Source organism: Brassica napus, chromosome C3 (assembly GCF_020379485.1).
Source record: "Brassica napus cultivar Da-Ae chromosome C3, Da-Ae, whole genome shotgun sequence".
Lineage (NCBI taxonomy): Eukaryota > Viridiplantae > Streptophyta > Magnoliopsida > Brassicales > Brassicaceae > Brassica > Brassica napus.
Genome location: NC_063446.1, coordinates 46928046 through 47000134, shown reverse-complemented (window position 1 = coordinate 47000134; position 72089 = coordinate 46928046). Strand labels below are relative to the sequence as shown.

General features: G+C 41.7%; 2 protein-coding genes, 1 long non-coding RNA gene and 1 pseudogene across 3 annotated transcripts; 1 reads left to right on the top strand and 3 right to left on the bottom strand.

Moving 5' to 3' along the window:
• Window positions 1-36229: 36229 nt before the first annotated feature.
• Window positions 36230-40952, bottom strand: LOC106355750 (annotated as a pseudogene).
• Window positions 40953-41268: 316 nt separating this feature from the next.
• LOC106366356 lies at window positions 41269-47523 on the bottom strand. Its single transcript, XM_013805953.3, has 14 exons — window positions 47080-47523; window positions 46050-46700; window positions 45579-45776; window positions 45181-45492; window positions 44738-44862; window positions 43551-44660; window positions 43262-43403; window positions 43015-43171; window positions 42771-42934; window positions 42598-42680; window positions 42218-42317; window positions 41897-41958; window positions 41649-41799; window positions 41269-41556 (listed from the first exon to the last, which is right to left on the bottom strand). Exons 1-14 carry the CDS (start codon window positions 47230-47232, stop codon window positions 41383-41385), a joined length of 3582 nt encoding a protein of 1193 aa, XP_013661407.2. The 5' UTR covers window positions 47233-47523; the 3' UTR covers window positions 41269-41382.
• Window positions 47524-57425: 9902 nt separating this feature from the next.
• LOC106353569 lies at window positions 57426-58273 on the bottom strand. The gene is made up of 3 exons (XR_001271831.2): window positions 58111-58273; window positions 57764-57867; window positions 57426-57664 (listed from the first exon to the last, which is right to left on the bottom strand). It is a non-coding gene; the product is annotated as an uncharacterized LOC106353569 (long non-coding RNA).
• A 2025-nt stretch (window positions 58274-60298) lies between these two features.
• On the top strand, window positions 60299-71189 carry LOC125583120. The gene is made up of 3 exons (XM_048749690.1): window positions 60299-60884; window positions 68720-69351; window positions 69441-71189. Exons 1-3 carry the CDS (start codon window positions 60299-60301, stop codon window positions 71187-71189), a joined length of 2967 nt encoding a protein of 988 aa, XP_048605647.1.
• Window positions 71190-72089: the final 900 nt, after the last annotated feature.

The window sequence follows — 72089 nt, the reverse complement described above, 5'->3', positions numbered from 1 at the left end:
GAAACATCTTCAAGCCCGCAAACATTTCAACCACGAAACGCGGCATGCAAAAGAAAAATCAATCTTCAGCATCACGAGACGTCGCAGACGCTTGAAGAATAAGTTTTTTCGATAAAAATACCTTCCTCGATAGAAACACCTTCTTGGAAGATCAAACAATCATACGCACTAACATCTTCTCAAATACATATTCTTCACGAAGACTCAAAAAAGGTAATATCTACCGATAAGTTTGTTGCTGATCACAACAAACTCTTAATGTCCTAAACAGACTAAGCCATCTCGTATAGATAGCTCTCGTACACCCGACACAAGGGTAATAGCGTTATATAAAAAATCTGAAATTTTGGTCAGCACTTTCGGGAGACTTAAAAATTGTCCTCGAAGAGATGCTCGATTCCAACCATACAATTCACGTAAGCCAAGAACATATTACAGACTTTAAAGCGGGACGGAATCAGGTCGAAAACGATACGGGAAACGTAAGTCGAAGTAATCATCGCACCTCCTAAAGCTGTGATTAGACCTAGGTCTTGCCCTAAATCCAGCACACTAATCTCTAACATCCCCAAGCATAGTATCAAACATCCTAGGGATTGGATGCCTATACTTTACTGTAATGTTGTTGATGGCACGATAGTCCACACACATGCGCCAAGATTCATCCTTTTTGGGCACAAGGAGAACGGGAACGGCGCAAGGACTAAGACTCTCCCTGATGTAGCATTTCTCAAGAAGCTCTCCAATCTGTCTTTGAAGTTCCTTTGTTTCCACCGGGTTGGTTCGGTAAGCTGGATGGTTCGGAAGAGACGCACCCGGGACGAAGTCAATCTGGTGCTTAGTGCCTCTTACTGGTGGCAATCCCTTGGGATTCTCATTTAGGAAAACATCTGAAAACTTCTGAAAAACATCTATCAACTCACTCGGAAGCTCCGGTGCAAGGTCAGAAGAAGCCATTAGTGTTTCTTTATAAACAAGTAAAAGAAATGGCTGTTGAGAAGACAAGGATTTTCTGACCTGACATTCCTTGATAAAGAAGTTGGAATTTCAATGAGATGTTTCTGGTTCGTCCGGCTTTGGCTTTTTGTTACGACTCTTCTTTAACTGGACCTAGCCTTGGTGAACCTCCAACGGAGTCAAAGGTACCAGCGTGATCTTCTTTCCTTTATGATCAAAGGAATGTCGGTGTGTGTATCCATCATGCACGGCTCTCTTATCAAACTGCCATGGTCGTCCCAAAAGGATGTGGCATGCGTCCATGGGAAGGACATTGCAAAGGACCTCATCCTCATAACAGCCAATGGTAAGAGGGACCGTGACTTTCTCCTTTACGTACTGCTATCTAGCTTCATTCAACCATTCCAACCTGAAAGGTCGAGAGAGTGGTCGGGTCTCAAGTCCATGATTCCTAACAAGTGTGTCAATAGCAACGTTAGTACAGCTCCCACTGTTGGGGTCAAAATCGTCACGACGGAATCAATATCGGAAAGTTCCCAGAAAATGTCCTCTTTGACAAAGAGAAATTAAATTCAAAAGAAAAGAGAAGTGCAAGAACCTAAATCGAAGTTCGCAACAATTCGGAAAAGGATTCAAACGATAAGTCTTCAAGAAAGGTTACTCAAGGCCTCAGACAACGGATCCCGAACAGCGAAACACTCATCGTCCAGCTCGCCGAAGGGGCAAGTTGGACTGGATGCACCGACCAACTCACCCGTTCGGCGAGTTGGATCAATCAGCCTGCCTTCGTCCCGTCCTTGTTGTTCCCTCCTTCGGGATTAGATCGAACCTGCTCTTGTTTCGTCTCGATCGGAGTCACTGTTGGAACTTTACGATTTAAAAACCGCAAGCACTCGTTCTCTCGAATATCATTCGGAATGATCGTATAAAACGGCAGCGGTTAGCTGATCACCTTGAATTACGTACGCTATACGAGGAATTTGAATGTTCATCAGAATCGACGTCGTTTCGAAAGCGCTCTTCCTATAAAATCGTAAAACGCCTAAGTCGGAAAACGGCCCGAAAGGGCCCAGAACGCGGCTAAGAGCCCACTTACGATTTTTATACGAAATCAAGCCCAATCGCTATGATGGTTTATCTTTTGTTATACAGGAAATCAAGCCCAATCGCTATGACGAGCTCGCGATTTCTCTCTCTAAACATAAAGATAAGCAATATATTTTATCAAACCCCGTAAGATTTGGCTCATTACCGAGCTAAAAAAGTCTCAACGCGTAAGTGTTTTACCGAAAAGCGTTTTCCGAAAACTTTTTGGGAAAATAAAACTTGCTCTCCCCAAAACCGCAGAAAAACCCTAGGTTAATCGCGGAAAAAAGGAGCATAGCAAATCGGGTACATAACTCGCCGATGTACTTCTTCCGAATATCTTTCCGAAAAAACCCTAGGTTAATCGAGGAAAAAGGGAGCACAACAAATCGGGTACATAACTCACCGATGAACTTCTTCCGAATATCTTTTCGAAAAACCCTAGATTAATCGCGAAAAAAGGAAGCACAGTAAATCGGGTACATAACTCACTGTTGTACTCCTTCCGAATATCTTTCGGGAAAACCCTAGATTACTCGCGGAAAAAGGAAGCGCAACAAATCGGTTACACAATCCCCCCACAGTTGTACTTCTAATTTTCGTAAAATTAAGCTTAACAACATTTTATGAAACAACTTTCGTAAAACTAAACTCATGACGTTTTGCAGAAGAACTTTCATAAAATTAAAGCTCGACAACATTTTCCGAAACAGCTTTCGTAAAATTAAACTCGAAAAAGTTTTATGGAACATCGTTCGCAAAGTGAAGCAAGTTAATATGTTACGATACGACTTTTGTAGAGTAAAATTGACAGCATTTACGAAACGACCGCATCAACGAACCATCAAAACTCAAGTTGGACCGAATGCACCGTCCAACTCGCCCGTTCGGCGAGTTGGATCCGTCCAGCGCGCCGAAAGGGCGAGTTGGACCGAATGAGTCGTCTAACTCGCCCGTTTGGCGAGTTGGACAGGTGGACAAGCCCCCAAGGGCTCCTTGTTTGCGTTCTCTTTTGAATTCCGATTGAAACGCTTTTCGTTTCATCTCAATCGGAGTTTCCATTGAGATTTTGCGACGAAAACAAGTAAGACTCGCCTAAACTCCTTGGCTTGCTCCTACTCGCCCTCTTGGGCATCCCACTCACTCTTACCTCCATCTTTGCGTTCTCCTTCGAAACTCGATCAAAACTTCTTTTGTTTTGTCTCGATTGGAGTTACCATTGGAACTTTACGACAAAAACCGCAAAGACTTGTTTTCTTGTATGAATTCAAATTGATCGTATAAAACAGCAACGGTTAACTTAACACCTTAGCCGCCTCAACTATACGAGTATTTTGAACCTTTTTATAAAAAATTCGAAAGATAATTTTCAAGTTTCAAAGGATAAACACCAATATCGAAAAGGGCGTACAGACACGAGAAGAGGAACGGGAAAAGAGCAAGCAAAACGGAGAAGAGGTAAACCCAAATCTTCGAGAGAACTAAGGTATGTCTGACTTGAAATCTTTTGAAATCAGACTTGGAATTTTCGTAGGAAAGTACTAAGAAATAGAAACGCTTTTGGGACTCCCATAGAATTTTAGGGAACTTAAAACCTAGGTGGATAGTCTAGCGAACTAAGTCTTAGGCGTTTTTTTCTGTCTCGGTATATTGTTCCATGACTGTTCAGGCAGATCTTGCAAACCAATGTAAACTCTCTGAAAATCGAGAAACGATCGCCACGCATATTCAGATCACTTCCTAAAGAAAGAAAGAACTAGAGACACGAAAGTCGTCTTAAAACCGAATCGTTTCTAGCAATTTTCTTAAAACCGACATATTCCAAGTCACAGTCCCAGGGTCGTCTTTAAGATCGACCCGGATTGTCGTTCATTCCAATCCTCGGAAGAAGAAACGTATACTATACTCGTATACTCCCAAACTTCAAAAACTTTTGATTCGTCATCAAGAAAACGCTGTCGTCAAAGCAAACTCTCGCAGCAATAGGCAGAAAAATATTTAGGCAATACGATGCCTCCATAAAATCGTCCCAAAAAAGCAAACGACAATCTAAAATTCGTCTAAACGCTAGCAACATATCCAGACGATCATGAACATAATCTCAAAGACTATACAGCATTTCTCATCCCTATCATGCATATAGAAAAACTTGTACCAATGTCAAGCTAAAACTCGACGATTAGCCAAAGTCTTGAAGCCCTTTCCGGCTTTATAAAGCTAGTTTTGTATAAAAAAAATTACGAGAAATCTTCAAGCATCAATTCATTTCTTTCGGTTTCTGTTGAACCAAGTGAGTCACAGAAAAGCATCAAAAACATTTACGACGAACAAAACTCGAGAATAAAAATAGCAGCGAGGACATTAAAGGGAACACTTTCTTCCCAATCATTGGGTAGATCTACTGCTGGTTGACCAATTCGTTCCAGAAACAAATATGTCATGAGAATTCTCTTAAAAGACTATGAAAAACGTTCTGCGACTAGATCGTGGCGAAATAAACTTCGGTAACACTTCATGAGTAACCCCAAGCACCTTCACCAAAGATCGAAATCAAAGCAGAAACGTTTCTTGTAAAACCCGCAGAAACAACGCTACTTTGACATATGTATACATATAACCGATTTACGACCTTCGTAAAAATGGTCCCCCACTACTTACGCAAAAAATCCTTCGTACAATCAGATCAAGTCATACGAATAAACTTTCAAAAGTAAACATAACAGGTTTTACGAAGTAGTATTTTTCGTATAGCAAATACAAAGCTGTAAGATCTGACTTTGGATGATCAATCTAAAGAGAGATCTCTTCGCATTACGATCTAATAGATCTCATTTTTTAGCCCGGCTGCTCGCTGGCTGCTGCCTTTCGTTTCCCTCAGTCACATCCGAGTAGGCAATCATCCCGCAACCGACTCTGCACTGGTAATGTATCAAACCTCTTAGGCTTCGTCTTCCTCAGACAAAAACGAATCAATTTTCATAAGAATATTGGTAACATTATACGAAACATTTATCGTATAACTGAAACCTAAAAGCGGAGAATTGTTTTCTATGACTATCGGCCATCTTAACACGGATAATCCCGGCAAACTTGGCCTATCAATCACGACAAGCGCTCTTTTTCCCTCGGTCAATTACGCCCTCCAGTAAAAGTCCAAACCAGAATTCGGCATTCCCTTTAAGGACAATCGTAAACTAACATGACCTTCCCGTTAACACGAAAGTACCATGTTCTAATCCTTAACCTACAACGTCCTTGGCTATCTGAGTGAACACATTCTTCACGCCAAGCCGAAGTATTTGAGCAACCATTGCTCCATCACTTTAACGGCTAAACAATAATCTGCAATTTGTCTAAAAACGTCATGTGACTATTAAGGAAACAATTATCGTATAAGCCATAGTCGGAAATCATATGATAAAACTCTTCGTAATAAAACTCAGTCCTAACAACCAAATGGTTAGCGGAAAACCTAAACTTGTCGACAATCGACCAAGTTTTATACATTCCACAATTCACTTTAAGCACTCTATGTTTTACTCATAACACGCAGCATGTAAGGAAAAATTCGTAACAAATCTCCTAGAGCTTTACAAAACATCCTAAAAAATGCACGAAATAGATCTCGGAAGGCCAGCACTTCACAAAGCACTATGAAGGAAAACGCTCCTTCCCAAGAACAAATTTACGCGACCCCTCGGTCCTAATTCCTCGATCGCAAATCAAACTATTAGCATCCAAACAGCAACAACAGTTTTGGCTACGAACATCCACAGACAAACCAAAAATGTTTCTTCGACGTAGAGTTAAGACTAAACTCTTGCAACACCGCGAAACATCTTCAAGCCCGCAAACATTTCAACCACGAAACGCGGCATGCAAAAGAAAAATCAATCTTCAGCATCACGAGACGTCGCAGACGCTTGAAGAATAAGTTTTTTCGATAAAAATACCTTCCTCGATAGAAACACCTTCTTGGAAGATCAAACAGTCATACGCACTAACATCTTCTCAAATACATATTCTTCACGAAGACTCAAAAACGGTAATATCTACCGATAAGTTTATTGTTGATCACAACAAACTCATAATGTCCTAAACAGACTAAGCCATCTCGTATAGATAGCTCTCGTACACCCGACACAAGGGTAATAGCGTTATATAAAAAATCTGAAATTTTGGTCAGCACTTTCGGGAGACTTAAAAATTGTCCTCGAAGAGATGCTCGATTCCTACCATACAATTCAGGTAAGCCAAGAACATATTACAGACTTTAAAGCGGGACGGAATCAGGTCGAAAACGATACGGGAAACGTAAGTCGAAGTAATCATCGCACCTCCTAAAGCTGTGATTAGACCTAGGTCTTGCCCTAAATCCAGCACACTAATCTCTAACATCTCCAAGCATAGTATCAAACATCCTGCTAAGAGATCCCAAAATTTGTCTCTTGGCTAATATTCAAGCGTCTTCAGAAATCCCGCAAGTTTAGGCACTGCGGAAAACTCTCGAAACAGATCACGAATATAGCAGTTCACCCAGAGTTAGATTACGAGATGACAACTTGTAGTCTTCCCTCTACACCAATATAAAATGTCATTGGCAGCAACATGCATGATAACCACTACACGACACAAAACTAGACCGTAAAGGTCTGACGGGAAAACAGGTTCTAAGAATCTCAACTCCTGGATGAACTACGAAATGCTTGATCCCTTCGACAAGGGTACGTAGGCAGCCTTCACAAGGTGCAACCCTAATCTTATCGCACTCCACTTTTAGTAGAGTGAACAGACAACTTCCAACCATTAATTCCGCCGAACTTACCTGACTTGCGGAACAGCTCGCAAGGACATCGCAAAAATTCTAGCGAGTTGGGAGGCTAACTGTTGGGGTCAAAATCTGTCATGACGGAATCGATGTCGGAAAGTTCCCGGAAAATGTCCTTTTTGACAAAGACAAAAAAAATTCAAAAGAAAAAAGAAGTGGAAGAACCTAAATCAAAGTTCGTAACAATTCCGAAAAGGATTCACACGATAAGTCTTCAAGAAAGGTTACTCAAGGCCTCAGACAACAGATCCCGAACAGAAAAACACTCATCGTCCAGCTCACCGAAGGGGCGAGTTGGACCGGATGCACCGACCAACTCGCCCGTTCGGCGAGTTGGACCGAGCACGCCGCGAGTTGGACCGAGCACGCCGTCCAACTCGCCGAAAGGGCGAGTTGGACCGAATAAGCAGTCCAACTCACCCGTTCGGCGAGTTGGATCAATCAGCCTGTCTTCGTCTCATCCTCGTAGCTCCCCCCCCCCCTTCGTGATTATATCGAACCTGCTCTTGTTTCATCTTGATCGGAGACACCGTTTGAAATTTACGATTTGGAAATTTACGATTTAAAAACTGCAAGCACTCGTTCTCTTGAATAACATTCAGAGTGATCGTATAAAATGGCAACGGTTAGCTGAACACCTTGACTTACCTACGCTATACGAGGAATTTGAATGTTCTTCGGAATCGACATCGTTTCGTAAGCGCTCTTCTTATAAAATCGTAAAATGCCTAAGTCAGAAAACGGCCCGAAAGGGCCCAGAACGCGGCTAAGATCCCACTTACGATTTTATACGAAATCAAGCACAATCGCTATGACGGTTTATCTTTTGTTATACAGGAGAAGATAAATGTCAAGTTCGGAGGATAAAGGTGAAGTTTCCGAAGATAAATAGAAAGATCGAAGAAAAATAGAATATTTCCGCGAAGCGATAAACTCGATCTAGGGTAGAAAGGGAAAGAGCAAACTGCCTCTAGAGGAGTATATAAGGACGTCGGAGTTGAAGATGCTAAGGACAGAATTTCTTTTTACTCCTAGAACTCTCAGCACTTAGAAACTTTAGGCATTATTCTCGACATGTTATGTTTCTATGACTGGCACTCGATTACCAGATGAACGCGCACAGGCAGTTCGATCTCTTTGTTCACTCTTGAACTACGTTCGGCTTGATCCTCGAAAGGGGTACGTAGGCAGCTTTTCATATGGTTCAGTCCGAAATCAATCAAAACCTTTTTCGAATCTTTTTGATCTTCTGTTATCGAGCTGCGACTCAACTAGGTTGAAGGTTTTAGGTTGCTAGAACTAGGTAATTCGCTGAAAGATCTTGCAGCTGAAGCTTTTATTATCTCTTGTAATGATCGCAACGCTCTAACGCGGATTCGAGAAAAGATCTACCTTTTTTATAAATTCGTTTTGTTATCTTTTCATATTTTCCGCATTTATTTGGTCACTTGTCGTTGGCTCTCACAGAGAATCCGGGACATCAGGGAAAGTTAGAGTTTCTTGACTTTCCTCCGATTACGGAAATCGACGGTGAAAATTTCGGTTCCCACACCCACCGTCAATGATAACAGAACAAACTTTATCTGAAATCAAACATCTAGAGTGAAAAAGATTTTCCCTTTATTCTCGTTCATTGGTTTTGATCTCCTAGTGACAAGTAGCGAACCATGAACTGGGTAGTCGAAGTGGTCGTCCTCTTCATCAAAGATCGGACCAGAATCTTCATCAAAGGTCAGACCTTGATCATCGTTGAAGCGATCATCCTCCTCATCGAAGATCGGACCGGGTGTATCGTCCAAAGGTCTCCTAGCAACAAGAAGCGGCCCAGGATGTGGGTAATCGAATGACTCTTCCTCATCATCATAGATTGGACCAAGCTCTTCCTTGTCTTCCTTCTCGTCCTCGGACTCAAACTCACCATTCTCCAAAAGAATCATAATTTTCTGGTTTGGGCACTTGTTGGCGTAGTGTCCAAGTCCATGGAATTTGAAGCACCTAACGTCTCTTGCTCGGCTGGGAGTCTCAACTGCTTTTCCTCTGTCAACACGAGCATAAACATCATTCTTAAAAGACTTTTGGATGATCTCTCCTTGTTCCGGTTCGAGGACGCGTGTCACACCCGTATCTCGCTTAACCGAGACGACATGAATTCACATTGCCTTCACCAATAAAAACACTTAAAAAGGCCAATGAAAATCTCATTCCCAAGGATCGAATCCAAAAGTCTTACAATAATCTTACTAAAACGAATAAGAAACGCTTAAAACAAAATCACCAAGTCTTAAAATAAATAACTTAAAGAAAACCAAACACCCGAAGAGCCAACACCACACTAAAACAACTACTCCTGCACTTCCTCGAACTCACCTGGAAAGAAAGGAGGGCTGAGTATTTCGACAAATACTCAGTGAGGAAAGCTCTAAGAGACCCAAAATCAATCACCAACAATCATCACACAACATAGCATAAGTATCTAACTTAAACATCCAGTAAGGCAAAAGCAAACATCAAGAAACGAGGATAAACCCTGGCGGTGCCAACATGAGACTAACGCCACATCACGCTGTCTCCACGCCTCTCATGTTGTCGCGTGAGAACTCACCACATCACGCTATCCCCGTGAGTTCCACACCTTCACGCGATCACACCACATCACGCTGTCTCCACGTGATCCGCCACCATGTTCATACGTTTCATGTTGTCTCCGTGACATCACGCTACTACGTTCATACTTCATACACAAGTACACCGCATGCCCGCTCCAGCGATGAATTATAATCGAGGAAGAAACGAAAGTCTTATCACAGAAATATAAGTCGGCAAGACCATCCTCGAAAGATGTAGATCCAAAAACGAAGAAGAATAACTCTCGTAACGACAAGTATGTCCATCACGAGGGGGAAGATCTCCAAGGAGCGCACAATTACGCGATCAGTTCGGACCAGGGCCGAACCACGGGTAATACATGGACTCGCAATCAAGGATATGGCGAAAACACCTTCTGCGAGTTCCACTAGTCCCAAGGACACTCCACGACTAACTGAAAAGTCTTGGGAGCAAGGCTGGCCGCGAAGCTACTAGCTGGAGAGCTCTCGGAAGTGACCAGCGTGAAAGATCTCATCCTCGAGACCGATCGCCCCTCGAAGACGGACAGAAATCCGTCTGCGGAGAAATCTCCTCAAAGAAACCAATCCGGGGATAAACGCGGCAGAAGGCCGGACGACAAGGGGAACGATAACAATCGTCGCAGAGTCAACATGATCATTGGAGGATCGCAATTCTGCTACGATACGGTTTCGGCCATCAAGGCTTACCAGCGGAAGGCGGAGTCGAGCAAAAACTGGCCTACATGGTCTCTTACCCGAGATGGTCAAAATTGCTCAATCACCTTCACGAAGGAGGAAGCTGGCGGGATCGACCAACCTCACTGCGATCCACTCGTCATAGATCTTGTCATACGAGATCTGGAAGTCGAAAGAGTACTCATTGACACGGGAAGCACGGTCAATGTAGTCTTCCGCGACACTCTCAATCAGATGAGCATCAAACTCGGAGAAGTAACTCCAACGCCGAAACCGCTCACAGGTTTTTCAGGAGAAGTATCGATGACCCTCGGGTCAATCCAGCTGCCAGTCAGGGCAAAGGAGATCACGAAAATCGTCGAATTTGCGGTGGTCGATCATCCTGCCATCAACAACGTGATCATGGGAACCCCATGGATCAACGCCATGCAAGCTGTTCCATCGACATACCACCTAGGTGTCAAATTCCCGACCCCAAACGGAGTCGCAGCTATCTGGGGATGTCAGAAACAGTCGCGACGACTATGCTTCCTCGCGGAGCACAAGTTAAGGCAAATGACGACTTCTGCAACGGCAAATCGTAAGCGCACGAAGATAGATCAATCTTCGGCCAAAAACGCTTCAAGGAAAGACGATTTAACATTGTCTGCTGACGCAAACGCTTCGGACGTCGAAACTCAACACGAGTCCAAAGTCGACGCTACAACTCAACTGGAACATCCGGAAGAGAACGTTGACCTGGCCACGGTCATCACGATCAGGGCGGTTAGCACGGCAACAACCGCCGAGTAAAAATGCTCGCGGCATAAAACAGAACTACGAGATGGCTTGATCCTCGAAAGAGGTACGTAGGCAGCTCGTCGAAAGACGAGTTCAGCTATCCCCCTCTCTAAAAACGGGGGGGGGGGGGGGGGGGGAGTGGGTGCTTATACTCGTATACTCCCACATAGGAAAAGACGCGTTATTGTAATCGAGTTTTTAGGGATAAAAAAAATCTCTCTTTACAATATGCATTGCTCCTTTTTAATTAAAACGCTTACGCTTCAGTTAAACGCAAAAGTCTCAGGACACGCCTAGAAAATCTACGAACGTTAAGATTCTTGTCAGCAGCCTCACCCTGCCCAAAATCGGAAAATAATCTTTCTTCAGCACCGAAAATATTTCGTATAGTCTTCGAAACAACCGCGAGACGTCACCAAGTTAAAATTCGAGACGATGCGAACAAATTGTCCGACCACGACCACAAAAACCTTACACGAACGCGTCAGCCATCTTAAACAAACGCAGCTTTATCACTCTTTTGATCTTCGAACGTCCAACACAAAGATGAAAGCGCGCTACAAAAAAAATCCGAAATTTTGGTCTAGCACTTCCAGTTGGCTTAAAAATTATCTCTGGAAAGATGCTCGCTTCATACCATATAAGTCATATAAGCCGAGAACCTATCGCGGACTTTAAATCGGTACGAATCAGGTAGAAATCGCAACAGGAAAATCGATAGCCGGCTAGTCACCGCACAAACCTTAAAACCGAGGGTAAACCTAGGTCTTGCCCTAAACCCTTCGCATTGGTCTCAGACATCTCAAGACATGATATCTAAACGATACGAGATCCTAAACCATGTCTCTCCGTTCACATCTCAACGTTCCCGAAAGTTGTAAGAATAAGAAATTTTTACGAAAAGTCACGAACGAACCGACAGATTGAACGTCCCAACGAAATTAAATATGAGACGACAACTCAAATTTACTTCAAATTTACTCGAAACTATTCGAAATAAAACGCCCATCATATATAAAGACCGCATAAAGCGGTGGGAAATCAAAGCCACACTCGGCAGAAAAAGACAAATAAAAGCCATACTCGGCAACAAACGCAGGATAAATAAACAACCTCCTCCCTCCAGATTTTCACTCCACCTCTCAAGGTTGAAAGTAAAAGTTCCCGGACAACGAAGCTCCAAACGCATCCACGGGACGATCCACCTCCTCGTAATCACCGGAAAACTCGGTCGTGGTCTCTACTGTATCAGGAGAAACCGGGATGGGATCCCAAAATCCCTGAATCCTCCCGTCGATCGGAGGAATGAGCGCCTCAGCGCGAGCATGATCCTTCATGCCACCCTTTATTAACTCCATCTCCTTCTCGAAAACGTAATCGTCCGCCCGCGTCTTCCAAAGGCTCCCGACTGAACCGCGACACTCACGGAAATCGCCTAGCGAGGTGAAAGCATCCTTGAGGTTCATGTACTCGACCTAGAAATGAGAGGCGCGAGTCTTCATCACCTCGACAATCTCCCTCTTGCCCTTCCGTTCCGCCTTACGAACAGCCCTCGCATGATCACGAGCGAGTTGCGCATCTCGCGCCAACATCTCATCTCGCATGCGAACAAGATCCTTTTCCGCTTTCTCCGCTTTAAAGCGATATATCATGGCTTCTCTATGGCTCGCCTCAATGGCCGATCCAAGCAAGTTCAAGCCCTGCAAAACCGATTAACACGTTATAAGCAAAAAAAATATATATATATATACTTGAAACGATCGTCAAAATCCTTAAAGCCTATACCCCGTTGATGATACGAGATCCTTCCGCGATGACTTTCGGCCTCCCCGACTCGTTCGTAGCCGGAGGAGCATCGAAGCCCGAGGGAAGACCAGCAAAGAAATCATCAAATCCGGAATAGGGACCTCGCTCGTACCGCTTCCATCGCCAAAAGCAAGGTCTGAATCCCATCCTGGAAGCATGGAATCGTCCACCGAAAACTCTATGTCACCAAGGTCAATATCTTTTCCCTTCGAAGAATTCAGCCCCGTCGCAACCGTGGGAGCAGCATCGGGACCTTGGTCATCGGGCTCGGAGTCACTCCATGTTTCCCCGCCCAAAGCAGGACTAAGATGCACAAACCTCAACGCCTTTCGAACTCTCTTCGGCGTAAAGGAGGTCCAGAAAAAAAGGACCGTTCCTGAGAAGATCCCTCACCGCGATAATATCCTCAGGGAACGGAGAAAGAGGATTGATGAAGGGACGATCGTTCGGCAACCTCCGGAACAATGGGATACAATTCTTTTCAACAGACGCATCGTCTATACGAACGAAGAAGAAAAATTTCTTCCACGAGTTGAAGTTGGAAGTAAACCCTTTAACCACTGACATGAAGTTCCGAGGGACCAGCCTGTACTTGTCCGTATCCTTGATGATCTGTAACCTAAGAAGCGCTTCAAAGTGATTTACGGTAAGGGAGAGACCATGCTCATAGCTCAGGATCAGGACTCCATTGAGGTGCTGAATGCCAAGGGGATTCAGTTGGCTTATCGCCACCTCGAAACGATCCAACACATGGACGATAATTTCGGGAATCGGGAACCACAAGCGACAGTGCACTACGAATGCTTCGTAACAAGTAAAGTAACCCTCCGGGGGACTGCTAGCGTGCTCTCCTTGACAAGGAACCTGGAACTCCACCGCATCCGAAATCAGATAGAACGACCGCATGATCTCGAGGAATTCACTAGTACTCCTACTTGGTGCACCTTCCTCGACCGGGCGACGGTTCATGACCGGGAACGACTTCTCTTTTGGAGGTGTGATCGAACCATAACACGCGACCCACCATGCCTCGTTCTCAGCCGGGTCTACCGAATGAGGAACGAATTCTATCTTTGGCACAAGGAGCTCTTCAGGAACGTTCGCGGGCAAGGATCCTTTCTTCAAACTCCTTTTCTTACTCGACATTTCGTATTTTCCTTTTAAGAATCAAGAAGAAAAGGGTAGAGAGAAAAAAAAAGAAGAAATTTTTCAAGAGACCTCTCTATGAGAATGAGTAAGTGTAAAGGTTGTGAAGAAGTTACCTCCCTTCTTATAGGCATAAGAAATTACTATTTACTTGCGGATTTTCGGACACGAACTTCGCCCAAATACACCAATCTCGTCCGATACCGCCATACCGCGCGTTAGAATCTCACTTGAAATCCACGATTCTAACGAGCTGGGGGGCTAACTGTTGGGGTCGAAAACGGTTACGACAAAATTAACGTCCATATCCCCGCAGAATACAAGTATGTCTTTCCGCAACAAATCATGCTCGGTCAAGAAAACCTCGCAACGTATGTTCTCGAGATAAAGCTTCGTTCGAATTCTATTTAGATCAAACATAAGCCATCGGAAACATACCCAGGCCAGCTATGGATAGGTCTGAGTATGACGATCAGAACACGGATGAACCAAGCTCGGTCATTACGCAACTACCGCACATGCACGCTGTTTGGTCTCTACGTAGCGACCGAGCTCGAGCCAAGCTAGGTCGCTACATAGCGACCGAGCGTCCGTCCCGCTCGGTCGCTATGTAGCAACACAGCTCTTCCGAAACGTCGATACGACATTAGTCCATGCATTCTCGTCTACCCTTTGATGCTATCTCCCGAAGACCGTAGCGAACCCATTTCATGTTTTCCGCCATTCTAAGTCATCAATCAAACTTTACGGTAAAAACCGCGAAAAGTTTGTTCTTTATCGAAAGAAGCCGTAATAAGCGCTTCGAGTCAGAAGACGGCCCAAAGGGACCTAAGACATGACTCGAGGCCTAACTTACGATTTCTTAACCAACAGCCCGTAACCCGGATGACGGTTTATGCTTGGTTCGCAAGGAAAGATAAATGTCAAGTTTCCGCGGATAAATACGAAATTTTGAAGATAATTACGAAGGTCGGAAAAAATGGAATATCTCCATTTTTATTCTATGACGGCTTAAGGGCAGAAGAGGAAAAGTGTAAACCGACCTAGGAGCCAGTATATAAGGAGTCCTAGGCGAGAGGCACGAGGAGGGACTTTTTCGGAGAAAACTTAGCACTTAGAGCGATTTAGGCATATTTCCGTTTTTGTTATTTCGAGCTGTGACTCAATTTGGTTTAGCCGTCTTAGGGTTGCTAGAACTAGGAATCTCGCCGACAGCTCTCGAGCCCAGGCTTATACCTTGTTGTAACGCTCAAACACAGATTCGGAATAAGATATATATTGCTCTCTTTTTACGATTTTTGTACTTTGTCGTTGATATCTCGTGTTCTGATTGCTTAGCGTGTGGTATTAACAGATCTCCGGGACCTCTGGGAAATTAGGGTTTTCCTAGTTTCCTAATTTAAACGGAAATCGACAGTGCAAATTTTGGTTCCCACAATAATCGTACTTAAATGAATAGGAAACGCTTAAAACCAAATCACCAAGTTTTAAAATGAAATAACTTAAAGAAAACCAAACACCCGAAGAGCCAGCACCACATCGAGACGACTACTCCTGCACTTCCTCGAACTCACCTGAAAAGAAAGGAGGGCTGAGTATTTCGACAAATACTCAGTGAGGGAAGCTCTGGGAGCCCTGAAATCAATCACCAACAATCATCACACAACATAGCATAAGTATCTAACTTAAACATCCAGTAAGGCAAAAGCAAACATCAAGAAACGAGGATAAACCCCGGCGGTGCCAACATGAGACTAACGCCACATCACACTGCTCCACGCCTCTCATGTTGTCGTGTGAGAACTCACCACATACCGATGTCTCTGTGAGTTCCGCACCTTCACGCGATCACGCCACATCACGCTGTCTCCACGTAATCCACCACCATGTTCATACGTTTCACGTTGTCTCTGCGACATCACGCTACTACATTCATACTTCATACAGATGCACGCCGCATGCCCGCTCCGGCGATGAATCATGCAAGATGAGATAAGAAACAATGTAGATCTGAGTTCTACGGATCCTCACGAACCAGATCTACAAGAACAAGGGTTGGTTTCCACCCAAACCCTAGATTAGAGATCTAGAAGAAGAAAGAGATAGGAGAGATCTAAAAGAGAGTGTTTAGGGTTTCCTTACCCTGACGCTGTCTCCACTAGTTGCTGGATCTAGAAGAAAAAGAGTAGAAGACTCAAGGAAACGACGAGAAGGGATCGAAACACGACAAGATCTCCTCTCCGGTGAGGCTACGCGGTGGTCGGTGGAAGTTTGGTGGCCGTCGGCTGCTCTCTCTCCAACTGGGCAGGGCTTCGCTGCGTTTTGTCTCTGTAGAGAAATACCTAAGGGCTGCCTCCTTTTTATAGAAGAGGAAGGGGAAAACCTTAGGGTTTTCTCTACATGGGCCAAATCATCACGGGCCTTGTCATTAAATATTGGGTTCGGGCCCGGGATGTTACAACGCATATTTTGGCTTCCCTGGATCTCGTCAAGCATCTAATGGATATGTTCTAAACCTCCATTCATAAGGTTAGTCATAGAATCATTCAAAGCTCTCATTTGCAAGTTAGACAAACCAGCAACAAAATTTTCGGGTCGGTTTCTTTTTTCTTCACTACTCATGGTTTCCTAAAAATGCTAAACACAAAAAATTAGTAGACAAAAGAAATTCTCACTCTCTCAAGTGTTTAATCTTGTTCACTAAGTGTTTTTCTCGGATTTTACTAGTCACTCAAGAGTCTCTTCTCAAGGTTCTAAGAGAGCAAATCAAATAACCCAATGGAAATCTCCAAGTAAACAAGGGAGGAACACAAGATAGAAAGATAAGAGAATTGGTTTTGAAACCCGTATAAACCACTCTAAGGCTGGATTTCTCTTCAGCCAGCAGAATTTCTCTTCCACCACCAAGCCAAATAAATCAAACTTTTGATTCTTTTTTTTTATAGATCTTTTTTTAAATACTATGGCAAAGGTAAAGAGATGGCCCAGATTTGAGATAGAAAGAAGAAGAAGAAGAAGAAGTGTTTTAGAAAATGGAAGATGAGAAGATGAAAAGGTACTACTGGTTGAGTGGCTCTGATACCACTTTGATATGTCCTAGATTCGGATAGGATCACTCAATCGGACTAAGGGTGATATGAACTGGTCAAAAGGGAGAACTGATAGATCGAAGGGTCGCACAACAGGTGCGGAAGGCTGCTGATGTTCCCGAACTCTATTCGTTGCTGGATATGACGTACCAGTCCAACGGATTAGAGGCTGTTTACTTGGATATGACTCACCAAGAAACAATGAAGTGTTTTAAACGAAGAGCAGTGAGAATGAACTCAAAAATAAGAAGAAAATCGATTGATTTGATAATGAGAAGTGTTTACATATTTATAGTGGATGTGGTCAAAGAAAGACATAAAGAAATTGTTGAAAAACACATCTAGAAAAAGACAACATTGACTAGAAAATAATAAAGAGAGTCAAAGTTGGCGAAATTGAGGAAGACTGGTAAAAAAACACTTCGCCTACTATCCATGTTCATCCGGGTTGATCTGGTCCATGACGGTAAGGTAGAAGAACGCACACGGGACGATCCGTATAGTCCATCGGGTGTTCTTCACGAACGAGTCTCGTCCTTGCGTGGGTCAAGTCTTCAGAAAGTTGGAGAATCCTTGCCTTAGAGAAATATGGGTAAGAGAAATCTATCATATGGTCAACAGAGGCAAGGTCGATGGTACGTTCGTCGGGATAAACCAAACAGGCCAAAAGGGAGAACGCACGGTCGTCTTCGGATTCTTCACGACCCAAGTCAAGTCTGGCTCGACTATCAGTCTTAGCTTGTCGAGAAGGTCAGGAAAGGACGCCTGTGGGTCGGTCAGTTCCATCGTCAGACTCCGTTACGGACATGCGCAGGTCGATGCGGTACACTGCAAGGTTGGTGTGGTTGGTACGGTCTGAAGGGTTTGGACTGCCTGAACTCCATCCTGGTCCGGTTCCATGTACTGAAGCGCATCAAGAAATATTAAGGAAAGAGAATCATTTTAAACTTATTTCGAAAGAAACAAGGCAAACTAAAAAGGATGCAAGTCATCATGCACATTTAAGCGAACTCGGCACCCGATATAGATCGAATTATCGAAGAAATTCAACGTACACCCTTCACTAACCGAATAGTGAACACGCTACTACGAGACATAGGAAAAATCCGTTTCCTCTAATATTTCAGAAACACTGTCCCAAAATCTCATATCAGAGCCTTTGGCCTAGCCGTCTCCCAAGCCCACTTAACTAACAAAGAAAAAGAAGTTGGCTATAGTGTTTCTTCGCCGAAAATCTAACCGGTCCAGCACGTGAATGGTTCACCGGGATTAAAGGAAACTTGAAAGAAAACTTTACACAAAGTGTCTCTACTTTATTGAAACAATACTTTGTATTCATTAGAAACACAAGCCTCATATGTCAATTTGTGGAATGTAAGACAAGCACCGTTTGAACCTCTAAGATCTTTTATTACCAGATTCAGAGAAGTCAAATCCCAAATTTGTGACCTCCACGAATGGGTAGCCATCACCACTCTTAAAATTAAGTATGGTTCTCCTCTCAATTATGAGAAGAATTTTCAGTCAGAGCACTCACCGCCTTGGATAATGCTCTTTATTTAGCCTCATACTTTGCTGCTTAGAGGAAGAAGTCGCACATACTCAAAGAGCAATACAATGCGAGAAGCAATAATCCTAATCCAAATAAGAAATGACAAAACCAATCAATCAAGAAATAGCCTCCCACTAACAGACAACACTCTTACGCAATTAACGGTCTGGCTAAACGACAAAATTCTGCACCTTCTACCTGCGAAAAGGCCATTCCACGGAAGAACGTCAAGCTGTCCAAAAAAAATTGAAGTAGAACTAGCTGCGTCCGACAAAAAAGAGGTTACACTAACACCAAAGACAAAAAGTAACTCCAATAAAAGAAACCGCAAAAGGAGCAAGAATAGTCGATCTTGCCTCCACCGGCCACTAAAAATAGTTGACATGATCCTCTAGTTAGATATGTCAAAACATGCACAACTCAAAAAGACGACAAGGCCGACCTTGAAGTCACTTCAAATCACGCCAAAGATGAAGTAGTTGACCATCCGCAAAAGCCGCAAAATGGAATCAAAATCACTGTCACTATCGAGTTCAAGATCTATTGACGCTGAATGCCTCACAAAGTGATTGCCATTTCGAATAGCATTGACATTGTTGTATATCTCCTGTAAACCTTCTGTAGCCATTAAATTAAGTGAGTAGCGTACAGTGGCGAATCTACAGGGATGTGGAAGGGACAGCTATAAATTTGGTATGCCCCTGTTAAAAATTCAGAGTTATAAAGATATAAACAATGTATTATAGTTGTTGGGAACAGCCACGAATTAAGCAAGAAGACAGTAAAGAACAAAACGTATTGAGGAAAATACCCGTTTAGGGTTTCTTATTATTGTGTGAATGAATAATCTTACAAACCCTTAGACCCATATTTATAGCAGCCTCAAAAACCCGATTTCCTTTTTCCTTTAGGAAAACATTCTTATCTAGAAAAAGTAAATTTCCTAAACCTAGAAAAAGCATACCATACTGTGGCGGCCTACAGCCCCCGCACCCCCCAGATGTCAACTTGATAGCGAGTTTATCTTCCTTGCACCTACGACGCCCGCAGATGCAACAAAAACCACCTTAACGAAACACGAGTGCTGGATTTTTACTGGAGCACAGAGATTTAAGACACACAGATGCAACAAACACCACCTTGACGAAAAATCTCTACAAAACTCTTTATCCAGTCTATCTTCTGAGGGGAACCGCCTTTGCTTCTCAGCATTGGCAAACACGGAGCAGATCCAAGCAATGCTTGAACTTCTCCGTTGTAACAGGCTTGGTCAACATTTCAGCAGGATTTTCTGACGTATGCACCTTTTCCAACAAGACTTTTCCAGAAGCTGCCAACTCCCTTATCTTGTGAAACCTTATACGAATATGCTTCGTCCTCCCATGATACACTTGATTTTTAGCCAAACATAATGTACTTTGACTATCACAGTGTAGCTGAACACCTTCTTGATCAACACCCAATTCGGATACAAGACCTTGTACTCATACTGCTTCCTTAGCTGCTTCCCCAAGTGCCATGTATTCAGCTTTAGTGGTCAACATCGCTACAATAGGTTGTTGTACCAACCTCCATCATATAGGTGCGCCTGCAAGAGTAAATACATACCCTGTAGTCGACCTGCTATTATCAAGGTCTCCACCATAATCTGAATCCACGAACCCAATAACTGAATCCTGCACTTCTCCTCCAAACATAAGCCCAAAGTCACTTGTCCCTCGCAAGTACCTTAGGATCCACTTCACAGAATCCCAATGTCTTCTTCCAGGATTCGACATGTACTTACTGACTTGACTAACTGCTTGTGCTAGATCCGGCCTTGTACACACCATTGCATACATCAAACAGCCAACTGCGCTAGCATAAGGAACCTCTGCCATATCCTTGAGCTCTTCAGCAGACTTTGGACTTTGCTCTGCTGAAAGTATGAAGTGCTTCGCCAATGGTGTAGAGACTGATTTTGACTTCGACATGTCAAAACGTTCTAACACCTTCTTGATGTAACTCTTCTGAGAAAGCCATAATCTCTTAGAGCTTATATCCCTGCGAATCTCCATTCCAAGAATCTTCTTTGCAGCACCAAAATCCTTCATCTCAAACTCTTCTCCCAGTAACCCCTTCAAACGATTTATGTCCTCCATATCGTTTGGAGCAATGAGCATATCATCGACATATAATAGCAGGAAGATGGGAGAATGGTCGTCATGGGACTTAGACATAAACACAGCAATCATACTCGCACCTTTGATAGCCAATCTTCAACATATATGAATCAAACCGTTTGTACTACTGCCTTGGGACCTGCTTCAAACCGTAGAGAGACTTCTTCAATCTACACACCAGATACTCTTCTCCAAGCTTAACTAAACCTTTAGGTTCTCTATATATATTTATTCCTCCAACTCTCCATGAAGGAAGGCCGTTTTCACATCCATCTGCTGAAGTTGCAAATCCCAAACAGCTACCAAACCCAACACAGCTCGTATGGAAGTGTGTCGTACTACAGGCGAGAATATCTCGTCGTAGTCTCTACCTTTCTTTTGCGAGTATCCTTTTGCCATCACTCTAGACTTGAACTTCGTAGGTTCTTTCACAGACATCCCTTCCTTCTTCTTATAGATCCACTTGTGACCAATTGCTCTCTTCCCTTCAGGTAACTCCACAAGATCCCAAGTCTTGTTTTAATCTAGATTTTCCGCCTCTTCCGTCATAGATCCAATCCATTCCTCCCTCTCATTGCTATTAATAGCTTCTCGATAGATGGTAGGATCATCCATCTCGACCATAAGAGAATAATTGACCATATCTTCAAACCCGAATCTCACTGGAGCCTTTGTTGCACGTTTAGGTCTCCTAGAAGCCAAACTCTCCTCTGTTCCACTCTGAGCCTCTTTCTGCACTACTTCCATAGGCCGCTCATCACTAACTTAATATGGTTTATCCCCACCAGACTCCTCCTGAGTAGCTTCAGAATCCGTGATAGTCTCAATGGTCACAGGCACTCGGTCTGATATCGCCTGCTGCACCATATACTGCTCCTCAAAGACCACATCTCGACTAAACATCCTCTTCCTCGCCTCAGGATCCCATAACTTGAACCCTTTAACACCTTTCTTAAAGCCTAGAAAGATGCACTTCTTGGATTCCGAATCCAGCTTTGATCTTTCGTCTCCCAAAACTTGCATGTAAGCTGGACATCCAAATATCCTCAAGTTTGATAAATAAATATCTACCCCAGTCCATACCTCTTCTGCGACCTTCCCTCCTAAGGAACTTCTTGGCGATCTATTGATGAGATAGACTGCCATGTTTACTACTTCCACCTAGAACTGTTTTGATAACCCTGCATTCAACCTCAAACACCTTGCTTTCTCTGCAATCGAACGGTTCATTCATTCACTGGCACCGTTTTGCTGAGGTGTTTTACGCACTGTAAAGTGCCTTTGAATACCATGCTCCTCAAAGAACTTCTGGAACTTCCCATCAGTATACTTTGTGCCATAATCCGATCTCAAGTACTTCACCTTTCTCTCCGTTTGATTTTCACCTTCAGCTTTCCAAATCTTCAGGTTTTCGAACACCTCAGATTTTTGCTTCATGAAGTACACTCAGACCTTCTTAGAGAAGTCATCGATGAATAAAACGAAGTATTTTGATCCTCCCAATGACTGCACCCGAGTTGGCCCCCACACATCAGAATAGACATAGTCAATAAGACCTTTTGTCGTGTGTTGACCCATCTTAAAAGATACCTTGGACTGTTTTCCCATCACACAGAACTTGCAAAACTCCATCTTGCAGTCCTTTAACCCGTCCAGAAGACCCCCTCTCAGGAGTTCTTTCAAACCGTGTTCCCCAATGTGACCCATACGCATATGCCACAAAGTTGTACACTGACTCAGAAACTGCAGCTGTGGCACCACGTTCAAACCACTCCTTGTTAGGAGGCATGTGGAATGAAACGCATGTATCCAATATAGTCGTTTTGTCGACTGTTAGAGCTGTCAGCAACGTCTCATATTGAGGAGGCAGAGAACACAACAAGATAATGGCTTGATCTTCGTCCTCAATCTTCACATCCACACGCACCAGATCCCCGATGATTTGATTGAAGTTGTTGACGTGTGCGACCAGATCTCCGTTCTCAGACATCTTCAAACCAAACAACCTCTGCTTGAGGTATAGTTTGCTAGATAACGATTTCGACATATACATGTTTTCCAACTTATCCCACATCTCCTTACAAGTTTTGAGGTCCATCACCTGATGTGTTATGTCATCCGACAAGCAAAGTCAAATCGTTGAGGCGGCCTTATCCTGCATCTCTTCCCAATCATCCTGATACAACGCTTCCGGTTTCGATTCCAACAAAGCCTTCTTCATCCCTTGCTGCGTAAGCAAATCCTTAACTCTCCGTTGCCATAGACCGAAGTTCCCCTTCCCATCGAATCTCGGAACATCGAACTTCAGAGAACTTCCTCTGGTCATTCTTTAGGGTTTTCGAAACCTGGCTCTGATACCTATTGTTGTGAACAACCACGAATTAAGCAAGAATGTTGGGGTCAAAATTGGTCACGACGGAATCGATGTCCGAAAGTCCGCAGAAAAACCGAATCTCGGTCAAAACTTCAAAAGCCCAGAAAATTAATAGCCGAAACGGATCCCCCGGCGAGCTCGACCATGACACGAGCCAGCTCGCCCGGCGAGCACGAACGTGTTGCCGGTCGATTCACCGGCGAGCTCGGCTGCGACACAAGCCAGCCAGCCCGGCTAGCACGACCGTGTTGCCGGTCGACTCGCCGGCGAGCTCGGCCGCGACACGAGCCAGCTCGCCCGGCGAGCACAACCGTGTCGCTGGTCGACTCGCCGGCAAGCTCGGCCGTGACACAAGCCAGCTTGCCCGGCGAGCACGACCATGTTGCCGGTCGGCTCGCCGGCGAGCTCGACCGTGGCACGGATCACCACGCCCGGCGAGCGCGGCCAATTCTCCGTGGACCATTCCGAACCCGGTCCCATCCCATAACCATGCATCTTCGACCGAAGTTTCCATAACTCAGTCTTCGGGTCCGTGGATACGACACCAATGTTCCGTCTAAAAAACATCGTCAAAAGTATTCGGGAAGTTGGGAAGGTTATGTCTCTCGAACGGTTTCCTATTCTTCGTAGTAGAGCAGGTTACGGTTAACTTAACACCAACTGTCTCGGCTATGCGAAGAAACAAGGTTCCATTGGAAGAACCATGCCTATACCAATGGCTACTTTGCGAGTAAAATCGTAAAAATGCTCAAGTCTCGATACGGCCCAAAGAGGGTCCGAATTGCGGACAACGGCCCATCTATGGTCCCAAAAGACTTGAGCCCAAAGACTGGTATGACGGTTTATCTCATCCGCGGGAAGAGATAAATGTCAAATTTCCAAAGATAATCACAAAGAAGAAGGAAATATGGAAAAGCCCGCTTCGCGACAAATCCGGCCCAAGAAGAGGTAAACCTACCTAAGGAGGAGTATATAAGGAGGACCTAGGACGAAGAGGAAGGGGAGATCAGAGCACATCAGAGCAACTTAGCACTTAGAGCAATTTAGGCATCTATTTCCGTTTTTACTAATCGAGCTGCGACTCAACTAGTTTAGATTTAGGTCGCTAAACTAGCTAACGTACCGACAGCTCCTGTAGCCTAGGTCTTTACTTGTTGTTCACGCTCAAACGCGAATTCGGAAATAAGATCCTCTTATTCTCTTTTTCTGCTTATTTTCATTTTATTCTTTCATATTGATCGTGTCGTGTGTGGCCCAGCAGATAACTGGGACCTTCGGGGAAGGCTAGGGTAACTTGGCTTTCCTCCGATTAACAAAACTCGACGGTGTGAATTTTGGTTCCCACAGTTTGGCGCTAGAAGGAGGGAAGGTACGGATCTATCTCTCTCGCAACCACACACGCTCAGTCCGATATCACGACCAACGCTGAAAAATACCCGCAAACGCACGACGGGACTCCAGTCGATGCCAACGCGGATAAAACTCCAGCTGGAAACGTATCAACGGTCATTGCCGACACCGCGATACTAGACCAGATGAAGGAAATGTTCGCCTCCGCTCAGAAAAATTCGGACGAACAAGGAAAACTCGTGGCCTCTCTCTCGCAAAACAGGTGGAAACCTTAACGGCGAAGGCCAGGAGCAAAGCCCCGCGCGGGACCACAAGATCCCGCAGCGGTAGAAGACTTGATTTTGAGTCTCCGGGCAATCGAGCTGCACACGCGGACAAGGCTTCCTCAGGCCAAAACCCTGATGAAACACTCCAGCCAGGTGCACAGCCAACTGCGGAGAACCTTCCACCTCCTACCGGGAGCAACGAAGGAGAAGAAATCGAGCGCATCGACCTGGATATAAGCGACCAGTCCGATCACTCGGACGACGGTGCTGACATCCACCCAAGAAGAACGCGAAGCCAGTCCGCTCGGCACGACGCGTCCTTTGAAAGACCCATGACCGAGGAAGAAGAAAACCTCTATTGGGTAGAACAGGAGGAGCTGGCAGAAAAGCAGGCCAGGATCCACCGCAGCCAACACAGACAAGCTCGCAAGGCTGCCAGAAATCCTGATGAGATCCACGATCTCCGCGAGTACATCGCGAAAACCGCAGCGGAGGTGAAAGCGGTGAAATCACAAATCCACCACGCGACAAGCGCTGTGCCCGAGATCGACAGACTTCTCGAGGAAGCATGAAAAACCCCGTTCACTGCCCGGATTACTGAGACCAACGTCTCGGACCCAGGAAAGATCAAAATTCCCATCTACGATGGCACCACCGACCCGAAAGCGCACCTGCAGTCTTTCCAGATCGCGATGGGGAGATGCAAACTTAAGGAACGCGAACGAGACGCTGGCTACTGCCTCCTCTTCGTCGAAAACCTCAAAGGAGCCGTGCTCGAATGGTTTTCTCGCCTAAAACAAAATTGCATCGGAAGTTTCCGCCAACTTGCTTCAGAGTTTCTCAAGCAGTATTTCATGTTCATGGACAGAGAAACCTCGGACGTCGATCTCTGGAGCCTGTCTCAAAGAGAAGACGAGTCACTTCGCGAGTTCATGAACAGATTCAAGCTAGTAATGGCAAGAGTCACCGGGACCAGCGAAAAAGTGGCGATCGATGCTCTGAAGAAAACTCTCTGGTACCGGTCAAAATTCCGGCAATGGATATCCCTTGAAAAACCGAGAACGATTCAGGATGCTCTTCATGAGGCAACAGACTTCATCGTAATGGAAGAGGAGATGAAAATCCTCTCCGAGAAGTACAACCCGCAGAAGACGCCCACAAAAAAAGAAAAGCTCTCGAAACGACAAGTATGTCCACCACGAGGGAGAAGACGTCCAGGGTGAGCACAACTACACTATCAATTCCGAACAAGGAAAGACCTCCGGAAACACCTGGACCAGGAACTAGTACAAGGATAACTCCTACTGCGAGTTCCACCAGACCAAAGGCCATTCCAATATGAACTGCAAAGTTCTCGGCGCAAGGCTAGCCGCAAAACTCCTCACTGGCGACCTCTCGAAGGTCACTAGCATAAAAGACCTCATCCTGGATTTCGACCGCCCTCCCGGGACTGATAAAGACTCTCCCGAGAGGGACGCACGCGTAAACCAGTCTGGCGAGAAACGCGGAAGAAGGCAGGATGACCATGGAGACAATAGTACCCACCGGAGGATAAACATGATCATCGGAGAATCGCAATTCTACCGCGACTCTGTTTCATCCATCAAGGCCTACGGAAGAAAGGCGGAAACAAGTTCTAACTGGACTACTCAGTCCCCGACCGACAATGCTCCAAACGATACGATTGTTTTCGAGGAGGAGGAAACCGTCGGACTCGATAAACCTCACTGCGACCCGCTGGTCATCGACTTGGTGATTCGAGACCTCGAAGTGGGAAGAATCCTCATCGACACAGGCAGCACGGTCAACGTCATTTTCCTCGACACTCTCCGGAGAATGAACAACGAACTCGGGGAAGTCATCCCGGAACCAAAACCCCTGACCGGTTTTTTGGGCACAACATCAATGACCCTCGGATCGATCAAACTTCCGGTCATGGCAAGGGAAGTCACGAAAATCGTTGACTTCGCCGTAGTCGATAACCCGGCCATCTATAATGTTATCATGGGAACCACATGAATCAACGCAATGAAGGCGCTACCGTCGACTTACCACCTTAGCATCAAGTTCCCAACACCAAACGGAACAGCAGTAATCTGGGGATGCCAGAAACAATCTAGGCTCTGCTTTTTGGCCGAGCATAAGCTACGACAAACTCGGAACACCCCTGCGATTAGCCCGAAGCGAGTCAAGAAAACTCAGAGTACTCCCGAAGGTTCCACAAAGAGCGATTCGGAATCACTCGCCCATGCAACGGCTCCGGACAGCGACGCGATCCCGGAGTCCATCGCCTTACCAGCGGAAAACCCGACTCACGAAACGGCCGCCGATTTAACTAAGTAGGGATTATTGGTTGTTGTATTTTAATGGATTTGAAAATCCGAACTAATAAAGCCTCAACGGCTGAAGTAACAAAAACGGCCCTATCCAACGAGTAGGAACGCCTGCAACAACAAAGCAGAACTACGAGATGGCTTGATCCTCGAAAGAGGTACGTAGTCAGCTTGTCCTATTGACAAGTTCAGCTATCCCCCTCTCCAAAAAGGGGGGGGGAGTGGGTACGTATACTCGTATACTCCCACAAAGTTCGGAATATCCACACATGTACTCGATATTTTCGAAACGTTTCCAATAAAACTCATTTTATTTCGGTCTCCCGATTCACTTGCAATAAGCCACAACAATCGGAGATTAACCTGAGAAACACCCAAGACAAGGGTCTCCAAACACGCATACCTTTCAAGCAGTCCTTGGATGGGAACTAACTTAAACAACAATCATTGCGTATCAATGGTCAAGCAAGACCAAATACATCTTCTCTAACAACGAAGATCGTAACTTTCTCACTACAAAGGATATAACTTTCGGAAAAAGCGAGACGTCGTAAATATTTTTGAGAGATATTATCCAAACACACGGTCCGTCCGCGACTCTAGAAAAAAAAAACAAAAAAATTGCTCGTCGATTGGCCCCGACGGACAAACCCAAAACGTTCTCAAAAAAGAACTCGTAGTCTAATCTTTCGTAAAAGTAAAGGTTCTCTTACATCTGATGAGGATACCATAGCGCGCTATACAAGAAATCCGAAATTTTGGTCAGCACTCCAGACGGTCTCTGGAGAGTGCTCGGTTCATTCCATACAAGTCATATAAGCCGGCGCCAAGTCGCGGACTTTAAATCGGAAAGAACCAGGTGGAAATCGCCCACAGGCAAAACGAGAGCCGATCAGTCATCGCACAGCCTTAGAGCCGAAAGTAAACCTAGGTCTTGCCCTAAACCCAGTCCTACTAGTCCACTAATATCTCAAGACATGATACGAGATTTTAAAAACATGTCCCATCGTCTATATCTAATACGCTCACGAAACTTCGCGAAACTCCTAAACGTTTCCAAACGCCCTCGTTCAGTAAGAGCAAACGAACAAGACGATAAACTAAGAGTTAAGATACGTAGTGACTACTCGTATCTTTCCCTCACACTTAGCAGAAGTATAAACAAAAACGCACAGAATGTCAATCATTCATCATATATATAGAAGCCGCAAAAAACGGCTAGGACCCAAAGCCACCAAACGGCCGGTCTCAAACACATAGTTCACATAGCCTTGCAAGGCCATAACACACATAAATCAAATACGGCCACACTCGGCCTAGATACATCAAACCTCGGAATAAAACTAAGGGACATATTCCCAACAATCCTCAAAGCTCAAAGTCAAAGAACCCGGACATGGAGACCCCGAACGAGCTAGCAGGTTGGTCCACCTCTCCATCCGCGACTCCGGCACCTTCATCACCAACACCGGTTCCCGCTTCCACCGTGTCCTCCGAGACCTCGATGGAATCCCAAAGCTGTCGGACCCTTCCTTCGATAACCAAGGATTCGGCATGGGCACACCCGTTCATAAGATCCGACATCTCAGCGACCTCGGCAGGAAAAGAGAAGTCCTCGTTCTGCGACTTGTAGAGGGTAGCAACCGAGCCACGACACTCGCGAAAATCACCCACGAATTCTTGACCATCCTTAAAGCTCTCGAATTCGGTGGCAAACAAAGCAGCCCTCCGCTTCATTTCGGCGACAATCGCTCTCTTTCCTCTCCTCTCCGCACGGACAAGGGCCCAAGAATGGAGCTCAGCCTGTCTTCGGCTCTGTTCTTCGACCTCCTTCTGAAACCGAAAGAGTTCTCTTTCAGCCTCCTCGGCTTTGAAGTGAGAGATACGCGACTCCCGGAAACTTCCGTCGAGCACCGCATTGAACACCCTAATCCCCTGCACGAACTTAAGATCGGAAACCAGATGCGGCAATACACAAGGAAGGCCTCGTAGCAAGTAAAGAAACCTTCTGGAGGGTTCTTCGCACTCTCGTTGCCACTCGGGATCCGAAATACGACTCCACTTGAAATCTGGTAAAAGTCCCTGAGAGTCGTGAGGTAGTCGAGAGAGACCATGCTCGGCGTGAGGGGTGCGTTTGGCGACCTCACGGGCCTCTTAGGAATCGGAATGTCTTGCGAAGGCGGAGGCGAGCCGCAAAGAGCTTTGTAGTACACATCCTTTGCTTCTTCCTCAACTTCAAACTCTTCTTTCGGGGCGATCACCTCATTGGCAGAAGAGTCACCCGAAGATGAGTGTGAGGAAGAATTCCTCTTTGAATATCCTTTTCTTGAAGACATTTTCTTTGAGCAAAGAGAGATATTGGAGAAAAAAATTCTATCTTGGATGAAACTTTTCTTAAGGGAAGAAGTGAGTAAAGAATTTGAAAAACTTACTTCCTTTACTTATACAATTTTTTTTACTATTGACCTTCAATCTTTTGACAAACGATTACGTCTAATTCCACCTAGAACAGACCATACCGCAAGCTAGGACCTAACACCCAGGTCCACGGATCCTAGCTAGTTGGGGGGCTAACTGTTGGGGTCTAAATCGGTCACGACGGAATCGATGTCCGAAAGTCCTCATAAAAACCGAATCTCGGTCAAAACTTCAAAAGCCGAGAAAATGAATAGCCGAAACGGATCGCCCGGCGAGCTAGACCATGACATGAGCCAGCTCGCCCGGCGAGCACGACCGTGTTGCCGGTCGACTCGCCGGCGAGCTCGGCCGTGACACGAGCCAGCTCGCCCGGCGAGCACGATCGTGTCATCGGTCGACTCGCCGGCGAGCTCGGCCGTGACACAAGCCAGCTCGCCCGGCGAGCACGACCGTGTTGCCAGTCGGCTCGCCGGCGAGCTCGACCGTGGCATGGATCAGCTCGCCCGGCGAGCGCGGCCAATTCTCCGTGGACCATTCCGAACCCAGTCCCATCCCATAACCATGCATCTTCGTCCGAAGTTTCCGTAACTCAGTCTTCGGGTTCGTGGATACGACACCAATGTTCCGTCTAAAAAATATCGTCGAAAGTATTCGGGAAGTTGGGAAGGTTATGTCTCTCGAACGGTTTCCTATTCTACGTAGTAGAGCAGGTTACGGTTAACTTAACACCAACTACCTCGGCTATGCGAAGAAACAAGGTTCCGTTGGAAGAACCATGCCTATACCAACGGCTACTTCGCGAGTAAAATCGTAAAAACGCTTAAGTCTCGATAGGGCCCAAAGAGGGTCCGAATTGCGGACAACGGCCCATCTATGGTCCCAAAAGACTTGAGCCCAAAGACTGGTATGACGGTTTATCTCATCCGCGGGAAGAGATAAATGTCAAATTTCCAAAGATAATCACAAAGAAGAAGGAAATATGGAAAAGCCCGCTTCGCGACAAATTCGGCCCAAGAAGAGGTAAACCGACCTAAGGAGGACATGAGACGAAGAGGGAGGGGAGATCAGAGCACATCAGAGCAACTTAGCACTTAGAGCAATTTAGGCATCTTTTTCCGTTTTTACTAATCGAGTTGCGACTCAACTAGTTTAGATTTAGGTCGCTAGACTAGCGAACGTACCGACAGCTCTTGTAGCCTAGGTCTTGACTTGTTGTTCACGCTCAAACGCGAATTCGGAAATAAGATCCGTTTATTCTCTTTTTCTGCTTATTTTCATTTTATTCTTTCATATTGATCGTGTCGTGTGTGGCCCAGCAGATGATCGGGACCTTCAGGGAAGGCTAGGTTAATTTGGCCTTCCTCCGATTAACAAAACTCGACGGTGTGAATTTCGGTTCCCACAACGAAGACAGTAGATAACAAAACGTATTGAGGCAAATACCCGTTTAGGGTTTCTTATTATTGTGTGAATGAATAATCTTACAAACCCTTAGACCCATATTTATAGCAGTCTCAAAAACCCGATTTCCTTTTTCCTTTAGGAATATATATTTATCTAGAAAAAGTAAATTTCCTAAACCTAGAAAAAGCATACCGTACCGCGGTGGCTTACGGCCCCCGCACCCCCCAGATGTCAACCTTGATAGCAAGTTTATCTTCCTTGCGCCTACGACGCCCGCAGATGCAACAAACACCACCTTGACGAAACACGAGTGCTGGGATTTTACTGGTGCACAGAGATTTAAGACACACAGATGCAACAAACACCACCTTGACGAAAATTCTCTACAAATCTCTTTATCCCGTCTATCTTCTGAGAGGAATCTCCTTTGCTTCTCAGCATTGGCAAACACGGAGCAGATCCAAGCAATGCTTGAACTTCTCCGTTGTAACAGGCTTGGTCAACATGTCAGCAGGATTTTCTTACGTATGCACTTTTTCCAACAAGACTTCTCCAGAAGCTGCCAACTCCCTTATCTTGTGAAACCTTATACGAATGTGCTTCATCCTCCCATGATACACTTGATTTTTAGCCAAACATAATGCACTTTGACTATCACAGTGTAGCTGAACACCTTCTTGATCAACACCCAATTCGGATACAAGACCTTGTACCCATACTGCTTCCTTAGCTGCTTCCCCAAGTGCCATGTATTCAGCTTCAGTGGTCGACATCGCTACAATAGATTGTTGTACCGACCTCCAGCATATAAGTGCTCCTGCAAGAGTAAATACATACCATGTAGTCGACCTGCTATTATCAAGGTCTCCACCATAATCTGAATCCATGAACCCAATAATTGAATCATGCACTTCTCCTCCAAACATAAGCCTAGAGTCACTTGTCCCTCGCAAGTACCTTAGGATCCACTTCACAGAATTCCAATGTCTTCTTCCAAGATTCGACATGTACTTACTGACTTGACTAACTGCTTGTGCTAGATCCGGCCTTGTACACACCATTGCATACATCAAACAGCCAACTGCGCTAGCATAAGGAACCTCTGCCATATCCTTGAGCTCTTCAGCAGACTTTGGACTTTGCTCTGCTGAAAGTATGAATTGCTTCGCCAATGGTGAAGAGACTGATTTTGACTTTGACATGTCAAAACGTTCTAACACCTTCTCGATGTAACTCTTCTGAGAAAGCCATAATCTCTTAGATCTTCTATCCCTGCAAATCTCCATTCCAAGAATCTTCTTTGCAGCACCAAGATCCTTCATCTCAAACTCTTCTCCCAGTAACCCCTTCAAACGATTTATGTCCTCCATATCGTTTGCAGCAATGAGCATATCATCAACATATAACAGCATGAATATGGGAGAATGGTCGTCAAGGGACTTGACATAAACACAGCAATCATACTCGCACCTTTGATAGCCAATCTTCAACATATATGAATCAAACCGTTTGGACCACTGCCTTGGGGCCTGCTTCAAACCGTAGAGAGACTTCTTCAATCTACACACCAGATGCTCTTTTCCAGGCTTAACCAAACCTTCAGGTTGCTCCATATATATTTCTTCCTCCAACTCTCCATGAAGGAAGGCCGTTTTCACATCAATCTGCTCAAGATGCAAATCCCAAACAGCTACCAAACCCAACACAGCTCGTATGGAAGTGTGTCGTACTACATGCGAGAATATCTCGTCGTAGTCTATACCTTTCTTTTGCGAGTATCCTTTTGCCACCACTCTAGACTTGAACTTCTTAGGTTCTTTCACAGACATCCCTTCTTTCTTCTTATAGATCCACTTGCAACCAATTGCTCTCTTCCCTTCAGGTAACTCCACAAGATCCCAAGTCTTGTTTTTATCCAGACTTTCCGCCTCTTCCGTCATAGATCCAATCCATTCCTCCCTCTCATTGCTATTAATAGCTTCTCGATAGCTGGTAGGATCATCCATCTCGACCATAAGAGCATAACTGACCATGTCTTCAAACCTGAATCTCACTGGAGCCTTTGTTGCACGTTTAGGTCTCCTAGAAGCCAAACTCTCCTCTGTTCCACGTTGAGCCTCTTTCTGCACTACTTCCACAGGCCGCTCATCACTAACTTCATCTGGTTTATCTCCACCAGACTCCTCCTGAGTAGCTTCAGAATCCGTGATAGTCTCAATGGTCACAGGCACTCGGTCTGATATCACCTGCTGCACCATATACTGCTTGTCAAAGACCACATCTCGACTAAACATCCTCTTCCTCGCCTCAGGATCCCATAACTTGAACCCTTTAACACCTTTCTCAAAGCCTAGAAAGATGCACTTCTTGGATTCCGAATCCAGCTTTGATCTTTCGTCTCCCGAAACTAGCATGTAAGCTGGACATCCAAATATCCTCAAGTTTAATAAATCAATATCTACCCCAGTTCATACCTCTTCTGCGGCCTTCCCTCCTAAGGAACTTCTTGGCGATCTATTGATGAGATAGACTGCCATGTTTACTGCTTCCGCCCAGAACTGTTTTGATAACCCTGCATTCAACCTCAAACACCTTGCTTTCTCTGCAATCGAACGGTTCATTCTTTCACTGGCACCGTTTTGCTGAGGTGTTTTACGCACTGTAAAGTCCCTCTGAATACCATGCTTTCTCAAAGCCTAGAAAGATGCACTTCTTGGATTTCGAATCCAGCTTTGATCTTTCGTCTCCCGAAACTAGTATGTAAGCTGGACATCCAAATATCCTCAAGTTTGATAAATCAATATCTACCCCAGTCCATACCTCTTCCGTGACCTTCCCTCCTAAGGAACTTCTTGGCGATCTATTGATGAGATAGACTGCCATGTTTACTGGTTCCGCCCATAACTGTTTTGATAACCCTGCATTCAACCTCAAACACCTTGCTTTCTCTGCAATAGAACGGTTCATTCTTTCACTGGCACCGTTTTGCTGAGGTGTTTTACGCACTGTAAAGTGCCTCTTAATACCATGCTCCTCACAGAACTTCTGGAACTTCCCATCAGTATACTTTGTGCATTATCCGTTCTCAAGTACTTCACCTTTCTCTCCGTTTGATTTTCAACTTCAGCTTTCCAAATCTTGAAGTTTTCGAACACCTCAGATTTATGCTTCATGAAGTACACCCAAACCTTCTTAGAGAAGTCATCGATGAATAAAACGAAGTATTTTGATCCTCCCAATGATTGCACCCGAGTTGGCCCCCACAAATCAGAATGGACATAGTCAATAAGACCTTTTGTCTTTTGTTGACCCGTCTTATAAGATACCTTGGACTGTTTTCCCATCACACAGAACTTGCAAAACTCCATCTTGCAGTCCTTTAACCCGTCCAGAAGACCCCTTCTCAGGAGTTCTTTCAAACCGTGTTCCCCAATGTGACCCATACGCATATGCCACGAAGTTGTACACTCTGACTCAAAAACTGCAGCTACGGCACCACCTACAACCATGTTCCCTATCAACCGATATACGCTTCCAGCTGTCATCTGTCCCTTCATCACCATCATAGAACCTTTGAAAACCTTCAACACTTCACCATCATCAGATTTGAACTTGAAACCGTTTCTATGTAGCATCCCAAGAGATATTAGATTCTTCTTCATGACTGGTATATGCCTGACATCAGTCAATGTCCAGATAGTCCCATCATACATCCGAAACTTGACTTGTCCAATGCCCACAACGCCACACACTTTGTCATCCGCAAGTCGAACATAGCCCATGTTTCCAGCCTTGTACGTTTCAAACCACTCCTTGTTAGGAGTCATGTGGAATGAAGCGCATGTATCCAATATCCAGGAATCCGAGTGATCACCTGACGTAACAGAAAGCATATCCGAATCAGCTGATCCTTCTAAGTCATCATTCTTCTGAACTATGTTTGCAGAGTTCGTTGTCTCCTTCGAATTCTGCCCTTTTTCGGGACAGTCTCTCCTATAGTGACCAGGCTTGCCACACCTATAGCAGACTACCTTCTTCCCAAACTTTGACTTTGATCTTTTCCTGCTAGTACCAACCTGCTGCTTCCCCCGCTGCCTTCCTCTATCCTGGCTGACATACAATCCGTCACTTTGAGAGTTGTCACCCACCTCAGTATTCTGCCTTCTCTCATGATGAGAGAGTAATGCAGCAGAAACTGTCTCAAGGTTTATAGTCGTTTTGTCGACTGTTAGAGCTGTCAGCAACGTCTCATATTAAGGAGGCAGAGAACATAACAAGATCATGGCTTGATCTTCGTCCTCAATCTTCACATCCACACGCACCAGATCCCCGATGATTTGATTGAAGTTGTTGACGTGTGCGACCAGATCTCCGTTCTCAGACATCTTCAAACCAAACAACCTCTGCTTGAGGTATAGTTTGCTAGATAACGATTTCGACATATACATGTTTTCCAACTTATCCCACATCTCCTTACAAGTTTTGAGGTCCATCACCTGATGTGTTATGTCATCCGACAAGCAAAGTCGAATCGTTGAGATGGCCTTATCCTGCATCTCTTCCCAATCATTCTGATCCAACGCTTCCGGTTTCGATTCCAACAAAGCCTTCTTCATCCCTTGCTGCGTAAGCAAATCCTTAACTCGCCGTTGCCATAGACCGAAGTTCCCCTTCCCATCGAATCTCGGAACATCGAACTTCAGAGAACTTCCTCCGGTCATTCTTTAGGGTTTTCGAAACCTGGCTCTGATACCAGTTGTTGTGAACAGCCACGAATAAAGTAAGAAGACAGTAGAGAACAAAACGTATTGAGGCAAATACCCGTTTAGGGTTTCTTATTATTGTGTGAATGAATAATCTTACAAACCCTTAGACCCATATTTATAGCAGCCTCAAAAACCCGATTTCCTTTTTCCTTTAGAAATACATACTTATCTAGAAAAAGTAAATTTCCTAAACCTAGAAAAAGCATACCGTACCGCGGCGGCCGTAGGTCGCCGCACCCCCAGATGTCAACCTTGATAACGAGTTTATCTTCCTTGCGCGTACGATCCACGAGTGCTGGATTTTTACTGGTGCACAGAGATTTAAGACACACAGATGCAACAATAGTTTTGCCCTCATCAAAACTATTCTTACATCCGCACCTGACAGAACACCTCAAATGCAGAAAAGGAGCCTGTAATACTAATTCCTATCTCCATTTTACTTGAATTGTTCCTTAGATCTCTTCATGGCTGAACTATTGGCAGTGGCACTATATTATGTAGAACACTCGATTGATGTCCCATTTTGCTAAACAACAGACGAGAACTTTACAAATTGTTGCGTCTTTATGATCATAGACGTTCTTTGAAAGCATGACAATAACTGATATTTGAATTAATAACGCATGTATTATTAAGCAAGTATAAGATAATTATATCCGTCTTAAACTTAGAAACATATAAAATTTTCTGTTAACTCATAAACTCGAGTTAACTAGGGATTTCCATTCCAAATAGCTCTCAACTATGTCTAGACCACAAAGCTCCTTGACAACGGGCATTGAAGCTGGAACTGGCAACTGAAACATTAAACGCGGACCATCCTCACCCTTCCACATCCTTAGCTGTTTCCGCGCTTCTTTAATCGCCTCTCTTGTAGCGCAGTGCACCGAAGCTGCCAGTAGCAAAGGAGGCTCTCCTGAAGCTGTATTTACATACAAAAACAATATGACTGAAAAGTTAATTCCAAGATCTTCAAATTATTTTTTCGTGTGTAAAAAACTACGGACCTTTAGAAGAGAGTACACGCATTTCATGGCGTCCACTGTTCAGCATCTCAACGTTGAACTGTCTTGGGATGGTGTCTACAGTCGGTATCTTGTATGTCCATGTGCTGTGTGTCACAAGGAGTCCTTCTGAATCGGTTATGTACTCTTCAAGCATGAAAAAACCAAGTCCTTGCACAAAAGCTCCTTCAATCTGAAGACCGAATTAAAAAAAAAAAAATACCATCACAACTGTAAGTGAAGAAGAATAAATGTGTGTTTGTGTGTGTGCTCTCTATTATTATTATTTACCTGTCCTAAATCGACAGCCGGATTGAGGCTTTTTCCGGAGTCATATAAGATATCTGTCTGTAGAACCGTGGTATGTCCGGTCAAAAGGTCTACCTCAACCTATATTGATTGATATACCAAAAGTTACTCGATTTCTATATTCCAAATTCAGAAGATAAATTGGGATAATACACAAAGAGAGAAGCTTACCTCGCTAACTGCAACACCATAGTTCAGGTACTTTGTGGGTTTTTCTTCTGGAGTATACAAGTCACTAGCTGATAAGTTCACTGACTGAGCATATGCCTGCGTTTATACATAAGAATCAAGAATTAATGAGAGAAAAAAAAAATCAAGAAGCAGTCAGTGAGTCTTTAAAAAAAAAGAGAAACCTGAGAAATCAACTTGTTCCAGCTGATGGGACCATCCGATTTCTCCATTAGAGGTTTCAATCTCTTGACTAAGGTTTCGCAGCAGAGACGAACAGCTGCGCAGCTTCCCTCAGATGTTGTGCTACCTCCTGTAAAGTTTCCTTGGACCATACTCAATGTATCTGATTGTACAACTCTTATCTTATCCAGTAGCTCTTCAGTTGCACCACATTTGAGCAAACCAAGAGCATAGCTAGTCATTTGCTTCACCTTTGTCCATAAACCTTGTCCTAGCTCGATCCCACCAACCTCAACAACTATTGTTCCATCGCTCAAAACGCTTACTCTCCCTGGAGTTGCAAACATGGAAACCGGATAAATGATTGGTACTCGAGATATCCCCCGTTTTCTCCATATGTTAAACTCGTTGAACACTCGGACAATCGAAACCCGCTCTTCAAAGTTGGAAGATACACCCAGCTTATCCCACATGGAAGACAAAGTATACTCATGTGGCTCACCAGCAGCATCCTTGTAGAAGAGAGCTAAGCTCTCATATGTATGGAGATTAATATTTCTTATGGTATCAGCCTCCAAGGGGAGGCTAGAAGCTACATTTTCGATAATGGCTTCGGCGATATAGGTACCCTGAACATCCCCTGGTGCTCTCATGATTGCTTTACTTACCAGGTTCGTTTTGCAAAGTTTGATATCAAAAGATAAGGCTCCCCAATTGTACTTCTTCAACGCCCCAATGATATTTGATGGCATCAGCCCGCTTAGACCAAGAGTTGCTCCTGCGTCAATAAGTATCTCTAGCTCCAAAGCTGTGATCTTCCCTGTGGATTTGAATCCAACGCTGTAGGTTATCTTCATTGGATGCCTCCCACCAGTCATGATCATATCAGTCTTACGGTTTACATATGTCCGCACAGGACGCTGCAGTTTATTAGCAGCAACAGCGCACGCTGCTGCAACCTGAGAAGATGGAAAGCTTTGACGTTTCTTGCGCAGAAAGTGAGTGAAAAGAAGACATTTAATATAAAAAAAACTTACCGGCATTGCTTTGACAGCTTTTCCTCCAAAGCCTCCACCGACACGTCTGGTTATGATGCGGACCTTGTTTTCAGGGATGCCTAGGCAAGTAGCGACCGTGGAGTGTACGTACTGAGGGATCTGACATGAACTATAGACTACAATGGAGTTGTCTTCATCTGGCACTGCAAGAGCTGTTTGCGTCTCCATGTAGAAGAAGTATTGCGACCCAAGTCTTATCTGTTTCATTTCAAAGTCCTTTTTTTTTCACAAAAAAGAAAGTGAAGGAGAGAAAGAGAGACTAGAATCACAAATACATACTTGGGAACTGAGAATTCGATGATCAGCTTCGGACATTCCTTTTAAGGTGTCTCCAACTTGTTGTGGATATAAGAAAGGATAAATCTCAAACAGGCTAGATTTGTTAACAGCCTCTTCCACAGACAAGATTGGTGGTTCCATATCCTCCGTTTCGTAATCAACTACTGCAAGATTAGCTGCAGTATCTGCATGCCTCTGCGTATCCGCAACCTGCGAAAAAAATATATTATGTGTGTTTGCTAGTGTGATGGAACATAACTTAAAACTCATTGACACTAGACTTACCACGAGTGCGATGCATTGGCCAACATGAAGGGTTAACTCATCTGCAAATAAGGGCTCAGTGAAAGACGCAAACTTAAAACCCACATTCTTTCCACTTTTAGGAACATCCTCGCAAGAAATGACGGCAACCACTCCATCAGGTACCGAGTTATCCTTGAAACGAATACCTTTTATCTTTGCGGATGGCTTTGTGCTGTAGATGAAAGCTCCATAGAGGCAGTTTGTGGGCGCTGGAATATCATCCACATAAACAGCCTCCCCAGAAGCTTGAAGTGATGCTCCAGATTTAATAGCGGGATCACCAACCGGATAAAATTCTTTGTCTATTGGAACATGTTGTGAAGAAGACAACATTGGCTGATCCAAGTGGTGCCCAGGTTTCTCTAAGGAGTGAAAGAAGTTGAAAAGAAAGCCTTGAGCTAAGCTTGATCTATAAGCAGGATTGCTTGTACCCTCTTGTGGCTTAACGATCTTGCCAAGTAAGGTAATAGCTTCATAGAGAACATTGTCAGTAAGTAGTTTCCCAGAGAGAAACTCCTCAACTTCCTTACACCTAATGGCGTGTTTGGTCCCGTAAGCTCCAAAGGCCAATCGACAGTTAACAATCTACTTTGTATCCAAATTCACTTCAGCTAGGAAAGCAGCATTCAAGTAAGCCAGAGCGCTTCCCAGCGGACGAGGTGCTGCTCTGTAGGTTTCAAAGACCAAATCTCCAGAAGAAGCTTCATGATGCCAAAACGGTATTTCGATACTCAAAACCAGATCATAAACATCAAGAGGAGGTCCCTGGAGAAACTGTTCAAGTGTTACCTTCTCGAGTCCTCTCGACAAGCTCATAATGTTAACCGATGCGCCAGCTGCAAGAAGTATAGTGGCCATGTCAGAAGGAAAATGTTTCCTCTGAGCCATTACAAGGTTTCCTCCAATGCTAGCAAAGTTCCTGATAAACCTGGCAGCGATCTTCTCCATATGAGCAGCGAGCTTCCCAAACATGTGAATCTCTTTTAGAGCAGCAAACACTTTAGATATTGTTGCCACAGCTCCGATCTCAACCCCATTGTGACTTTCTCTTATCTCTCTCATCTCGGCTATTCGAGTAAGATCCACGTATCTATCGTAATTCCGCTCTTTTTCATCCTTGTAGTATCCTGTACTAGTATTACCAGCAACCAGTTTCACAGAAACTACATCACTATTAGCCTTACAAGCTCCCAGTATAATTTGAAGCTCCTCAACACTCCCCGGGCTACACCATTTAAGCGTTCCAGAATCAGTAGACTTAATCTCATCATCCTTGAGAAACTCTGGAAATGTACAGACACGCTTCTCACTATCAAAGCGAGGCAAGCTAGTTTTCTTACAGAAAGAGTTGAAGCCAAGATCCTCAATGTCTACATCAGAAGCAAAGCTCTTGCAAGCATCAATGATTGGGCGGTATCCGGTACACCGACACAAGTTCCCGGAGACAGCTTTCTCCGCTTCAACAACTGTAAACTCAGAGGAAGAAGATGTAGAGTCTAGGAGTGCAGAGAAGAGAGAAACAGACATTCCCGGTGTGCAGAAACCACACTGAGAGGCGTGAAAACCGGAGAACCGATTGTGAATGGAGTGGAAACCGTCTCTGCTGTTTCCAAGTCCTTCTGATGTTGTGATGCTGCAATGGTTTACGCTGCAGAGGAGTGTGAGGCAAGAGCTGACTGTGAAATCTTCCACGTTTTTGAGGATAGGATCGTATTTGGAGAGGAGAACAACACAAGCACCACATCCTCCTAAACCAAGACAAGAAGAACTGTAATCAAATAAAGAAGACAAAGGGTAATTTAGCAATAATCACTCACCTTCGCCGCAGCTGAGTTTGACGCTCTTGAAAGGAGTCTGGTAGCGGAGGAACTCCAACAAAGTTGTTGAAGGGTCCACGGACGAGAGTTCAAGCTCGAACCTTTGTCCATTAATGGCGAAAACCAAGCTCATTCTCTCTCTCTCTTTCTTATCTCTCCATCACTTATTCTGCGCAAGTGCGTAGTATTATATTCTTCTGACTACTGCTTTGTCCACGTATAAAAGTGATAAATATTACCGACTCTGAGATCTTTGAGGGCAATCGCTTTCGCCACTAAATTGACTTTTCCTATATTTTATTTTCCTACACTTGTGTTACGTTGCCAAATGGTAACCATAGGAGATGCCCACTAAAAGAAACAATCTATATATACACAAATCTTTAACAGAAAATATAATCACGTTGCAAATATAGATGCTTTCCCACCACAGTCTAATTATGATTGGTTATTTTTGATCATTTTTAGGTCTTTTATTGCTTGATAAAAAAATCAAAATGGCCACAAATGAACACCTTTGGCAAGAGAATTAATTTGATACTTAATAGTGCGAAAACTATATTGAATTGAAACACAAGTTTTTTAATTTTCATACACACAAAATATACAACAAAAAGAATATCAGATATTGGATTTCTAAGGAATGAGAGGGAAGATGTTAGAGTCATGTAGGATCTCTGAATAGTAAAGGTTGAAGTTGAGGCAATCCCAGAAGCGAGAGAGCCCAAACCTCCCATGTTTTGGTGATCTCCGGTGACACATATACAGATCCTTCATCTCTTTCTCAAACTTCTGCTTCACCATCATCACCTGTTTCATGATTTGAATAATATAAAAACTCAAGGCTCTCGCAACAACAAAAGAAAAGAAAAAAAAAAGAATTTGGTAACTTCTTCTTTTACCTGACATGTGTCTATGCCTAGCGTGTTTGTCCATGAATCGTTTGGAACTCGACCTGTGCCTTGGGGAAGACAAGACCGGAAGTCCAGTGCGCATTGTAATATGTTCTCTATGACGTTTGATACGACTCGGGTTTCATCAGATAGGAAACATCTGGCATGTATTTTTAAAATCAGACCAGACGCAAATGTTATTTCTTTTGCCACTGAATTATGGCTTCTTCTGAAAACCGATAGATTACAAGACTTACATGCTCAGAGCTTCACTTAGATAAACCATATGCACAGACTCAAGATCCATCATATCCTTCACCTGAAAAACCAGTTCCTTAATTCTAACGATGCAGGATACCAGTTAAAGAGAAAACCCGCCACTGGATTTACAAGAAAACTATACAGGTTTCAGGGTAGCTAAGAAAATTACGTTAAACCAGTACCAATAAGCTATCTTCACAGAAGTTCTGCTTAATGCGCTCTAACTCAACAATCAAACAAAGAATCTTCCTTTCAGGTAACATGCCATCAGAGAAGCACATTTTATATTTTGACTAAATAAAGTGTAGAGCCCAGACCTTATTCTTCAGGGAATGAAGGAACTTGGACCATGATACGTGAGACAATTCCGAATGTACATATTGTTGTAGTGTTGATACAAAATGGTTGACCTGATGCCTGACACAGAGAAGAAAGACGTCAAAGATACCCCGGAGAACATAGGGACTCCTTTTATCTAAAAATTGCATTATGTTATATCATACAAGCACAGAGATACAAACATTTATCAAAAGACATTTAGCATTTTCACTTATCTGTTACTCTTATAAACGGCCATGCGCCAGACGAAATATGATTACAATACCTAAGCTCATGCAGTCGCATTGCCTCATAGATACTTCGCTCAACGAGTCACCAATAAATTATGCAAATATGAAGATTTTGTATTTAAATTTACCTTAGTTTCATTAATATGTTCAACCACCGGAGTTCTTGCTTCGCTATCCCCTCTTTATTCTCATGCATTGTATGTCGTACATCCTAAAAAGACATTACAGTCACTGCGGCATCAAATCCCAGAAGACTACAAGATTTATCACAAGCAGTGAATCAACAAAGCTGAACCTTTACCTTCAGTGAACACCAAACGTCAGCTAATGCATAGGCTGCTAGTTTCACTTGAACCAGAAAGCTGAATACATCAGCATATGCTTTCAGCGCATCACATGTTACAATTATACTGATCGGCCAGTCAACTCGATACCCCAACCCTAGGAAATCAAAAGATCGCACTCCTGTGGATTGCACAAATCAGAGTATCAGATTAACAATCCACCAGTCATAATTAATAAATTTGAGATGTGGAAGACCATACCAATGGTTGATGGCGGGAGATGCATTGTGCCTTGTCTTTTGTACAAAAATAACCTGTCTTTACAAGTGTCTCGTTCACATGATGATCTCTGAATTGATGATTCTAGAAACCCTTGGATTTCTGCAATTCTCTTATCTGCCTCCGTAACAAGCCATTTCTGAGGAATCCAATGAAGGGAAATATATAAGCATTATCAGTAGATATTAAAAAGAATCATCTCAATAAAATAGATTGACAGAATACTTACATGATGCCAAAGGGACACTACAAACACATCTGCCCAATCTGCTAGCTCCATAAAATGATATCTGCGCAGTGCTAGCAGATGTTCTTTCAAGCCAAATCCTTCTTCGAGCAACTTAATAGCTAGCTTACTGACGAAGTTATATCTGTTCTTTGTTAAGGGAAAAGTGATACGTGAACAATCATGACGTGTTTTCGTTAAAAACGAAAACACCCCTAGAAAGGGAAATGACAGCTGAGTTATAAACTTAAAGACGTATATCTATAGCAAATGAAAGAATCGAGAAGGATACTGAAGAAGTATTTCCTGCAGTAGACACTTGTCTATAACAAAATCTAGTGGCAATTCAAATGTGGGAGAGGAGCTCTGTCTGCAATCACTAAGTGCACTAGTTTCAGGGTTATTTGATCTAAGAAGCATACCCTCCCATCTACTTCCACCAGGTACATTTGACTTATTTTCTTCAGCGCGACCTTTAAAACCTGAAGATAAATGACTGCAAGAAACTTTTGGATCTTCAACATCAGGACTATCTATGCCACATTCTTGGTTGGCATGGAAATGACTCTTTCTATCAGTCTGAGAACTGTGATATTCCAAGGAATCATCAACACGGAATCCTACAGGTATCCTGGCTAGACATGTCTTGGAAGGGTTATCTACCGCAGAAAAGTCAAACCAAGGCAACAATTTTGCCTGGTCCCTTCTGTTTATGTTTCCATTCTTGCGCAGGAAATCACATCTCAGCATAGGATTCATACTAAGCACCTCGTACGGGTAGTTTACCTTTGTTTCTTTCAACAAATATAATTTTGATGAGGAACAGTTTTCCATCAAATCATGCTTTCTCTCCTGCTTTAGACAACTAATGCCGGTGGGAATGTTGTTTAATAAAAGCGTGCTTTCATCAGTATTCATTGAACCCCTCTGCTCCATCTTATCTCCGGAATCAGTTGGTGGATATTGTTTGTCATCTTCCGCGTGTTTATCAACAATAAATGGATTTCTAGGTAATCCGCCGAGGGGCCATGACTTAATAGAAAGAAGCCCTCTAAATTTATCAACCTCACACGCTTCAGTTGACTCTTCTGGCTCAATATCCATCCACTGGCGATGAGTATCTGCTTTCTCATCTTTCGTCACAAAATTATTGTCTATATAACCCGACTCACCATGCTGAGCCAGGTTCTCATCACATTTCCCAGCAGAGGCAACAGAAAAAAGTAGAGCTGATAAATAATTTGGTAAAGGCCCCGCTAATGTACTTTGAAAATCAAGCATTCCAACATCAGATTCAGAAAAGTCCCTAGTCGATGAAGATTCAGATGAGCATGACGCATCTATCTCTGAAAACCATCTATCTTCTGTTTTCTGGTCATCAGACTCTGAACCACTCTGGTCCCTAAAATCCCAAGAAAATTTCATCAATTCACGTTCGGGAGGCTGGGAGTAAATGATATGTGTCATCAGGAAAATCACCTGGCCAAGTCCATTGCAACTGTTGAAGGAACTAGTAAACTCTCATCCAGTGTGAAATTACCGGAACTTTTCTCAAGTCTTTCTCCTTCACCAAAGGAAATTGGCAAAGATGTTGCTCCAGGAACCTAAATTTCAAATGTCAATAGAAGTAAACCTGAAAAAATTCTTGCAGAAATGATAGCTTCGCATGCAAAACTGACAGCTAGGATGAGGCCTAACACTAACGCGCTTCTACAATGGTGTGTTTTTGAAATAATCTGATAGATTTATAATGTAGGATAGAAAGTAAATATTTGATCTTGTTTGGGATATACAATACTCATGATTTCCAGAACTAGAATAGCAATGAGAGTGTCATCAGAAACATAAACCAAAAAGACCATAGCTTCGAAAATAATATCAAGATAATGATTGGTAAACAAAAATCAAAAGAAGTACGATACCTGCCCAAGGAACAGTTCAAACTTTCTTGAAAGGACACAAAGTTTTTCTTGCATTCTTCTGTAGTAATCGTCTCTTTTCTGTATCATCACTTCTATATGCAATTTGCTGAAAGTTATTGGAGATGGGTACACTAGACTAGAGGAAGAATAATGCGTCCAACAGGGAAGAAGATCTGCATAATTTCTGAGTCCAGATGCAGAAAGATTGCACAATTCAAGAAGTTTTGTAATTACTTGGAGCTGTTGACCAGCCCTTAGTATAGGTTCCAAGAAGCCATCCAAGAAACATGGAACAAGCCCTCCTTCTTGCTCCTAGAGTGCAGAAATTGAATCAATCTACTATCAGTGTATAAATGATACTAAAATCAACGATGCAGAAAAAGAGAACAAAGTATTACCCTGGCCCTCTTCAACCGGGAGATGCCAGCCGTATTCCAAGAAAAAGATGTCGATTCAGTGATACATTCCACAATGAACTCTTTATGAGGATCGTTAAGTTCGGCCTTATAAATCCAAGATCTTATAAACTCGCAATATGGCTCACATGTTTTCAGGAACAAAAACTTAACCATAGCACTATGAGCAGGATCAGCAACCTACAACAGAAATTGTCGGGAAAAGTCATCAGAAAGAAATCAAAATTTACAAGTTCTTTGTGTAGTAAGGATAGTTTGTAAGCATAACTTGGATCTGTAATCATCAAATAAATTGGTCTACATCACAAGGTGCAAATAATTATTTAAATGCCATGCATTAATATTCTTCCAAGTTTCTTTAAAGCATTTAAATCCAGGACTTACTAGAAGTGCACATTTTCATGAAAAAATATAATTAGACGAACACTAAAAAGTAATATAACTTAGCCTAACCTTAAGTTGTGAATATAAGTAAGTAAGCAGGTCACTTCCTTTGTAGAACCCATGAAACTGTGTGGTTGCTTCAGTAAACAGGCATTCCCAAGGGGAGACACAATAAGATAGGGATATATCATACAAGTCACATATGTTGGCAAGAGCTTCAATCTGTGTTCGTAACTCTCTAGTATGTAGAAAAACTTCCAACAATGTTATATTTGGGTGAGCTACGTTGGTAAGGCAGCCTAGCGAAGAGGGACCACGGCCAGAGCCGTCCACAATGTTAGATGAACGCCTCAGTTGTACAGATGCACATAATGTATCCAGACCAGATATATAGCCTTCTAGGACCTTTCTCACAGCAATAGCAAAAGCCTGATTAACAAGAGTATAGCAGCTCCCCTGTCCCTCAACTTCCAACTTCAAGCTCGTGAAATGGCCTACAAAACTATGGAGAAGAAAGACCAAAGAACCAAAGCAGCCTATGTCTCTAAGAATCTGTCCCAATGCGTCAGTGCTTGACAACCGATGCCACAAGCTTGGTATGTGGTGGGTGGTCCTATCAGCGGGCTCAGAGCATAATAGAGAAGAGAGTTTCCCTATGCTAATAAGAGAAGACTCAACACCTTGCAGAGCATTCAACGCCAACCTAACCAAGCTTGATTCCTATTACAAGCAACAAAACGTGGCGGAAAGGAGAAGCAGTCTCAATTACTAGCCGCATAATATATATATATACAAAAAAAAAAGAGGACCATATACATCTCTCATCTAAGCATTTAGAGATATTCCATTGTTCTGAATAACAAGTAATTACTAAGAATAGTAATCTGAGAACATCAAGGTTTCTTCAAATCGTAAGCTTCCCTAATATAATGATTTCGCCTACTGTACCACATCTTAACTAAAATCAAATCAATAAAATTGATTCTTTTTCCCCCAAATCCCCAATTAGGTTTCCGATCCTATCCTAGCCACTCAAGAGCTAAAAGCAAGTTCCTGTATCCACACATACAAACATGAAAAGCATAAATCGTAAACTTACAGAGACAGAGGAAGAAGACGGAGGAGAAGCACGAATTGGAAGAGGAAATCGGCCGCTCTGAGAATGTAAGGATTCCCAATTCCTTGGTGGAAGGTAAGGCTCCTCCACTTTGAGCTTCTCGAGAAGCGAAGCGAGGCTCGTCGCCACCGCCATTATTTCTCAAGATGGAGGAGAAACAATCACTAGAAAGACGAGCAGATTGGGAACAATCAGTTGCTCGTCCCACCGGAAAGTATTCAAATTCTATAATGGCTCTCAAGTGCACTCTATTCTAAAATGGACCAAATGCTATAAAAATATATCTCACACCACCGAAACTAATCTCAATCGATCAAAGGATTAATAAAAGTTTAGCTTCAATCATTATTCTATATTCTGCCCCGCTCTTCAAAAAGAGCCGGTATACTTTTTTAAACAAATTTCTTAAAAAAATTTAATTTTCATATTTATATTTTTTTTGTAGTTATATTTGTGCTTTTTATGTAATCAATAAAAATATATTTTATAAAATAATAGTAATTTAAAGGTTGATCCGCCGGCATACACTCGTTTCTTTGTAATTATATATACATATGCCCATTTTTTTGTAATCGTATTTGTCTATTTTAGATCTTAATCTCTGTTTCAAGTTTGGGTATAATGTTGGTTTCTATTTTTTTTTTTTATGTAAATATGTTACATTTTCTGCATTTTTTTTCTTATATGTTATAAAATTTTAATTTATATATTTGTGTATAATATTTTTAAAAAAAAATTATTAGTAAGAGGTTTTGATGTATTGAATTTTTGATGTTGCATAACTATACAATTGTGTCATAGTCATTTCATTCATTAATTTTGAACTTTAATCCTAAATAGTGGTTAATTTTATTTTTTAAAATAAGAAAGTATAGTTACAATTTTGTTTAGCAATTAAATAGATAAAATTATATATTTTCATTAAATTTTCATGATTTTATTTCATATATAATTATTTATATAATGTTATTATTAGATTTCCATTTAAAAGTATACAATACTCAAAATTCATTCCACTTAAATCCATGGAGTGATGATTAAATTAAAAAAGCTCAGGATCAAACCACGTTTGATAAAAACCCAAAAATAAGGAATATTTGTTAATATATATATATATATAACTGTAGGTAATATATTTTTTTCAAAAAGCAAAAACTGTGTGTAATATATGTGTTTGTACCAAGAATTTTGGATGGAAGTTACAAAAGAAAAAAACTGACGTTACTATAGATCTGATCTATATTCCAGAAATTAGATTTTATAAGGTCCATATTATTAGGTAACAAATCGAAAAACTAACATTATATATTATTACCTATTCATATTTTTATTTAAAAAAGTGGTGGTTACATTTTATGGTGGTGGCCGCCAATTATTTAGCAAATAAAGTGGTGGTTACATTTTATTTTCTTTGTAGTTATATTAAAAAGGAATGTATTATTAAATTATAATTTGGACTTAACTATTATCAACTGGGCATGTTCCTAATTTAATAGTATTGATCATTTTCACCTCTCTGCCGCGGCAAAAGAGCTTTTTTTAGACCCCAACAATTTGCATTGTGCTTTTTAGACCTAAACAAAACATAAGTGTGAAATCATTCCTCAACTGAGATTTTTTAAAAAATTCCGACCCAAACTTAACTCCGTAATATGAAATCCTACCTCGTTAGTCAAGCGTTAAACCATGTTTAGTCGGATAAGAAAAAAGTGATGATTTCAACCCGTACAATTTTGGTCGTCCCTTTTCAGACCTGAACAATGAGTAAATGCGATTTCATACCCAAACTGAACAATAATTTTGATTTCATATCTGAACTTTAATATTAACATAAAAAACTACTTTGACTAATGTTTGGTTAGTTAACCGACGATTGTTTTAACTAAACTAATTAAAACACTCACTATTACTTGAGCCCACACTTAGAGAAGCAACAAACTAAGCATTAAAACACTGGACTAAGACAAATTTTGTAAAATTTACATATATACTAAATTATATAGGTACCAAAATGAGTAAAGAAATCACTAGCTTCTTCTCCCTCTGGCTATCTCTCTCTCAGTTGCCAATTTCAGAAGTTTCAGTCTTTATGAAGTTCTATTTTTGATAGTAATGAACATTTTAAATCGCATGAGAAGGTAATGTTGGGAGCCAAAAAGAGTAGCTCCGGCTACAACACGTAGACAAGAGCGGAGATTAGTTTCTTCGTCTAAAAATGAATTAGCATGAACTGAGGCATTATCAAGCCCAAGAAATCGAATCCATTTTATCAGGGATCGATCCGCGACGAATCCGTGAGCAAACCTAATATCGAGAAGAAGTAAAACAATGGTGTAACATGAAAGAGAACGGATTGGCGAACAAGACAAAAATATAAGTTAGTGACATGATGGTAAAGTGTTCGTTTAATTCATATTGCAAAGTTTTATTAGTTATATGCGTTATAGTTGTGTCATGTGTACTAGTTATACTCAATCTATATGTACTAGTTATACTCGTTTTAATTGTACTAGTTTGAGTTGTACTGGTAATATTTTTGTGTTCTTCTTTATCTTGAATCTCGTACGTAAAAGATGAAAATTGATTATGGATAAGATAGACTTGTTTAAAGATGACTATGGGTTGAACGATTTAGGATAAAAAATAGAAAGTCGGTGAATGTTTGAAGAAATTTTTTTCTTTTTGGTTTAAGGTGAAAGAGATATCAATGGAAAAGAAAAAAGGGAAGAAGAAGATTTAGGATTAAAACTGGGTTAGGTTTTGGGTCAGGATTCAGATTCGGATTCGGATCAAATTCTGGGTAAAATAATAATGGCATCGATTAGTAAATATGTTTAAGTTCTTTGGTTTTTAGTCATTTTACCTAGATTCATATTCAAATTTAAAAGTAAAATAAAAAGAAAATGGCATGGGTCCATATTAGAAAAATCAAACCCCTTTTGGACCATTTGAGAATGATCCCTCTCAAATATCGTAGGACAATAATGTAATATTTCCGTATAACCTCTAAAAAACCCTCTATAACAAATCATGGGAATTATTTCTAAAAGACACTAATAGATTTTTTTGTCCAAAAAAGCACACAAGAAAAAAATGATATTTCATTAAATAGATAAAAGAATTTTATATCGTTATTATATATATATATATATATATATATATATATATCTATATAAATAATTAAATTTCTATTTTGAAAAATACGTTTTCCAATTCAATTGTTTTTTTAAGAAAATCAATTTTTTTTTAAAATCCGATAATTCTTCAAATCCGACACCTCAAATCTAAACCACAAAACTAATTTAGTTAACCATTAGGGTATAAATGTAGTTTCTCTTTTTAATAAAATATTTTGATTATTTTGATCCATGTGTGCTATTTTTATATTTATGATAAAAAAAAACTTTTTTATTGATAGTCTAAAGAATTTCCCATAAATAATTTATATTTTATTTTATTTTTAAATAAAAAATTGGCTAACTACAAAAAGCCATTAATGAATTTACTTATCTACATTTCCAACTTAAGTTATCCAAACAGATCTATGCCCAATCGGATCTCTCCTTAAGCCTAACACATGTATGACATCCGTACTTTCCAAATAAAATAAAATAATTAAAATTTTGAAATCTCTATTTTTATTAATATTCAAAATTCGTTTCCAAACACCGGGAATCCAATAACTCGAATAAATGTCGATAAATCAGAATGCGAAAGTCTAAAAAATAAAGAAAAGGAAAACAGCCCCAAAGCACCAATCCGGTACATGCCACTCCTTTTCGTCGGTCTCACCTAAAAGGAAAAAAAAAAGGGTAAATAACATGAAAATCGCTTAGTGATGTATGATATTCTAAACATGCGCTACAAAAAAACATCTCATATATAGCATGAGGAAAACGCTATTGCAAGATAGCACAGCGTTATGGCGAACGTTGTATCTTCCCCCGCAATCTTTTCTCGAGCACTTTAGATAGCGTTTTATGTATGCTCTGTTAATTAATTCTTTCGAAAGAGTTTCATTATAATCGCACGTAATAATCGCTATTATAGTTTATTAAAAAAAATATATATATTTTAAAATTTGTTATGAACATTGTGGATTGCCATTAACCAAGACAAGAAGAGATGGCCCATCAGGCCACGACCAGGCTGGCCCATCAGGCCACGACCAGGCTGGCCCATCAGCCACGACCAGACCCAACCACAGGCGTGTCCAAGAGGAGAGAGAATCGGCGGCTGAGGAGAGAGAGTCGGCCTATCCTTTTGCCGACATTAGATATATGATGTTTTCCTTTTCTATGTTTTAGATCTTTTCCTATTTCATGTTGTATTAGGTTTTGGATAAATTTTTTTTCCTATTCCTTGTAACCCCTATATAAGGGAACACTTTGATTGAGTAATAATATACAGACACACACGAAAATATTCAGTCTAAAAACCCTTCGTTTACAACACGTTATCAGCACGATAGTCTCTAGACCCTGAGACAAAACTCTAACCTAAAATCCGTCCACATAAACCCTAAATCAGGCGGAACTTCAAATCGATCTATCTCTCTAACCCCGAGGAATCAGAAGACGAGCCACATATCAAATTGAAGCTCTGGACGAGAAGAATCTATCTGCGAAAACCGTTCGTCAATCCGATCTCAGACGCGCCCACACTTGCAGAAACAACAGACGTCGCCGACTTAGTTCTTTGGAACCCTAATCCGAACCTACAAGATTTTCTAGCAAATTTCAAATCATGTTGAAAGATAAGTTTATCATCCCTCAGTTATTTGATGATACCTTGTTTAGAATATGGTGTCCATGTAATCTAATACCCCTTTGATTTGTTTCGTGAGCTAAGAGGAATTGGTGCAACAATGAGAGCACACATCCGTGACCAGACGCCAAACCGTCCGAAACAGCTCGCGATCCGATAGGAGCCAGCGTCCGTCCGCGTGAAGGATAGAGGTTCATCACCTCTCTTGGTGGTCCGGTTCAACCCTTCAAACAGAGGTATACCGTGACGATCTGAGAACCTAGAAAGAACAAACCCTAAAATCCTAATCCATGATTATGGACTCCCTTTGTTCTTGATGAAACCCTAAATTGATATAACCTAGAATTGATCATTTCATAAATCACTAGATTAAAATCGATTCCCTAGAACATGTTTGATTGTTTGACTGTTTTCTGATTTGAATTAAAGAAACCCTAAATTTGGAATCGTAATCCTAGAAACCCTAAAACCCTAAAATCGGTTTTGACTTCATCTGATCTATTGATCATTGAGGTTTATAAATTAATTTATTGATTGATGATCTGAGATATGAGGATTGTTTGATAGATTGATTGATAGATCTAAATCTCTAAATTCAAAATCCTTAAGGCCTTGAAACCCTTAATCGGCTACTTGAAAGTTTTAAGATCCTAAATCTCGTTTTGATTTCCTAAAGGTTTTGAAATCTTAAATCTTATAAAAGTTTTAAAAGATTGAAAGTTTAAAAATGGTTTTTGAATGTGAGTTAGGTTGCTAGATTGATTGATTCTAAAATCTAGTTGAAACATTACCAACCTTGAAATTGGTAAACTTGATATGTATTGTGTGGCATTGTGTTTTGTCATGAATCATATTGGACGACCGTAAGGTCTAATGCATTACACACACACGTGGTCTTGTACCCTTAAAGCCTTTTGGCTTAGTGCATATCTATGTAGTCATGTGGCCAAGCATCCGGATGGTTATAGAAACCGGATTGCATAATGATCCAATCCTTAGGATTGTTGTATCACATAATAATCGTGAAAGTCTAAGGCAAAGCCGTATGGCCTTATATCCGGATTGATATATAAACCGGATTGTATCATGAACCAATCTCTAGGATTGTTGTATCACACTAACATGGCCGTATGACCTAATTGACACCATGATCGATTGTTTTCATAGATGCGTAAGACTTGTTTGTGTCCGAGCTTGTTAAATATCATGCGGCTACATGACCACATTGTGAACCTAAATTTTAAATGACAATGTGACTCAGATATCGAAAAGGGACTTGGTGATACAATCACCAAGGACAACAATGAGAATGAATTGGTACAGTATTCCATCATCTCATTGAGGGTCTAAAAGATCAGTACATCACTATGAAAATCCACTAGACTTTGGGGATGCTTTACAGCATAGAAATTACCACCAGAAAACGGTGTTGCTTCCAAAGGCTAGAAATGACTAGAAGAATCTAAGATTCTTGGATTACAAAGTCATGGATGAGTACAACTCAGTCTTGTTTAAAGACAATCTCGATGCTGAGACTTTGTGGTGAAGTAGTAACCAAGGAAGAGTTACTAGAGAAGTCCTATTCCACATTCCATGTGTCGAAAGTCATACTGTAACAACAGTATAGAATGAAAGGCTTCACCACTTATACTGATCTGATTTTCAAAAGGACCAAATTTCGATACGACTAGTCTTATTGCTTTATGATTGCATTCGTGTTTACTTTAACCTAAGGATCATTCACGATTTATATGGAATTGGTTTTAAGTTTATTAAATCTTGCCTCATCTTACTTAAACATATGAATGTTTTAAAGAGTTGCCTAAAGGGCATAAAACCAAGTAAGAAATCATGAATGGTATAGAAAGCCTAGTAGGAAACTATGGCTAAGGCATTTGCCTATAAGGCATTATATACACCCAAAGAAATGTGGTCCATTGAAGTTATAATGAATGGTTTCCAAATAAGAAACAATGGGCAAGAAAGGTAACAAAGTTCCTTCAGATCTTTAAGAATAAAAACGCCTAAGACCTTTGAAAGAAAGTGGTCGAGACTATACCGATGATCTCTACTGATTTATACTATGCTAAGGATCAGTATGATAAGAGGCAAGAGATGTGGTGATCATATTGAGAAACACCACGAAATTTTACACTATATGGCATGATAGGATTAGCCATCCTAGTATAGAACTTGATGCAAAAGATCAATATTGAAAAGGCACAGAGTTATCCCGTAAAGATCTCACGTTGTGAAACATGTACACATAGGGAAACTCATTAGGCTTAATTATCCCAAAGCACCACGACCTTATAGTATGGTCATGAGGGGGAGAGAGGATAAACCCATGATCAATACTACAAGTTCGTGTACTATGGTCTAAACACCATGATATATGGCTCGACCATTACTAGACCATAAAGGGCCATTACCCGGCCAAAGAAAGGCCATGATACAAACGGCCAAACCAAAGAGGCCATCACCTATAAACAGCTTAGCCACGACTTGGCCATGACTTGGCCATGACTTGTCTGAATAGTGCAGGCTTGTCCGCACACAGTCCATGACTCGGTCAAAGAAGCCGAAGACACCATGAGAGACAACGGTCTGGCCGCAAAGGCCATAACCAGCTGGAAAGGCCATTACCTATAAAAGGTTCGGCCATTACCTATATGCTTGGGGACATTATGAATATACATGTACAGAGTGATAATAAGCATCAGGCCATATAAGTGAGCATAGATATTCCCATCTAAAGAATGAATACGGGTCATTAAAACCAGACAAACCATCTTAAGAGATTCTGAGATAAAACCACCACATACATATATGTGCCGTCTAAGATGGAACCTCAGAAGAGGATTGGGAATATATGTTGGATAGAAGTATTACTTTCTCCCCGAATTCAAAGAAAGCTTGAGCCAAAACATGGGTGATTAAAATAGTGGCCAAGTACGGATTGCATGATCAAATGGATCCGACTATCCAAACATTAAAGGAGAAAGATTATAACCTGGATAAAGAAAGAGTAAAGGAATGATAAGAATGGTTTTAACCATCATTGTCTTGGCAAGATCCTCGGACTATACATTATGATATAAGACGTCCAAAGAAAGATAATATAAAGATAGCCAATTGAGAAGCTAATCGAAATGCCAGACACTGACCCGAAAAGAATGACTAACCAGCTTAGCACCAAACGAAATTTAAAGTCCTAGAAGAGACATAATCAAGTTGCTATAGAGTCTATGCAAGATAGACCAAGTGTTCCATAAGAGTAAAGAAACTCGGATAGAAAGAAAAGGTGCATAGACAGATCCGAAGTCATGATAAGAGAAACCATACCAGACATAGAAATAAAGGCTGGCCAGCTACACATCTAAGGTACCAAACCAAGTAGTCTTGGGACGCCAAGCTGCTAGGTAACAAAGGTCCTGGATAATGAAATCTCAAAGTGATCAGATCATGTCTGGAACATAGTGGAATCACATAAAAGTGTCGACACACACATTTGTATAAAGATACATAAGAGAATAGCACTTGAACATAAGCGAGGATCATGTACCCACGAATGAGTACTCATCATACAATCATAGAATCATAAAGATTATAAAGAATAGAAAGATAAACGTGGAGGTTCAAAGTATCTAAAGAGAGATGAGCGTATTGGCCATGTACATATACAGAAACGCCATCTGATAAACCAGTGAAATAGATGGATCTTGTGAGATAAAGAAACCGTGAGAGAGGACACATGATCACGTGGCCTAGAGTGTCTATGTCTTCATATTAACAGCATTAGATCATAGCTTGTTTACACAAGGTACTCACAGAGATCAAAGGAACAGATTATAAGGAGATGAACTCCTATGTGGTGATTGCTGCTACAGATTTTCGATATTAAACCAAGTCTGGTCATAAGAAAGAAAATAGATACACTAAATGTAGTAAGCAGCATATAGATCACTGGATAAGATAAGATAAGAGAACAACTTTGTTCCTAAGCTGATTCATGGACTGAAGCAAAAGCAGCTGCATAAAGTATATAAAAGAAATTGATCACACATGATCATTAATCTTGGAGTTGTGTAAAAGACAATCCAATAACAGTCCATATATATATGAGAATTTATAAAGAAATTCCTTGTGCCTATACTAAACCTAAAGAAGGTTAGTAGATATAGAATGAAATCTATGTGGGTGTCTGGCTAAAAACGTCCAACACACCAGCTAAGAGCATCCGGCTCTCTGGCCAAAAGCGTCCAGCCCTCAGGCTATAAGCATCCGGCCCCTTCTACCAAGGATGTCCGACTCATATCCTTTGATCACGGCTAGTATAGAAGATCAACCAACAGGTTGTAATCCGACATCAGATCCCTTAAGGATTCGGGATAGCATAATAGTTTACAGCTGCTGTGTAACCTACACAAGACTTTGTCGTGAGGATAATAGGAGATATTTGATCTACCCTTCCCGGTCGGATACCAAAAGTATTGTAAGCCCGTGGAGTCAAGATCCATGACCTAACAATATATATTAAGCGTGTGATATGATCCACAACAACTAAGGTCATGAGACGCCATCATATGGCATTACCTAAGGCAAAGGAATCAATGTCCACATCCATGAGTGTGTTTGGCCTAAACAGCAATGATTGATCTTGAACACTAATGAAACAAGTAGTGAACATGTATAGACAAGGTCTATGACCTGGACATAGATCGACCAGATTGAAACATGGTCGAATGATAAACCATATTTAGTATGCTGTCCATAAGTACTTGGTCTGTCCGACCTAAGTAAAGGAGTTTGATAAGTAGACAGTCACGTCTAGACTATGGACAGATGCAAACACGTTTTGCAAAGACCAACATGTGATTCCCGAGGACAATGTGGTTCACATTGTTTAGCACACATGCTTTAAACGGGACACTCAGTGTCAAAGGACATGAGAAACGACCTAAGAGGTCTAAGAGGTCTTAATTACGATGCGGTAATGAAACTGGCCGATTACTCCCTTCCTACACAGACATGATAGATCACGCATCAAGATGCGTAGTATGTAGAACCTACACCGAGGTTCACATCAGGGGGAGTAGTGCGTGTTGTACTCTTTTTCCTTCATCATGGTTTTGTCCCACTGGGTTTTCCTGATAAGATTTTAATGAGGAAACATTAAGCGTACTACAAATCCTGTATGGTTATGGCATCCAAGGGAGAGTGTTATGAACATTGTGGATTGCCATTAACCAAGACAAGAAGAGATGACCCATCAGGCCACGACCCGGCTGGCCCATCAGGCCATGACCAGGCCCAACCACAGCCGTGTCCAAGAGGAGAAAGAGTCGGCGGCTGAGGAGAGAGAGTCGGCGGCTGAGGAGAAAGAGTCGGCCTATCCTTTGGCCGACATTAGATATAGGATGTTTTTCTTTTCTATGTTTTAGATCTTTTCCTATTTCATGTTGTATTAGGTTTTGGATAATTTCTTTTTTCCTATTCCTTGTAACCCCTATATAAGGAAGCACTTTGATTGAGTAATAATATACAGACACACGCGAAAATATTCAGTCTAAAGGGATTGTATATATAAAAATTGTTTACAAAATAACCAAAACTAAACCAAAGTCTAAACCAGGAATGCACTACAGCGATTGTTTACAATCACGATCAATCGACAGAGAATACGACTCCGATGACTAAGATTTTGACTTGGATGGCTTCCTTTTATCATCTCTGGTCCCCAGAACCGAGCATGCTCTCTCAAACACAAATCCACAATCTAAAACAGAGCTAAGCTTCCCTATCACAAGACCCGCCACCAAATCATCAAATCAAAAACCACACTTAGAACCGAAACAATATCAAAACATGCATTTTTAAACATAACATGAATCAGTACCTCAGCAGGAATAGCGGAGTGAGAGAAACGATCTTCAGCAGAGGTGAGCCTAGCCTCTTCTCCAACTACTGCTTTCACCATTGTTTACCAGTGAAGAAATATCTCTGCAACAAGTAGACGAAACCCCAGGATCAACGAAACCCAAAGATCGAAATTTTCAGCTAAATTACAAAATCCCATGTCGAATTCCATAAACCCATCAACATAAAATTTCAAACGAAATGGAAATTTGAAAAAAAAAAAACCAGAAACGGAATTGAATCACTAACGACGGAAAGAAAATGGTACAAAACGAAAGAGAGGAGACATGAGATTACACCATTCGAAAGGGTTTCGTAAGATCTTACCTCCTCCCTCTTTGGATTCGACAGAGAAGACGACTCCTACTGCAGATGTCAAGGGCGAAGAGGAATCAAACAGAGAAAGCAAAAGAGGTTGTTGAAACATCACCTGTTGTTGAAGAGCCGAAAGAGAAGCAACTTGAAGTCACGGCAAAAGAAGTTACTGAAAAGCAAAACAATTCAAACAGCATAATGTCAAAGGTAAAGAAATCACTTGTTAAGGCAAAGAAGTCGATCACTGTAATGTTAGCACATCTGGAACACTAAAAGTTACAAAGAGAATAAAAGAAACTTGCTTCCAGTGTAAAATTACTTGCCTTCAACTAAACTGAAGAGCTTCACTAAGTGATGACCCACTCAGGAGATTCACGAATAGCTTTCAACACTTTAAGAATATTGCCCCTAAATAACATATATATTCACCTTAGTATTCCAAAGAAAGAAAAAGGAAGTGAGATGGTAAGAGAGAGATACTAAAACACTCTTCTCTTTCAAGCTGATGTAGAGACCTTGTGGCTTCTTGAAAAGCAATCTACGGCAAAAGGAACCGGTTAGCATATGGAATCTCAACGAAACCAAAAATTATTTAGCTGTAACGAAAAAAGTAACCGGTTGTGTATTCAAAACTTGGAAGTAAGATTCAGGAAATCTAACCTTTTCGATACTTCTTAGGAGTTTCTTTGGTTTTGCGTTTCCTTTTCATAATTTTCATACAAGTTTGATGGTTCCTCACCTCCTTAACAAGCTCTAGTACTCCTGGAAATCCAATCTCATACTCTGGCTTCCCGTACTACATAATCCATAGAAAGAAAGACAAGAATCACCACAAAGAAACAAATACGAAAGAGATTCAGGTATCACCTCCGCTTATTCATGCCGTCGCGTCTTCTTCACCAGCCATCTCCGACACCACTCCGCTTCTTCTTCTGTCATCTCCTCTTCTTCCTCTTCCCATCTCCGAGCGACGTCCCTGCTTATTCCGGCCGTCACGTCTTCTCCTTTCTTTGCCAGCCCCGAACTCTATCTCTTCTCCATTCTCTCTTCTCTTACTTGTCTCTCTTCTCTAACTTTTGATTTATGTCCGAATCGAAAGTCTGAACAATAAAGAAATCAACAGTATAAAGAAAACCTAGATAACTCAGCAAAGAATGAGGAGGAAGAAGAAGACAAAGAAAATGAGAGAAAGTGTGAAATCTAGATTTGGATCGAGTTTGAAGGCAGAGGAAACAAGATGGAGATTTTTTATTTGTTTTATCATTAAAAACATGAGAATGTTACAGTAAAATGATGATTATCCAAGTCTCCACCGACTCATTTGATGGCTTTGTCATCATAACACGTGTTGGTCTACTAGAAACATGGAGCTACGTGTAGTTAGTTTCATTTCACTATAAATACGTAACTCGTTGTGATTTTAAGAACATGAATAATGAGAAGACAAAATTCTATTTCTCTCGTCTCATACATACGTAGACAATATATAAGATCAAATACTAAAAGGCTTCATCATCATCTCACTTACTCGCTCGTTGTTTCTATTATTAATAATTCACACCACGTTATCAGCGCGAAGCTCTGACCAACTGAAGTTTATCAATCCGAAAGTTCTTAAACCAGCCGAGGTAATATTTAAATTTATGTATTTCAATATACTTAATTTATTTAAATTTTATAATTATTTCGGAGTGAGAGGCTGGACCTTCTCTGTTTATTTTTCGGGATGATAGGCGCTGCCTTCCCCGACTGATCGTTATGGTAGGCTATGCCTTCACGATCAGAGAAACACGTGGTAGGCTTTGCCTCCGTGAATAAAAAAAAAAGGTCAAAAATGGTAGACTAAGTCTCCTCGGACCTTGTAATAAGTAAAAGTCAAAATGGTAGACCATGTCTCCTCGGACTTTGAAAAATGATCAATATGGTAGTCTATGACTCCTCGGATCATGTGGTAGCCTGGCCTCCCGATTTTATTTATGCTATTTAAATTTCTGCAATTTAAATTTATGCAATTTAAGTTTATGTTTTTATTTTATGCCTTTAATTTCTGCATTTAAATTATGCATTTAAATTCCCGTCTTTACTATATTTATAATATTATTCTATGAATACAGTTATCATGTCGAATTTGACAAAGCTCGAAATTAATGCCCTGGATATTACGGGAAATAATTATATGACCTGGGCAGTGGGTGCAAAGATGCACCTGAGAGGAAACGGGCTTTTGGAAACCATCGATAGTTCGAAAACGGTGTCGGATGAGAAAAAGGCTAAAGCCATGATAATTTTACGACACCACATCCATGATGGTTTAAAAGATGAATATATTACGAAAGAGGATCCTTGTGACCTCTGGAAATCTTTAGAAGAGAGGTTCGATCACCAGAAATATGTGATCTTACCGAAAGCTAAACACGAGTGGATCTATCTCCGGTTCCAGGATTACAAAAGTGTTAGTGAGTTTAATTCCGCGATGTTTGGAATTACTTCGAGGATGATGTTATGTGGAGAGAAAATAAGTGATTATGATATGATCGAGAAAACTCTCTCCACGTTCCATCCTGAAAATGTAATCATGCAGCAACAGTACCGGGTGAATGGATATACCCGTTACTCGGAGTTGATGCAAGTCCTCCTTGTAGCGGAGCAGAATAATCAACTCGTGACTTTAAACCATCAAGCTCGTCCCACTGGATCTGCTCCATTCCCTGAAGCGAATGTTGCATCATCCAGTTATGATAATAGAAGAGGACGAGGTCGTGGACGTGGTGGAAACCGTTATCATGGTCGTGGAAGAGGACGAGGAAGAAGATTCCGTCCCTATGATGAAAGAAATAATAAAGACTTCCACGAAAATGAAAGGAATGAAAAGGGCCAGGATGATAAAAGGCAAACGGGAAAGGTTTGCTACAGATGCGGCATGAAAGGTCATTGGGTACGAAACTGTCGTACGCCAAAACATTTCGCCGATCTGTATAGAGAATCCCAAAAGGGAAAAGAGAAAGGAAGAGGTGAAACAAACTTCATCTCTGATGAACCTGAGCCATCCTTTCATGGTTTGAACGATGATACTCATCTCGACGTATCAGACTTTCTGGTTGAGCCAGAGAGTATCGATGAGTGATGTAGATCGATGTGATATAAGTAGACTGTATTATAGTATCTATATCTTTTGTTGTAAGATATATGTTATGTTTGTCATGTTTGATGTTTAATAATATGTTTTATGAATATTTTATATTCAGAAAATGCCAAACTTTGAGACTATGGATGGAGATCTGTGTTTGGCAGATAGTGCCTCAACGCACACGATAATTAAAGATAAGAAATATTTCTCCAGTCTCAAAATAAAAGATTACGCTGGAAGCGTAAGTACAATATCTGGTAATGCAAAGATTATTATGGGCTTTGGAAGAGCGAAATTTTCAATGCCAGGGGGAACAATATTTGAAATAAGTGATGCATTGTATTCCCCCGAGTCTCATAGAAACTTGTTAAGTTTTAAGGATATCCGAAGAAATGGATATCATATTGAGACTATGAGTAAAGATGGCATTGAATTTCTTTGCATTAAGCCCGAGAGGAAACATATATTGGAAGAGTTAAGAATGTTATCCTCTGGACTATATTATACGAAAATAACCATGACTGAGTCCTATGTCGTGGTAAACATGAAGTTTACTGATACATTTCAGATTTGGCATGAGAGGCTAGGACATCCTGGTTCAGTCATGATGAGAAAGATAGTGCAAAATTCGAATGGCCATCCGTTGAAAAACGGAAAAATTTTGCAAACGGGCGAATTTACATGTACTGCATGTTATCAAGGAAAACTTATAACTCGGCCATCACCAGCAAAAGTAGGCAATGAATCACCAATGTTTTTAGAAAGAATACATGGTGATATATGTGGGCCGATCCACCCACCGTGCGGGCCATTTAAGTATTTCATGGTATTGATTGACGCATCTAGTAGATGGTCAAGTGTGTCTCTTTTGACGAAACGAAATACGGCTTTCGCAAAGTTCATTGCCCAGATAATAAAGCTGAGAACACAGTTCTCAGAGTATGCCATTAAGAAAGTAAGGCTTGATAATGCTGGTGAATTTACATCGCAAGCCTTTGATGATTATTGTATGTCAATGGGGATTGATGTGGAGCATCCAGTTCCCCATGTGCATACACAAAATGGCATGGCTGAGTCATTGATAAAACGGTTGCAGTTGATTGCAAGACCGTTAGTCTTGAGAACGAAGCTCCCAATTTCTGTATGGGGACATGTTATATTGCATGCGGCTGCACTGGTTCGGTTAAGACCGAGTGCATATCATAAGTACTCCCCATTACAATTGGCATCTGGGCAAGAGCCAGATGTATCCCATCTCCGTGTCTTTGGGTGTGCGGTCTATGTTCCGATAGCTCCGCCACAAAGAACAAAAATGGGCCCACAAAGGAGATTGGGAATATATGTGGGTTATACGTCACCAAGTATAATAAGATATCTGGAAACAGTAACTGGTGATATGTTTACGATAAGGTTTGCCGATTGCCATTTTAATGAGGATGAATTTCCAGCGTTAGGGGGAGGAATTGGTAAAATTCCTCAAGAGATTACATGGTGTACACCGTCGTTGTTACACCTTGATCCCCCTACGAATCAAAGAGAACTGGAAGTTCAGAAAATTGTGCATTTGTATAATTTGGCAAATCTTTTACCAGATGCGTTCACAGATACGAGAAGGGTGACGAAGTCATGTATACCCGCTGAAAATGTTCCATCAAGAGTTGATGTTCCTAATGAACAAACTGATGGAAATAAAATGAATGAACCTAGGGTTCAGTTAAAGAGGGGGAGGCCAGCGGGTTCTAAAGATAAAAATCCCCGAAAGAAAAAAAAATTAGATGAACAAAGTAAGGTTCTAGAAGAACCTGATATTGAAAAATGTCTGAAAGAAGACATAAATAGAAAGGTTCCAGAAGAACCTGATACTGAAAAATGGTGAAAGAAGGCATAGATAAAGATGATCCAGATGACGAGAAGGGAATAGAAAAGTATGAGATTTCCATCAATTACGCCCGAGATGAAAAGTTATGGATCAGAAATAAGATAAAAGATGTTGATGGAATGTTCTCCTTTTCTGTGTCCAAAGAGATCAATCATGAAAATGATGATCCCGATCCAAGGTCCATTTTGGAATGTCAGAAAAGACATGATTGGGAGGAGTGGAAGAAGGCCATTCAAATTGAATTACTCTCCCTAAATAAAAGAAATGTCTTTGGACCTATAGTCATAGCGCCTGAGAATGTAAATCCTGTTGGGTATAAGTGGGTATTCGTGAGAAAAGTAAATGAGAAAAATGAAGTAACACGATATAAAGCCCGATTAGTTGCCCAAGGTTTTTCTCAGAGACCGGGAATTGATTTTGAGGAAACGTATTCCCCGGTAATGGATGCAATTACGTTTAGATTTTTGATGAGCCTAACGGCGTCTAAAAATCTTGAGATGCATCTCATGGACGTTGTGACTGCATATTTATATGGATCGTTGGATAACGATATATATATGAGACTCCCTGAGGGATTGAAAATGCCTGAAGCACTGAAAGAAAAATCCAGGGAGATATGTTCGGTCAAGTTACAGGGATCACTTTACGGATTAAAGCAATCCGGACGCATGTGGTACAATCGCTTAAGTGAATATCTTTTGAGTATTATAAAAAAATCGTCATCTGGCTTTGTGATCATTGCTGTATATGTAGATGACCTGAACATAATTGGAACTCAAAAGGAGGTTGATGATGCTCGAACTCATATGAAAGAGGAGTTCGAAATGAAAGATCTTGGCAAGACAAAGTTTTGTCTTGGACTCCAGATAGAGCATCTCCGAGAAGGAATATTTGTGCATCAATCAAACTATACGAAAAGGTTATTGAAACGCTTTCGTATGGACAAAGCGACTCCTTTGAGTACTCCAATGATAGGTAGATCTCTCAATATTGAGAGTGATCCTTTTAGGCCCTGCGAAGATAGCGAGAAGATATTAGGTCCAGAAGTACCTTATATGAGTGCTATCGGTGGGCTGTTATATCTTACAAACTGTACCAGACCAGATATAGCTTTTGCTACTAATCTACTGGCAAGATATAGTTCTGCTCCTACTCGCAGGCACTGGGACGGAATAAAGCATGTATTCCGTTACATCCAAGGTACAATTGATTTAGGGTTAATGTATTTTAGAAAAACCGAGTTTGGTATGGTTGGTTTTGCAGATGCAGGATACTTATCAGATCCTCATAAGGCTCGATCGCAAACCGGCTACGTTTTTACAATTGGTGGAACCGCGATCTCTTGGCGGTCCCAGAAACAAACTCTGGTTGCGACTTCTTCAAATCATGCTGAAACTATTGCGCTTCACGAAGCATGTCGAGAATGTGTGTGGCTTCGATCAATGAGTCAACACATACAAGAAGCAAGCGGAATAGTCAATGAGAAAGAGCCGACGAAAATATTTGAAGACAATTCGGCCTGTGTTGCTCAACTCAAGGAAGGCTACATTAAGAGCGACAGAACAAAGCACATCCCTCCAAGATTTTTCTCGTACATAAGGGAACTCGAGAAAAATAAAGAAGTGGACATCGAGTATGTACGGTCATGTGAAAATCCGGCTGACTTGTTCACCAAAAGTTCTTCCAACTACAACATTCCGAAAACACATCTACGGTATCGGAATGCGGCATTTGCGTGACCTTTGAAAAAAAAAGCTAAGTCCACTATTTTCAGGGGTAGATTACGGCAGTGTACTCTTTTTTTCCTCGTCATGGTTTTTATCCCAAAGGGTTTTTCCATGATTAGGTTTTTAACGAGGCACTACGTAATACAAGTTGGATAATCAAGGGGGAGTGTTACAGTAAAATGATGATTATCCAAGTCTCCACCGACTCATTTGATGGCTTTGTCATCATAACACGTGTTTGTCTACTAGAAACATGGAGCTACGTGTAGTTAGTTTCATTTCACTATAAATACGTAACTCGTTGTGATTTCAAGAACATGAATAATGAGAAGACAAGATTCTATTTCTCTCATCTCATACATACGTAGACAATATATAAGATCAAATACTAAAAGGCTTCATCATCATCTCACTTACTCGCTCGTTGTTTCCATTATTAATAATTCACACCAGAGAAGATTTTTTTTCATTTCTTTTTCAGATTTTATTTGAGACTTGACCGGGAAAACGAAAAAAATTTGCCGCTTTATTTTTCACTAAGTACCTAGCGCAAAAGTGAAATTATTTTCCATCTAGACTAAAGATAGCGTTTAAATTTATCAATGCTATTGTATATACTCCTTTTAATAGTATCCACATAAAAACATTATCTTAAACTTTGGATTATGTCAAAGATAACATTTTAAACCAAAACGCCATTTATGCTATTTTTACCACTTTCCCTTGTAATGATATAACCACTGATTTAATACATAACAATACGACTATGTGGGTCTACCTCTAGCATGTAATAAACATGATGCTTAGTACACCACACAAAATAACCATATGCCTAGTTTACCATACAACGACAAACCATTCGATGATAGTACATAACTACTCTATGCACCATGCATTCTCCTCATACGGATATACGTATATGGTGACATCCGTTGCAGACCTGGAGTAGTGTGGCGACACCTAGTTTCAGGCATGTTTGGTATAGAATCAGCTTGGGTTTTGTTGTTGTGCATGTGGGTAGTTATGTTCCATTCTGTCGCGGTTGAGGCTTGGTCGCATGCCGTGCGATTGGTGTCTATGTGTTTTGGGGTTCAGATCCATGTTTAGATATTCTTTTGGATTTTTGGATCTCTGTCGAGCGTGTTGTAAACTTAAGGATTTAGAACTGTAAGTTTCTGTATATTATTAATGAATAAGTGTTCCCTTTATATAGGAGTTACAAGAGAGATAAATGGAAATACAATAATAGGAAAGATTACAAATCATAAACATAAACGAATTAGGAAATAGGAAAGTTGTAGCCGCCTATCTCTCCTCTCCAAGTCTCGCGGCCGCCTCTCTCTCTCTAGGGTTGGGCCGTCTCTCTCTAAGTGTATGGGCCGGTTATGGACCGGGCCGGTTATGGACATCCACCAATTGATTTATAACACTCCCCCTTGGATGCCATAACCATACATGAATTGTAATACGCTTAATGTTGCCTCATTAAAACCTTATCAGGAAAACCCAGTGAGACAAAACCATGATGAAGAAAAACGAGTACAACACGTACTAATCCCCCTGATGTGAACCTCAGTGGAGGTCCTTCAGCCTACGCATCCCAATCTGATGGGTGAGCTTCCTGAACGTGCAGGTAAGAACAGCCTTCTGGGTTAGATTTTTCCTTCCTTGCGTGAATGGGTCATGATTTGTTGCCGATTTCTTCATTTTTAGTTCCATTTTTAACGTTTCCTTTTGTTTTGTTTGGACTCGAAATTTTCTTGTCATCCGAATTTTGTGGTTTACTGGTGTTAGGAATAAGCCATGGTTTGTAATGTTTTTGGTGCCTTCATCGTTCTTCTCATCTTGGTTTGTTGTATATTGTGGAGCCAAATTTATCTATGCTTTTTTAGTTGTTTCGGATTATAGTTGTGTGTTTGGCATGGTCTCTGAATTGGAGTTCATTAGTCGAAACATTTCTTGCTGTGGATTATTTATGTTTTTATCATGTGTTTGTTGGTGGATTTTTATTCTAGATGCACAAGGGGTGTGGATGTTTGCAGAGTTTTGTCTCTTCTGTCTCGACCGCCGATTTAATCTGGTTCTATATGGACCGGGTCGGTATGTTTGTTTCTTAGTGTTGCTTCAAGTGGCGAAGAAGCTGTGTTTAGGAGGAGTGCTTTGTCTTTGTCTTGGTGTAGTGGTTCTCGGTTGAGATTCTTTGGCTCCAGTCCAACTATATGGTGCTTCAGCTCTTATTTTCTTAACTTATGGGAAGTCGCAAGATTTTTTTTCTACCCTTGTTTTCATGAGTTGATTTTCAAGCTTTTGATCTTGGTGGCTCCTTAGTTATTTGGAGAAATATAAAGAATCAAACTTGTGTTTCAAATCTAATAAAGTTCACCTTTAAATAGGAGTTCAATACATTTTTCGTTTTCAATGGAACCTAATGTTATCGGTAATCTTTATTAGTTATTGTTTTAATTCTACTATTTTGTATTGAGGTATTTACGTGTTCTCCTACTTCTATGTATGACCAAACTCGTCATGAACTCAATTCTCTTTATATTATATTGGACGATTCAGCGTTATAAAAAGTGTTTATAGAGTTTCTACAGTAGTTAGATTCTTATGCATATACTTTTAAATTCACTCATTTTATTTAAATTAATTGAATGTTTTCAAATTATTAAGAAGCTGTTGTTTAATCTGAATTTGACATGTACCGGGAGTAGGCACGAATTCGATAAAGATTTACGTTTATTCACAAATGAAAGAATGATTATAAGAAAAAAGATGATGAAATCGTTAAGAGATATGAACTAAGCAAAAAAAAGTAAAGCTATATAAACTCTAGTTCTTGTGCTGACTTATTTGTGATTGTGAATGTCTTCTGTTCGACTGGTCTTCTCTTTTTACTGCCTCTTAGTCAATTGAGCCGAATTCAGTTTACTTGATAAGCCTAGTTCGAGGGATGTAATCCATCTCCAAAAATAAGTCACCCAGTCCATCGTGAGAGACGAAATCGATCTCGATGAATGTACAAGAGTATGTCTGAAAAGTAAACAAATATGCACTTGTCTTTCAAATGATGTTGGATTTCCATCTGAGCGTTTCCAAGGGCTCTTACCTGGGTTGCTGCAAAACATTATTCAAAATTCCGGTTATCGCTAATCATACCAAATTTCAAACTGTTAAACCGGACCCTAGTGTGCCCCGAGAATTGGAATTGTCGTCCCTGTAAACGTGGGAATCATGGTGCCCCTACGGTTAGACCTAATGATGGTATTTCTTCGTATTTTGCGCCATAACAATTATAAACAGTAGTATCCTTTGTTCATTTTCTTTTTTTTCCACGTGATAAATGTATTTCTCTCTCTCTATATATCTATCTTCACTAATTTTACTATCCATTCGCCAGTTTACCAGTGTAATTCTTTGAATTTCTCCGACCTGCTCCTTGTTCATCAAATTCTCTTGGATAAAAGATGTCGGCGAACCATATATGCTCGAGAAAGGGAAAATAAAAGATTACAGAGTGATGCAGCATCATAGTTCCTTTACCGCCAAGCAACCGTTTTCAAACTTCCTTTTTATTTGATTTCTTTTTCGGGTTTAAGATATGTTATGTTTCCTTTTGTTTTGTGTTTCCTAAACCTAGGAGGGGAAGTCGTTTGTGACCGACCTCATCGCCTATATAAAGGCATCTTAGCATTACTTTAAACTTAGTTTTTGAAAGTTATTAATCAAGAGATTTCTCTTAAGCCTTGTGTTGATTCGATTAAATTCATCAATCCGAGAGCCTTGCATCGAATTTGATTCAATTCTTCGATTCAAGAAGTCAGGTCTCTAAAGATTTAACCTAAATTTTTAGATTTGAGCTGAGTTACCATTGATACGCTGCACCAGGTTGGTATCAGAGCTTTTCTACGTCAAAACTCAAGAAAACATTATTGCCGTACAATTACGACCAGCTCATGTTCCAGCGTCTCCACACCATCCGACAAGGAACTCGTTCCGTAGCCGAATACTCTACGGAGTTCTTTCTACTCCTCACCCGCGTTGACATTCAAGACTCTGAGCGTCAACTTGTAGCACACTTCACGGCAGGTCTTCGTCAACAGATTCAACATACCATCAACCTCTTTCACCCTCTCACGTTGTCTGAAGCCCATCAACAAGCTCTAACTATAGAAACTCAAACAAAGTCATCTTTCTCATGGACCACTACAAGACCATCACGACCTGCAACACTTCAACAGCAACAAAACCCAACCGAGGATGTTACCCCAACCAAGCCAGAAACGGAACTGGTTCCGCTTGCCGACACACGAAACAATCGCCCAAGCTCTCTCCGTTGTTTCTCTTGCGGAGAAATTGGACACCGTCAAGCGAATTTTCCTACGCGCAATCGCCGTGGCCTGCTCTTGGATACAGCTTGTAATGACGTTGAAGTTATATATGACGACGATATGGAAGAGACGGTCGACGAACCAGAGGTTCTTCACGCCGATTGTGGACCTGCTCTGATGGTTCGACGAGTATGTCTGGCTCCCCGCGGCATTAATAACAACCCTCAGCGTCATAACTTTTCCATTCTAAATGCACTATTGGAGGAAAAGTCTGCAAGTTTATAATCGATTCGGGCAGTAGTGAGAACGTAATCGCAGAAGAAGTGGTCACCAAGTTACAACTACCCACTGAACTCCATCCTTATCCGTATAAACTCGCATGGCTTGACCAGAAAACAGATTTGCTTATCACCCGACGATCATTGATTTCCTTCTCCGTGGACGACGCGTATAAAGACCAGATTCATTGTGACGTTGCACCAATGGATGCGTGTCACCTCCTTTTGGGACGTCCGTGGATATTTGATCGCCGGATTCAGCATGATGGGTTCCTTAGTACTTATAGTTTCCGTTTCAACAATCGGACGTTTACACTTCAACCTTCCGAACCCGAGAAGCATACCACGCAGTCCTCTCCAGTACTCATTCTCGAACGAAAGCCATTTGTCACAGAGATGCGTAAAGAAGGGCTTGTGTTGATTCTTGTCAGTACCACCACATCTCGCGCCAAAACCATGTGGCCCGATGCATTCACTCCTTTGTTAGACGAATTTAAAGACGTCTTTCCTGATGACTTGCCCACCGGACTACCACCTCTCCGCGATATTCAGCATCACATAGACCTGGTTCTTGATGCAATCTTACCTAACAGAGCTCATTATCGTATGAGTCCAAGTGAACATGAAGAGCTACGAAGACAAGTCGAGGAGCTTATCTCTAAAGGATTTTTGCGCGAAAGTTTAAGTCCATGTGCAGTTCCAGCTTTATTAATACCAAAAAAAGATGGATCATGGCGTATGTGTGTGGACAATCAAACCATAAACAAGATAACAGTCAGATATCGGTTCCCTATACCTCGTCTTGATGACCTCCTTGATCAAATTGGAGCCGCGTCGATCTTCTCTAAACTCGATTTGAAGAGTGGGTACCACCAGATTCGTATCCAACCCGGTGATGAATGGAAAATGGCATTCAAGACCCGTGAAGGACTTTTTGAGTGGCTTGTAATGCCATTTGGATTGTCTAATGCACCTAGTACCTTCATGCGTGTCATGAATCAAGCACTTCGTCCTTTTATTGGGAAATTTGTTGTGGTCTACTTCGACGACATCCTTATCTTCAGTATGACGCTGGACGATCACATCAACCACCTCCGTGAAGTCTTACTCGTCCTTCGCCGTGATCAGTTATTTGCAACGCTTAAGAAGTGCGAGTTTGGATCCGAGCAAGTTCACTTCCTTGGCTACATTGTTTCTTCTAAGGGTTTGGCCGTGGATCGAGCCAAAGTAGAAGCGATTCAGTCCTGGCCTGTGCCGACGACTTTATCAGAAACAAGAAGCTTTCACGGTCTTGCTTCTTTCTACAGACGTTTCGTACCTCAGTTTAGTAGTCTCATGGCTCCAATGATGGACTGTATTCGTCGTGAGGGTACATTTTTGTGGACTCCGGAAGCATCGCACGCCTTTACTATCATCAAACAAAATCTCAGCTCCGCCCCTATCTTGGCATTACCTGATTTTTCACAGGTATTTGAGCTTCACACCGATGCTTCCAAATTCGGTATTGGTGCAGTCTTGAGTCAGCGAAATCGTCCCATCACTTTCTTTAGTGAGAAGCTTAGTGGTGCTCGTCTCCGTTACAGTACTTACGATGTGGAGTTCTACGCAGTTGTTCAAGCAATCAAACATTGGCGACATTATCTTTTTCACAAAGAATTCGTCCTCTTTACCGATCATGACGCCCTAAAGCATCTCAACAATCAAGATAAGGTTTCCTCCCGTCATGCTGCATGGGTTGCCTATTTATAGCAATTCACCTTTGTTATTAAGCATATGTCTGGCGTTTCAAACAAAGTTGCTGATGCCTTAAGTCGTCGCCGTTCTCTTCTCGCGGTTATGCATGTGTCTGTACCAGGTTTTGTGACCTTCTCTGACTTATATGAGTCTGATGCCTTCTTTGGTTCAATTCTTTTGGAGGTTCAGTCCGGCTTGTCACGCGATTACACTCTCCATGAAGGTTTTTTGTTTCGCGGTGATCGTCTTTGTATCCCGAGCTGCAGTCTTCATCTTCAGCTTGTTTCAGAGACACACGGCGAGGGCCACATTGGTCGAGATCGAACGCTGCATCTCCTATTTGCTTCGTATTTTTGGCCAACATTACGTCGCGACGTTGAACGTTTTGTTGACAGATGTGTGGTCTGTCAACAGTTCAAAGGTAGTGCTTCTAACGCGGGTCTTTATTTACCTCTTCCAGTTCCTACTCAACCTTGGACAGCCATCAGTATGAATTTTGTTATGGGACTTCCTCGTACTCAAAGAGGGTTCGATTATATCTTTGTTGTGGTTGACCGTTTCTCCAAAATGGTACACTTTATTCCTTGTAAAAAAACCACAGACGCTCTTCAAGTTGCTACATTGTTCTTCCGTGACATCTACCGTCTCCATGGATTGCCAACTTCTATCGTTTCTGATCGTGATTCAAGATTCTTAGGACACTTTTGGCGTTCTCTTTGGAAGATGTTAGGCACAAGCCTTGATATGAGTTCCGCTTATCACCCACAAACGGATGGTTGGACGGAAGTTGTTAATCGTTCGTTGGGTAATTTACTTCGGTGCCTTGTGGGCGATTCTATCAAGATATGGGATTCTAAGATTCCTCAGGCAGAATTTGCTCATAATCATGCTTTGAATCGCAGTTCCGGGTTTAGT

Bases quoted from the DNA above. Each gene is read 5' to 3' on its own strand.
- LOC125583120 (XM_048749690.1), top strand. From the start codon at position 60,299: ATGCACCTGAGAGGAAACGGGCTTTTGGAAACCATCGATAGTTCGAAA. The intron at 60,885-68,719 runs GTCGTGGAAGAG...ACGCTGCACCAG, and splicing joins TGGTGGAAACCGTTATCATG to GTTGGTATCAGAGCTTTTCT. The intron at 69,352-69,440 runs GTATGTCTGGCT...AAAGTCTGCAAG, and splicing joins CTGCTCTGATGGTTCGACGA to TTTATAATCGATTCGGGCAG.
- LOC106366356 (XM_013805953.3), bottom strand. From the start codon at position 47,232: ATGGCGGTGGCGACGAGCCTCGCTTCGCTTCTCGAGAAGCTCAAAGTG. The intron at 44,661-44,737 runs GTGATTTTCCTG...TTGGGATTTTAG, and splicing joins GTTGCAATGGACTTGGCCAG to GGACCAGAGTGGTTCAGAGT. The intron at 41,800-41,896 runs GTAAGTCTTGTA...AATACATGCCAG, and splicing joins CTAAGTGAAGCTCTGAGCAT to ATGTTTCCTATCTGATGAAA.